Here is a 72,089-nt window from a genome sequence, read left to right on the forward strand (position 1 = left end):
AACACAGATTTGATGCCCAGCCAGGTGTGGTTCAATGGTTGAGTGTCGACCTATGAACCAGGAGGTCAAGGTTCAATTCCTGGTCAGGGCACGTGCCCGGGTTGCAGGCTCGACCCCCAGCAGGAGAAACCAATCAATGATTCTCATCATAGATGTTTCTATCTCTCTTTCCCTTTCCCTTCCTCTCTAAAATCAATAAAAAATATATATTTTTTAAAAAATAAACAAAAAGAAAACAAACAAGGAGACACTAGAATGAATTACTTTTCACAATGTAAACTTGTAATTGTGGGCATATTTCACATTTAAGGGTGGTGCTAGCATTGTACCAGCGAGGTAGTATTGTAAGTGTAAAGACAAAGGGATATATATTATCGTGTCACTGAGCAACCGTACTAAGCCTGACAGATAAGCAAAGCATGCCATCCAAACTTCTCATACGTACTCACTAGATTCCAGAGGGAATCAAATATATAGTGCAGCATATCAAAATCCAAGTTGTAACTAATCTTGTGTTTTTTCAACTTACTCTTAAGTGGATCACTGAATATTCATTCCACATAAAAGATTGCATATATTAGCAAAATATAATTTAAAATATAAGGTAGAGCACCTACAGTCTTCAGAAATAAAATATGTTCGATGCTCCTAATTATATTCTCCCTTGAAATATTCGAACCACCTACACGTGTCAGTGACATGGTACGAGCTCCTATAAATTGAAATGGTAGGAGTTGAACTTGCATGGATATTATTCAGATAATGGGATGCAGTTGTAAATGGAAGCATTCCATTTGATTGACAATCTCAGTGCCGTGAGGAGAAAGGTAAGCTGTCAGCTCTGACACTAATGAAGTATTTGGCCGAGTAAATAGATTCATTATGTGCAATTCAAAGCATGTTGTCTTTAAGATTATATTCATAATTAGATGTGGCTAATATATGGGGGGATTTTTTTTCACTGCCTAAGGCACACCAAATACACAATGAGCTCAGAGAAATAAGGTTCAAGTATCCTAAAACGACTTTCATCACAAATCCCAGTTCTGTCACTTTCACTCTTAAGACCTTGGCTAGATAATTCAAGCCAATTTAACTTCAGTTTGTTATCTGAAAAACGTGAATAAAGTTTCTTACTTTACAGAGTTGTTGTGAAGACGGTTGAGGCAGTGTTGAAAAGGTACATAGCCTGTGTCTGTAGTGTGGAAAGTGTGCTATAAGTAGTGGTTGTTTATTCATAAAACCCAAAGAAAATATCTAAAATACAGTACTGCAAAAGTTTTCCCTAGGCTATAAATACTGTGTACTAATAGTAACTTTTGAAAAATGAAACCTCTTTGATGAATCAGAGTTTGTATATTGCAATTAATTCTACACAATACCATGTATAACAATAGTAGGCATTGCAGACAAACATTCAATGGCTCCAAAATTCCCATTAAAAATCCTGCAAAACCCCAAATCTGGCGAATTTGGGACAGGTCTGAGAATGTTCTACTATGATGATGATGATGATGATGATAAAATGAATTATGACTTTCATATGAATGTTGTTTTATATTTTTGAAGGCCTTTTAAGGAGCCTAAACTTACTTTCTTTAATATATGTGATTTAATATTCTAAAGTCAAGATTTTAAAAAAAGTTAATAGAACAAAAGGGCCAAATACAGCAGCAAGGACCAGAGGCCTTGTGTCATATATTTTGTTTATAAAAAACATAGTAAAGTTATTAAATTTATTATACACTGTTTTTTTAAAAATTTAGTGGATTTATTAATTAATTCAGTAATTCAACAAACATATATTGGGTGACTTCTTTGTACAAGGTATTATGATCCCGGTAAATGAGGAAGGTGATGGGTATGAGTGAAACTGTAAAGGGAAAGGCACTTTGGGGGCATGTGTGGGAGCATATAGAGAAGGGACTTTTTTCCTTTGTTGAAAGTGCTGTTCATGTCCAATGCGAATATTAAAATTTGGAGCCACGGTCTCATGTTGGCTTTCTTCCACAATCTTTTCATTCTGCTTCAAGAGATTGGAAGTGATTTTTCCTTAGGTTTATGTTTTGTTTTTAATTACATTTTTTGGCTAATACAATTATGTAGGTTTCAAGTGTACAATTGTATGATACATCATCTGTACATTGCACTGTGTGCTAACCACCCAAAGTCAAATCACCTTCCGTCACCATGTATTTGACCCCCTTTACTACTCCCTGACCCCCCTTCCCTCTGGTAAGCACTATACTGTTGTCTGTGTTTTATTTTAAAAATTTCAGTTTCTATCCTAGTTACTCCATGGAGGAAGTCTGGAATGCTCAGTTTCCTAACCACCCCATTCCCTGAACCATGTCTATAGCACATAGAATACCCTACTGCAGCACTGTTGAGGCCGGTGCGAGGTCAAGGACACATCTTGTTTATTGCTGCATTCAGTGTCCGTCTCACTGGGAAATAACTCACGCTCAGCAGTAATAGGAGAGATCAGAGTCATCATTAGCAAACACAAGTCTTCACATTTCTGATTTGTTTCCTTGGATTTATTAAACTATTTTCAGTAAATCTTCCTTTTGTTTTTTTTTCCACACGCTTTTCGAATATTTTATTATGTTTGTTGGATGACTAAATCATTGGCTGAATTAACTAGTGAAAATACATTTCCCACCTGCGTATGTAAAATGGTATTTGTTAGAGGCCGTTTACAAAATAAAAAAGAAAAACTGTACAACCAACAATCAGTCATAAGCACCTAAATACACAAAAGCTTTTCATATATGTAAGCAGAAAGAGTTGTCAGGTGGCTTAGGCTCCGGATCGTTGGGAGCGGCTCATCAGGCTGCTCATTTGTGCCTGCTCCCATTGACATTGCTGGTGCCCTTTGCCCTTGTTTCTTTGCCTTCCTGTTTTTCTTGTGGTAACTGTGGTTTTGTTGTATGTGTGTACGTTGCCTGGGTGCCCCACTCTTGGATTTCTCCACATTTGAAGATTGGGGAACTCATACTTTTACCTACAGTCTTTCTATTAATGTCACTGTTTCTGGGCCCGTGTCTTATGATTAGTTTGTATTGCCCCTGGTGCATCAGCGTCTCACACCACTCAGACTTCTGCAGGGCTCACCAGCTTCCTTCTTTGCTTTGGGCACCTCTGATCTTTAACGTGTTTTTTTGTTTGTTTGTTGTTATTTTTTTTTTGACCAGTTACATTAGTCATCAGTATTCTACTCTCTCCTGGTCTTCAATCAATTTCAATTTATTAAAATCTTGGACAGGGATCTGCCCACACTTGTAGATCTCTCTGCTCTGACAGTTTTGTGTATTTTATTATTAGTGGCCTTAGTTTATTATCATTATAACAGGTCTTGGAAATGAGATAAGTCAAACATCTGTTTTGCTCCATCTTACATATTATTCTGGAATTCTTACCCCTTCTCAAAATTATTTAAACATTTGTTCAATATTTGGAACATGTGGGGAGATTATAATAAAAATCACAAATCTTAGATTGATCATAAAACAAGGAATTATCGATACTTTGATCATAACTGAGAATTCCATTTTATTTAGATCTTTTATCAAAGCTTAGCTACTACTAATACATAGATATTAATAGTCATCATGCCTAGTAGAGATGGAGGTAACTTACATGGATAGAGTGCAAGTGAAATTATTTTCAAGTTACTTTTTCAATCTTGCATATTGACTAAATTGGTCCCAAATCTCTGTGCTCTTGCTTCAGTTTTTTTAAAAAAATGATTTTCCTAAACATACAAGTTCTTAGAAGGCATATTAAAAGGCATTGAATGTAGACAATGAAAAAAATCCTGGGATTTGGGGAATAACACTATGTCATACTTTTTTTCCCCCCAGAATTTCAACTGACTTGGACTATTTTCAGGAGATCCAAGTTGCTGATCTCAAAATTGGAGACCAACCTGTGATGTGAGTAAAATTTGCCCTTTTACCTCCCAGAGATTGATTGTTCTTTATTTGCCACTAAAGGCACAGTCTCCTGTAGTGGGAAGGAGGCCAATTTACATTTCATGTCACTATAAATTAAGTTCTGTGTGAATCATACGTGGGAATCTAAGCTACTTGTGCTTTGGTTCAGATGTATTCCGGTGATGTTTGTGTGCTGCTTTTCATAGGAGGACCCAGGGAGCTGGTGGCCAGTTTCCTTTGTAACCTGGCCGCAGGTTCCAGGAAAGGATGTTTAGCTCTCGCCCTTCAGTTTATTTCTGATGCTTCAATTCCAACGGAAGTGACAAAATACTTATTTCCACTATTTGTCAGTTTATCGCTTTCAAATCTCCCTTTCCTTTTGAAACTACGGCTTTTAAAGGAGCTTTCATGTCTTGTCACAGTTGTGAAATGAGCGTAATCATGAGGCCATTGTGCATTTACTCACACCGTCTTCTGCCGAGGAGACCTACTTATCCTGACTCTCACTTCATCCTCTAGATCAGCGGTTCTCAACCTGTGGGTCGCAACCCTTCTGGCGGTCGAACGACCCTTTCACAGGGGTCGCGTAAGACCATCCTGCATATCAGATATTTACAGTACGATTCATAACAGTGGCAACATTACAGTTACGACGTAGCAACGAAAATAATTTTATGGTTGGGTCACAACATGAGGAACTGTATTTAAAGGGCCAGAAGGTTGAGAACCACTGAGAGCTTTCTTATCAGTAAATATCCAGTTTAAATGTTATTCCTTTAAAAAAGTCTTCTAGTCTACCCTGTTGGTGTGGCTCAGTGGTTGAGCATAGACCCATGCACTAGGAGGTCACTGGTTCGATTCCAGGTCAGGGCACATGCCCCGGTTGCAGGCTTCCAGTAGAGGGAATGTGGGAGGCAGCCCATCCATGTTTCTCTCTCATGGATGTTTCTATCTCTCTATCTCTCTCATTCCTCTCTCTTTAAAATCAATAATAATAATAAATCTTTTAGTCTATCTAACCCAAATTAACTAGATGCTTACAACGGTCATGGGTGGGGGGGGCAGGGAGGGACAGATGGTGGAAGAATTTATAGTTTTGTATTGTAACCAATTGGAAAGATATTTGATCTCCTGTCCCAGATGACAAGCCTTTCCAATATCAGGACCTGTCTCATTATTTCTTATAATATATGTGTATACTATACAATAATAGTAATAATAATAATTACAACAATTCCACTAGCCAACATACATCGCATGGTTTCTCCATGCAGACAATTTCTAAAGGCTCTATGCACATGGTCTTGTTCAATTCTCATAACCCTGTGAGTTAGGAACCGACATTATCCTCTTGTATATATGAGAAAGCTGGGGCCTAGAAGGTTACATAAGTTGCCAAAAGTTTTACAGCTTCTAGACTTTAGAGCTCTTTGCAAACCTAGATCTACCTTAATTCAACTGGGCATTTGTCCTTCCTCAAATATATAGACAAATATAGGACTTGCACATACTAGATAATTAATGAAAACCCTTTGTGTAAAACTACCAGTGACATAGTGGCTTTTTTTTAATGAGCAATTTAAATCAGAAAATTTCCAGAGAGCCAAGCAAAGTGGATTTTACCTAGTTTCTGTAGTATTTCCTCTTTGAAATAATTCACCCACATTAACATCATACAAAGAGTCATCATGTGACACCCTAGAATAGTCTTGCCATCTCTTTATTTAGCATATTCAAGAGTTAAGATCCACAGGTTATACTTTGTAAGGTAAACCCCTTCTGGTAGCACTCCTATAAACAAGATTTGAGGGGAGGTATATTTTTGCCTGCAGAAATAGACATTGCATTCTTTGGATATAGAATTGCCATCTGAAGCAAAGGTCCATAATCAAATTCACTTAAACAAGGTAGAAGTTCATTTACACACATTAAAGTTAAGCTGGTATGATGGCTCTGCTTTATGGAGTCATCCGAGAACTGGGATCCTTCTATTTTTTCTCTCTGCCATTTCCAAGTAGTTGTACTAACTTGCATAGCTCACTATGCTTCCCCATCATTTAATCACAACTGCCAGTAATGGGGTGTGAGGGCAGAGCTACACTCTTTCCCTTTAACGGTACAATCTGGAACATTCTCCTGCCACTTCCTTTATAACTCATTGCCCAGAAGTTAATCATATGGGAATTGGAGGATAAATAGCATTATCTCCCACAGATCCTATATAATAAAAGGCTAATATGCAAATCGACCAAACAGCGGAACAAACTGTCTCTATGATGCCCACTGACCACCAGGCAGCAGATGCTCCATGCAGGAGCTGACCTCTGGTGGTCAGTGCACTCCCGCAGGAGGAGCACCACTCAGCCAGAAGCCAGGTTCACGGCTGGCGAGTACAGCAGTGGTGGCGGGAGCCTCTCCCACCTCCACAGCAACGCTAAGGACCCCTTGGGGGATGTTTGACTGCTGGCTTAGGCCCGCTCCTCATGGGGGTGGGGGAGCGGGCCAAAGCCATCAGTTAGACATCCCCCTCAGGGCTCCCAGACTGCGAGAGGGTGCAGGCCGGGCTGAGGGACCCACCTGAGTGCACGAATTTTGTGCACTGGGCCTCTAGTTTTATCATATTATCTTTGGTTTAATATGCTGAAGAAACTTGCTGGAATTTCTACCATTTATTTTTCCTTTAATATATGCAGTGGCAAACTTTAGATGTAACATAGGATTTCAATCAATTGAAAACATATATTACTCATTCCCAAGTACATCTTAGGTATTTATAAGTTGGATTTGCAATTAATGACATTACCTATTAAATGTTTCCATGCCAGTGAGTCCTGCCTCCAATTACTCCTTCTCTTAGTGGCTACCTCAGTGCATATTCATAAACCTTAACCATATTGATGGAGTTGAAAAATGCCAAGAACTGTGGAGAATGGCATGGAGTATTTTGAAGATTGGATAAAAATTTTGTCAGCATTGCAAATGCACTGTATGAATAGAATGACTTTGACATATAAAATAAAAGATTTTATTAAAGCCATTAAACTCTCTGTTCACTATTTCAGTAAGAGGGATCAAATGAGTAGTCTCTTTTTGTCTAGGAGAAAAGAAGAAAAAAATGAATTTTGCACTGTGATCTGTGGAATCGAGGTTTGATGGGCAGGTAGAAGGCAGTTCAGAAACAAGAAGGAAAAGTGGATGTATTATCGAGGGATGGTAGAAAAGATTGTGAAGGGCAAAGGGAAATTTTTAGAATTGTATATAACTTTACCAAAAGTAAATGGATAATATGATAAAATTCAACATTTTCTACTTGTAATCAATTGCCTCCTATACCTGTTTGTTATGAAAGTTTATTTCTGCACATGCCACACTTCCTATTTCTACATGATTTTTTTCAATCAGTGCATATAACAGCACCTCTTACAATTCATTCCTTGTATATATTTTTGGTAAATGAATTAATGAAAGGCCAGCATTGGGCTTTTTCAGTACAGTGCTGTAGAAATATGTGTTCAGTTAATATGTGATTATAGAAGTGAGGTGATATTACTTATCCACTCCCTTCCTTTTTTTTGCTGGAAATTTGAAACATGGATGATCTTACCCAGGAGAATCAAACTTGGAGACATGTAAGTCATATTCTTTAAAAAAAATCCTTTTATTGATTTCAGAGAGGAAGGATGAGGAAGAGAGAGATAGAAGCATCAGTGATGAAAGATAATCATTGATTGGCTGCCTCCTGCATGCCCCACACTGGGGATTGAGCCCACAACTCAGGCTGTGCCCTGACCAAGAATCAAATCATGACCTCCTGGTTCATAGGTCGACACTCAACCACTGAGCCACGCCAGTAGGGTTGTACACCATATTCTTAATGGTGATTTTAAAGACTTTCTTTTAGAATTTTTATTTTCACTTTCTGCTATGCACTGCCTAATTCATTTCTTTCTATGAGTCTGGTTACTTGGCAACAACATTCTTTCCTCCTAAATCTTAGCAAATACTTTTAAAGATGACATGATTGTGAAAGCTGTAATCTGGAAAATAAATGGACTACGTTTTCATAGGGTGAGCCTAGTTACAGTGAAATACATGGTCTGTGTTAGCGATGCAGCATCACAGGATCAGGTTGGAGCGGAGGGCCCGGGAGATTGGGGTCAAGCTCCCACACGCACAGAGGCGGAGAGAGAGATTGTGTTAGTTTTCATTTCCATTTCAATTTTTCATATCAGAACCAGAGCATGCAAAGCATAAGGGAGCATCCAGGGATGGCAGAGGGGTTTGTTTCCAGCATCATTGCTGTAATATAAATTCTAGCACTGGGAGAGCGTTTACACACCTTTTCTGAACTTTCAATAAATGAAACTACAGTTACACGTTTTAATTTAGTTGTTTCAGACACTGCATATTTTTCTACGACTTTGATCCTATAAACACTGCTGGTAGGAAACCTTAATTGATAGTCCTACCTGTTGCACATTATAGAAAAAGATTGATATCCCCAAAGGAAACCAGCATGCCAGATAGACTCATATCCCCACACGGTTCTATCTAAATGTGAAGTAAGAATCTCATATTCAAAATGTCTCTCTTTCTCTCCCTCTCTCTTCTTTTCTTTCTCTCTCTCTCAAAAAAAAAACAATGTCTAAAAAAGAACTCTTGGTTTTGCTCCCAATCAGTTGTTCAGGACAAAAACTGAGATATCGTTGTCTTTGAGTCTCCTCTTTCTCTCTTACTTCACGTGCAATTTATTAGCCATGCTTACTAACTCTAGCTTTAAAATATGTCCCAGATCTTACCATTTCTCACCACCTTCGTCACCATTGTGCTGGCTGAAGCCAGTTATTGCTCATCTGACTCCCACAACAGCCACCTAATTATCCTCCCTCCTGACACACTCCCATGCTCTTTTCTTCACTGAGAAGACAAAGTGATCTTTTCGAAAAATAAATCATTACTTAGCACCCCCTCGCTCTAACAGGAGCAATCCAGGCACAAGGAATAGATGCTGGGGGCAGGGAGGAAGCGAGGAATAGACAGCAATTGGCCACTATAAGGATGGAAGGGAAAAGCCAGTATCGCTTACAATAATTTTAATCATGTCAGTCCATGGAGTTTAGAAAAGCTGAATTTATTGTGCAAAAAACAACATTGACATTCTCAGAGTGTCTGATAAACTGGTGGGCTTCCATAAAGCAATTTCTATTTAAAGGCAGAAAGAGATAAATAAATACATTGCCATTTAATTATTTTTTAGAACAAAGAACTGCTTTGAGTTCATAATGGGATTATACACAGTGTTCAGACTGGGAGGTGTGATAGAACAAACTGTCAAGCATTTTTGCTCGGGAGTAGTTTCTAGTTATTTGAAAAAAGAGTAACTGAAAGAAGGATGAGAGCCACAGACTTTTTAAATGAATATAAATAAATGTATGTTGGCAGCAAGAAAGCACAGACAGGGAGAAGAGAGCAAGCTCAAGATACAAGCTTTGCGGAAGGCTGCCATTCTACCCAGCGACACTAGATGGCGGTGGTGTGACAGAAGAGAACCTGGCTGGTTGAGCCGAGGCCTGCAGGAGGTAGTTTATGCAGGTGCATGCTAAAAAAGACTGTTTTGTCTGAGGAACTGTAAATTGTATTCATAATTCACATATCATTATTAATTCATTTTGTATTCATTATCATACGGCAGATTCATTTGGCACTTAGGCAGATGTCAGAGTGTAGGTACTTAGGGAGCTATCTGTGCAGGTTCGGAGCAGGCTGTGTGCAGGTTTTCACGCACACACAAGTGCAAAGACAATAAATGCTCTTCCTTTTTTTCTAACCACAACACAATTTGGCTGTAGATTGTACCACAGTGTGCCCGGGCTAATGGCTTTCAGGGTCTAATTCTGTAACTACTATGTGTGCCATTACTTCTCTCTGCATCTTTTTGGCAGAATACGTCTGGCAGATGAGAGCCTCCCACTTTGGAGAGTTCTGAATGATATAAAATTTAATAATCTATTGCTGACCCTAAGGGGAGGGCATCTAATCCTTTAATAACGCACTTCAGAAGCCTGGTCTGCGTGGCCCGCGACCGAAGGCAGCCTGGTGTAGTGGAAAGCTAGCCTGTGAGACAGGAGAAAGATGGGTTCTGGTGCTGGCCCTGCCACTAACTAGCTCGGGGACTTTGGGAAAGTCAATTAACCTTCCCAGGTCTCAGGTCCTTAATCTATAAAATGAAGGGATTGCATGAGATCATCCCCAAAGTCCCCTCCTGGGCTAAAAATAGCAAAACTTCCTGATAGAAAAATGTGATGCCAGATCGAGTTTTGAAACTCTAACGCTTCTGTGTGACCTACTTCAAATCAGATGAGTTGTAAAGCTCCCTCTCCACGAATCGTAAAATGTATATCATCGGAGAGTAAATGCACTTCAAGTGGTTACAAATGTGAGTTATCGCCAGTGGCTGGGGCAGCATCACGTGGAGGTGGCAGGACTTGGTCTAGAAACCTTCCTTAAATCTCAGAAATGACGGCAGAGAAACTTGGGGGAGGAGGTCTAACTTCGGGACTGCTTTCTCACAAATGAACACAATTTGACAAATTGCATGTCACGCCCTGACGGACACTTCGCGAATGTGCAGAAACATCTCCAAACCCTGAGGCAGGTTTTCCTCAGTGCTTAAGTCCCTCTAGAAGTGGAGCAGATGCCGCAGATGCTCAGAGCCGCCCATTAACTCTCTGAGGACAGCAGGCACTTCTCCCCACTGTCATATGGAGACCAAGTTCTCCGAATAAGACACTGATATGCTCCCTGATTAATAGGAAATAGTGGGCCAATGGGTGAATTCCCAGATAAAAGCACTGGCATTGAACAGTTAGACAGATCTAGTGGATAAAGATCATCAAGTTCATTAGAAAAAAACTGGTCATTTTTTAAAAAAGAGATGGCTAATAAACATGGTAAGTATATCTATAATAAAAAAAGCATAATATGCTAATTAGACCAGACATCCTTCCAGATGACCTTCCAGACGAAGCCAGGGCTGTGTGGGAAACCCAGGTTCCGGGTGCCAGAGGGAAGCCAGTGCTGGCAGCCAGGGGAAGGAAGGCCTACTCTTGCACAAATTTCATGCACTGGGCCTCTAGTATATTTATAATTTCAAAACCATGGACCGGGCTTCAACGAAGTGGTAATTCACTCAAGAGCCAACTGTCAGCAAAGGGAGAATGGTTTGTCATAGGTCTCACACTTCCACCTCTTCAGTAATGAATGGATGAGTGAAGCATGCAAAGAACAATCCCTCAGGCATCAGCATTGAAACTCATTGTTTAGTCTGATTATCCAACATCAGGTAGAGGGAGTCCCACTGGTTCCTGGGGTCTGCAGGTGAGTCTAAGCTCTTCAATGCTATCAAATGCTGGTCAGTTGGGATACATTGTAAGAGTATTTCATTGGATTAAAAGGGATGGGAAATGAGAAGAGCTCGTTCTATGAACACTAAGCCATTACTGTGTGCCCAGGGCCTTGCTGGTGCAGGAACACCAAGATGTTCAGAAACAGTGAAGACAGCAGATAACTAGATCATCAGAAAATTACCTTGTGCCACTGGGATAAGTGATGTGGAGGGAGGGCATTGGGAGGGACTCAGAGGACTTCTAGAATAAAACAAGACAGACTGCCAAATAGCTGAAGGATGGACAGGCATAGTCTAAGTTAAAGGTCAAGAGAATCAGGAAAAGCACAAGAAACTAAGAGAACAGAGGGTATTTGTTGAACACTTACTAGTATTAGCATGGTGTGGCAGAGGGAACAAGATGACTGAGGTAGATATGGTTGGGAGGGAGACAAGGCCAGTTCCTGAGGTATGTATCCTGGGAACAGCAGGTGCTTTTAAGTGAGAAGATCCAGTTTTGAATCCTTTCTTGTCATTTACTGTGTGTCTCTGAGCAAGTTGTTTCATTCTGAATAACCGTTTCCTAATCTTTAAAGTGAGGGGCATGGTGTCAACCTCAGAGGCTCATTGTGAGGTTTTGAAATGTGACTCTCCTGATTGCAAAATAGAGATCGACATCTTCGCTTTCAGAAGGAAGCATGAAGTTGGGAAGGGGGCTTGATGCTTCTTAGCAGTCCTCAGCTTAGCTCTACCCACAGAGGCTCCAGAGAGGAACTTCATGCAGGCATGGCTCTCCGTTTCCTTCTCCCTCTCACCACCCTATGAATGAGTGGATGTGGTTGATGGTATCGCTAGGTGTGTGGTGTTTTATAGGCAGCTGGATGGCAGAGGAAATCCCTCCTAACTTTCTCAGAAGTGTCCCCTTAGTCCTTTTGGATTCAAATTAAAGGTTCTGGCCCTCTAAAGCTGTGTCTTTCTTCTCTAAAAAGACCAGCGGACTATGAAAACATCTGTTTCTACCTCGTGATGACATCCCCACAACACCAACTTTATTTGTCTTCTTGGACCTCTGGCAAACAGTTTACTTGGATCCCAGAAAGCTAAGAAATGAAGAGTTTATAAATTTAAATAACTCCTAATACAACCTGCAACCTTATAAGAAGTTCACTTCCTAGGCCACATTTTATCTAAAATCTGACAGGTCAGGTTATTCAATATACCATGCAGGAGGCATGGTGACCCGTGCAAACGACAGCACAAAATTATTTCAAGCAATAAAATTCTAAAAACATTATAACTTACAAAGCTGAATATTGTCCACCATTATTAAATTCAAAAGAAGAAATCCAAGCCCCCAAATTTTACCCCATTCTGTTTTAAGTTAAAATTGAATAAAAAGTTTCAAGTTAAACCCAAAAGAAGCTAGAGTCCAAACAAATGTGTGTGTTTTTTTCCTCATAAATTTCTTTTTCTATTAATCTCAATCTATAGGATTAGTTCAAACACTAGGGGAGTAGAGGAAGCTTCCTTAGCATTTGTAGTTCGGGTCAATTTACTAGAAATATTGCTCATTCAGGACCTCTGAATTTCAATACTGTATTCAAAGTTTCTCATGTGCCCTAGTTTTAAAAGTTCAAAAAATAGGCCACACAAGATTTTTACAGCCCTGGTGTCAAACCCTCAAAATTTGGAGAGCATAGCATCTGCAAGAGTTTCACCATGTAAATGCTCTTCTTATAACCCAGTACTTGGTTCAATTCAGATGCAAATTAAATTTTTTAAATTTACTATCAAATCTGGTTTCATTAAAGACTGAAACAAGGAGAAGAGTAAGTCTTCATGCCTCTCCTTACCAGAATCTCAATGAGCCTAGTCTAGGTGTCCAAAGTCTAAGACTTCTTAGTTCTAGGTCTACTCCCTGATGTGTTCATGTTAGTTACAGCACTATTCCTACCAGGTGGGATGGGGAAGACCCACCTATGCAAACTGACTCCCTTGCTGACACAGGAGACATTTCAGCCTTCTTGAAGAGTTTGCAAATTTATTCCAGTGGTACCTCAACTGGTTCCTTTTTTCTCTGTCCTCCATGTTTTGAAATTTATTAAATTCCTATTTGGATCTCAAGCAAAGCTCCCTCTCTCCACATGTGTTTCATCTGCAGAATCAGCAGATCTCTCACCTCCGAACTTTATCACCGGAGACCCAGCGAAGGCTCAGACCTCTCCACAAATGCTCGCCTCACACATTGCCCTTTCCCTCCTCTGATTTTGGGTTTTCAGAATTGGAATAACTAATACATCTTTTCTGCTGCTTCATCATTTTCTGCTCTAGTGGGCTACTCCTCCAATGCTTTGATCCTCTCCTGTTCCTCTTTTCCAGAAAGACCTGCTGAGCTTTTGTGTTTTGCAAAGACTTTTTTTTATCTTTAATAATATACCCCCGATTGTTGCAAATTTTTGATTGTTTAAGTTTTTTAATTATGAAGACTTTTGTTTTTTAGAGCAGTTTTAGGTTCACAGCAAAATTGGGGGAAAGTACAGATATTTCCCATATACCTCCTGCTTCCATACCTGCCTCCACACATGGATAGCCTCTCCCATTATTCACACACTTCCCCAGAGACAAATGCACATTTCTTACATTGATGAACCTACCTTGACACATCATAATTAGCCAACATCCATCCTTTACCTTAGGATTACTCTTGGTGTTGTCATTCTATAGATTTGGACAAATGTATAAGAGCAGGTATCCGCCATCTTGGTATCATATAGAGAATTTTTCCTGCCGTACAAATCTTCTGTGCTCTGCTTATTCATCCCCTGTCCCCACCTCTTGGCAACCACTGATCTCTTTATTGTCTCCATAGTTTTGTCCTTTCGGCATCATAAACTCTGTAGCCTTCTCAGAACAGCTTCTTTCACTTCATAATATACATTTATGATTCCTCCATGTCTTTTCATGGCTTGATATCCCATTTCTCTTCAGCACTGAATAATAATTTATTGTCTGAATATATCAGTTTATTTATGTATTAACCTACTGAAGGACATCTTGGTTGCTTCCAAGTTTTGTCAATTATGAATAAAGCTTCTGTAAACAAGGATATTATGTGGACTTCAGTTTTCAACTCCTCCGGGTAAATACCGAGGGCCAGGGTTGTTGGATCACATGGAAAGAGAGTGTCTAGTTTTATAAGAAACTGCCACACACTCTCAGAGTGGCTGTACCATTTTGCATTCCCACCAGCAGTGAATGGGAGTTTCTGTGGCTCCACACCCTTCCCAGTGTGGCCAGTGTTCTAGGTTTTGGCCTAGCAGGTGTGCATTGGTTTGCTCATTGTTTTAATTTTTATGTCCCTGGTGATACATGATGTGAGCATCTTTTCACATGTTATTTCTCATCTGCATATCTGCTTTTGTGAGGTGTCTGTTAAGGCTCTGGCCCATTTTTTTTCTAATTGAGTTGCTTGTTTTATTATTGAGTTTCAAAAGCTCTTTGTATATTTTAGATCCTAATCAGATGTGTCTTTTGCAAATATTTTCTTCTAGCCTATGGCTTGTCTTCTCATTCTTTTGACATTTTCTTTCACAGTGTAGACATTTTTAATTTTAATAAAGTTCAGCTTATCATTTTTTTTTCATGGAGCATGCTTTTGGTGCTGTATCCTGCTGAACATTCTTAGTAATCATTTTCCTTTTCCATCACATGTAAGATGAGCCCTGATTATAGTGATTCATTCACTCTCTTTTTGACTTCCCCTCCTCTCTGAGGTCAGACTTTTCATTTCCTTGCATAGTCCTCTAGAATTTTTATGATCATTCTCCTTGGTAAGAGATATAATGCCAAACAGATATAATGTTATTATGCTCTTTCATTCCCCTCCCCACTTTTTTGAATTTTTAAAAATATACTCCTGGCTACCCTTTGAGTCTTATTCCTCTTAGTAAGACCTTCTTTGGTCACTAACTCTTCCCTTAGTGAGTGGATCCTCCCTCTTCTCTGCACTCTAGTTTTCCTCATCACTTGTCACTCTGTCTCATGTGTCGTATTCACTCACTTATCTTGTTTATTTTCTGTCTGTCCTTCTAAGATGTATGTTCCACATGTATAGGGATTTGTATTCTTTTTCCTTTTATGCCCCCAGAGGCAAGCACAGTGCCTGGCAAATGGAAAATGCTCAAAAATTATATTGAATTAACTTTTTTTGGGGGGGATGGACAACATCTATATTTTCAATGATCACAATGATATTGAAACAAACCTGTAAAGGCTTGAGGTGTTTTATGATCTATCTAGTTTTCCCCTCTCAAGTGTTTAAGTAATCTGCAACTGCTTCATATGACTCTCCCAGTCTTCATGAAATGGTTCTCTAGCAGGTGTTGCTCCAGGCTTGCTTTCTGCTGTTATGAGATGATACTTCTCAATGCTTTCTTGGCTATGAGCTCCTTGCAAGGAAGTCACTCAAGTTTACTGTTGAGAAATTCTGCCATTACTTGAGGAAAGGCACTTGGTATATATGTAGCTCATTTCATTTCATCTGATCTGGTGGTAAAAAACCCTCAAGGTACCTCTTAGGTGAGTCCCTGTCCTTCTTTATCCCTTGACAATCTGTCGTTTGCTCTTTCCAAACCAAAACTCTTTCCTCAGCCATAGTCCATTAAAACCTTGAAGTTAATCTCTATTTTACTGGAGGTTTTTTTTTCTTTGCAATTTATCAGTAAACCTTTTTCAAAGACGCATGCAGGTATAACATGTCATTGCTGCATTTTTTTAGTTTTAACTTTGTGATCATCTCCTTCATTATTCTTGAAGTTTAGGTTCAAGTAAAAGCCATTTCCAACCTAATTTGCCTCGCTCCCTGTTCTTCCTGCTGTGTTAATAAAAACCACCATCCTTTGGTGCCTCAATCCAGTCTGGACCTTGGAGATATTACGCCACATTCACAGCCCATGCAGTGGCCAACTCAGTCAATCTGAGACTCCGTGGAAGGAGATGGCCCTCAGAGACAACACGCATGTCACACAGGACCAGAGATCAGCCCCGTGTGTGCCCTTCAAGTGTGGCAGCAAGAAAGCTTTGGAAGTAGCCCAGTGAAACATGACAAAACACTGACAATGCAAAGACAAAAACCTCACCAGCCATATTACAGCCCACATGGATATAACCTGCCTTTGCAGACTGACGCCTCAGCCGGCTGGCGATGAGAAACACTACATGGAACAAAAGTCATTTCACTCCTCAGTGCCTGAGAAGCCTGTCTCAAGTGAGCCTTAACTGGAACTAAAAGACTCGCTTTCCCTCAATAATCTAATCCCTATCTCGTTCACGCCTGCTTAGGTCAGAGCTGCACCTGCATCAGTCAAGGTCAGCTACAAAAGTCAGTGTGAGATGTGCTTACTGAGCCCTATGCTACTTATAGAATCGCTGTTAAACACCATCAACATGTGCTGCAATAAGCTGCTGTGACCAGCCGCTGTGGCCCAAGGTCAAGGACCAGAGCCACACGTGAAGCAGCCATTTATCCACAGGGTATTTTGTTTCAAGTTCTTTCAAGGTCCTGGTCAATGTTCCAGGATATCGAAAACTTTAGGGTTCCAGTCAACAAACATGTCTGTCCTGCCTCCTGTGCTAGAAACACATTTGAGAAGGTAGACATGTAAATTGCCAGGTGAATATTTACACGGCAGTTTTATTATTGACAGACCTGGACTGGAGGAGAAAGTGAAGTTATGTGCTCATTATAGCACTTTTTTTTCTTTTTTTTTTTTAAAAAATATTTTTATTGGTTTCAGAGAGGAAGAGAGAGGGAGAGAGAGAGATACAAACATCAATTTTTGAGAATCATTGATTGGCTGCCTCCTACATGCAACCCAGTGGGGATGGAGCCTGCAACCTGGGTATGTGCCCTGACTGGGAATCAAACCATGACCTCCTGGTTCACAGGTCGACACTCAACCACTGCACGGGCAGGGCTCATTATAGCACTTTAACATCCCAGCCTTTGTTTATTGAATGGACCTACCCACAGGGATAGGCTGCCTTTCTGCGGGCAGAGATTGCTTAAACGCAGGCAGGAACAGAGAATGCGTACATGAGAGAGGTAGCTCCCTGCCCTAAACAAACGTGGACATCTGAGGCACACACATCCTCAGCTAACCAACAATCAAGAAGGGGGCCTGTGAGAAAGGCTCAGTGTATCCCATACTGTCATCTTTCAAGGCTTGGCAGTGTGCTACCTTGGTGACCGACACTAAGACAATATGAATTCCCACAGAGTTGCAAGTCTAGTGGGAGAAATAGATACCCCAAAATTAAACAGAAATTCCAGATTATATTAATGTGGAAGGAGCTAAGGAAAGTTGTTTTGAGAAAACGATATTTAAGATAATCTCTTTAGGGATGGGTAGGAGGAGATATTCTATTTAGCATAGAGATTAGAGCAAAGGAAATATTTTTGTCAGATTATATGTAGAAACAATATAATTGAAAATAAACTGCATTCATATTTTTTGAAAAACAGAGTTAAAAACACTGCATGGAAAAAATCTGAATTTATAAAGTTAATTAGGTGGTATCAGCACGCCCTCTTAATATTGGTGCCAAAAGGACATCATCACTAATAAGAATTGGCTCGCCCATTGGTTTTACACAGATAGAGGAATTATATAAGCATTTGAGCTTGGAAGAGTGACAGTGAATAAAATTAATACAAATGATCTATGCATCTCACATCTAGAAAGAATAGAATATATTTTTTTCATGTCTATGAATCTGGAAGCTTGTAATTTGGTTCTTTATTGAGTGATAGGTGCAAAGCTTCTCCAAGTACTGCTGGCTGGACAGATGTAGCGCTGGGAAAAGAATACTATTCCAGGAAAGAAGTGCCCTAGTTTCAGACTAGCTCACCACCTACTACATGTGCTGCAGTGAGCAGGGTAGTCGAACCTTCTGAGCTGCTGTTCTTTTATTTGAATGTGAGGATGCTAATGCCCACTATAACTTCATTTATTCACTCAGTACTCAGAAGTTTTCTCTGATATCAAGAAAATTTTAATTCAGGGAATGTATAGAAAGATAGTTGATGCACAGTATCTGCTTACATTAGATCCCAGAGACTTCAGGCCTTGACTGTTATCATTTAGCATCTGTATCATATTTCATGATATTAAGGTGACTTTCCAATCATTTTCCTATGGAATTGAAATTTAAATAATAATGGTTCTGATAAATTAATGGGCAACAGAACAGGCAGGGAAGCTACTTATAGGAACAAGAGTAAAAACACATCAAATTAAATTAAAGGCAAACAAGTATGTAGGGCTATATATAGTAGTAAATATAAAATGATATTAACATTACATTGACTCAATTTTTTTATCCTAAATGATCATTACTTATTACTTTTCTGTGCATAGGAGTGTGAAAAATACTAGTGTGGGAGAATAAAAGAGCAAGGACTTTGGAGCCAGATTTGCAACACTCAAATCCAAGCTCTGTGACCTTGGATAGGATAAACCTCTGTGTTCCAGTTTCCTTATGTGTACAGTGAGGACAGTAGCAATACCTAGCTCATAGCATTTTCTGAAATTTAAAAGATTTAATATTATGAAACAGTCTCAACATTATTGAGCACATTGTAAACAGGCATGTTTGCTTAATGATGATATTGTTATAGTATCTGGACTTATGTTTATGATCTGTTTATAATCATGAAACCTCACAGATATAAATGACCTTGTTTCCTATCTAAGAAACATTCTAGCCCAGCTGGTGTGGCTCAGAAGTTAAGCATAGAATAGACCCAGGAACCAAGAGGCCACCTGTTCAATACCAGTTAGGGCAGATGACCAGGTTGTGGGCTTGATCCCCAGTAGAGGGCATGGAGGAGGCAGCCAATCAAAGATGTTTCTCTCTCATCCATGTTTCTATCTCTCTATCCCTCTCCCTTCCCCTCTCTCTCTAAAATAAAAAAAATAAATGAAAACATTTTTTTAAAAAAAATGAAATATTGTACATTTAACATCTGAAAGTACTGACACACGGAGAGGTTGTGTGTATTTTTCCTGGAGCTAAAACTGCATGCATGACCTGACTGGATTGGACAGGGATCTTTTTCCCAGCTCAGTGCTTTTCCCATTTCTCTGGTCCTCCTCATTATGTAAATAGCAGACTGGCTCCCTGTCAGCATGTTGAATGTATCACTTAAACAGTGCTTTAAGGGACAAAAGTGAGAATAGAATGACCTAGAATGTTTTACATCTGAATAGCAGACTGGCACCTTTCCTTAGAGTGATGTTGACATAAATGTGCTCAAATAAATTAATGTTCTCATCTCCACTGACTCACTCTGCAGAATCAAGTTTGCCTGTCAATTGAAACAGAGATAAGAAGAGAATGGCCCAGTCAAGCTGACACATAAAATTAACCATCATAGGTGGTGAAGGGAGAAAAAGCATTTCCAAATGTGGCAAATTCAGAGCTGCTTAAGATAAACAAAACAAACGATGATACTACACACCAGCAAATATTCTTTCCAGTGGTTTTGTTCCTCATCTCAGGCTCAATTTAGGCTCCTTCATATTTTATTTGTGGAGACTTTCACAATTTAAGAGAGAAATATTTTGGTTGTCACATCTATTAAATTTTTATTTAGTGTTCCAACATAAAATGTGATTAGATATTTTAAAATTTTCAGCTTCTAAAACATTAATATATATATTGAACGAAAGTTGAACAAATTCAAAATAATTTATGGGGCTTTTTTCTAATTATAGCTTACATTCAATATTAATCTGTATTAGTTTAAGGTATACAGCATAGTGGTTAGACAATCATATACTTTAAAAAATGGTCTTACCCACCTGGCCCCTTACATGGTTACGACGATATTATTGACTACTCAAGGCCCAGTGCACAGATTCGTGCACTGGTGGGGGCGTGGCCTGCGGGGATCAGTCTGCTGTGAGAGCGCTGCTCATTCTGGTCAGCCAAGCAGCTGTGGACCTGCTTCCACTGTGGGAGCACGCTGACCACAAGAGGGCAGCTCCTGCGTTGAGCATCTGCCCCCTGGTGGTAGTGCATGTCATAGTGACTGGTTGACCGGTTGTTCTGCCATTTGTTCACTGGGCTTATATATATATATCGATACTTCCTATGCTGTACTTTACATCCTATCTGTTATGACTGTTTTGTAACTACCAATCTGTACTTCTCAATCCCTTTACCTTTTTTTCACATAACCCCTAACTTCCAACCCCCTCTCCCTCTGATAACCATCAGTCTGTTCTCTGTAGCTATGAATCTGTTTCTATTTTATTTGTTTGTTTGTTTTGTTCATTAGATTCCACATAGAAGTGAAACCATATGGTATTTGTCTTTCTCTGTTTTATTTATTTCACTTAGCATAATACCCTATTGGTCCATCTATGCTGTTGCAAAAGGTAAGATTTCATTCCTTTTTATGGTCAAGTGGTATTCTATAGTATAAATGTACCACTGCTTTTTTAATCTACTCATCTGTTAATGGGCACTTGGGTTGCTTCCATATCTTGACTATTGTAAATGATGCTGCAATGAACATGAGGATGCATATATTCTTTCAAATTGGTGTTTTGGGTTTCTTTGGATATAGAATCAGAAGTGGACTTGCTGGGTCATAAGGCAGTTCTATTTTTATTTATTTTTAATTTTTTTAGGAAATTCCATACTATTTTCCACAGTAGCTGTACCAGTCTGCATTCCTACTAACAGTAGAATAGGGTTTCCTTTTCTCCACATCCTTGCCATCACTTGTTGTTTGTTGATTTATTGAAGATAGCCATTCTGACAGGTGTAAGGTGATACCTATCATTGTGGTTTTGATTAGCATTTCTCTGATGATTAAACATATTGTGCAAATTTTCATATGTCTGTTGGCCAGCTGTACGTTCTCTTTGGAAAAAGTGTCTATTTAGGTCTTCTGCCCACTTTTTAATTGGGTTGTTTGTTTTTCTGGTGTTGAGTTGTCTGAATTCCTTAAAATTTTGAATATTAACCCCTTATTGGATGTACCATTGGCTAATCTCTTCTTCCATTCAGTAGGTTATCCTTTTGTTTTGTTGATGTTATCCCTTTCTGTGCAAAAACTTTTTAATTTGAGGTAGTCCTATTTGTTTATTTTTTATTTTGTTACTCTTGCCCAAGGAGGTATGTCAGAAAAAAATATTGCTAAGAAAAATCTCATGGGGCTTTTTAAAATCAAATTTTCGACACATCCTCTGCCCCGTTTCAGACACACCACACCGAATGTCCACATTTCCTAAGATGTGGCCAAATTCACTTAAATACACATATACAACCCACAAAGAAGCAAAACTTCCCTAGTGAGGTGACTGTGAATAAAATAACTACTATAATGAACTCACAGATTTGTGAATTTCTAAAGATCTCTTCATAGAAGGGATTCATTATCATGTTGTTATATATGGTAGGTTTAATAAGGCCTCCAAGATGTCAAATTTTGAAGTCCCAGAACCTATTAACATGTTAGCTGATAAAAGGGACTTTGCATGAAAGGGACTTTGCAGATATGTCTAAGTTAAGGATCTTGAGATGGGATGTTATCCTGGGTTATCTGGGTGGGCCCAGTGTAATCACAAGAGAGTGGCAAGAAGATGGAGAAGATGTGGTGATGAGGGAAGGAGAGATTAGAGTGATGCAGGTGGGAGCCATGGAATGCAGCAGCCATTAGAATCTGGAAAAGGCAAGAATAGACTCCCTCCTGGAGCCTCCAGATACGGGAAAAAAAAATAGCAGACAGCTCGAGTTCATCTCTTAAGACTCAATTTGGACTTCTGACTTCAAGAACTATAAGATAATACACTTGTGTTGTTTTTAGCCATTTGTAGAGCCCCGTTACAGCAGCAATAGGAAACTAATACAAACTAGCAGTACCCGTGAGAGCTAACACAGGATGAGTGCTTCTGGCATCAGGCACTCTGCTAACTAAACCCTTTGCACAAAGATGGTACAATTTAATCTTGAAAATCACGTGATGCAGATATTATCTCTGCCTTTAGTTTGACATAGGGTAACTGTAGCTTAAAGATGTTAAATACCTCCCCGCACTGACTCATTCCTAGTGCAGTGTGACCCAGAATTGAATCCATGCCGTCTGGTTTCCCTTATGCCTCCCCCCGCTGCTCCTTTCCTGCCTGCCCACGTTCGTGTCTGAGATTCCTCTTCGGTAGAGTTTATGGTCACAGGAGGACATGGGTTCACGTGAAGTTAGAAACTGCAATTAATTTGAAATTAATGGAGCAAATATTTAATAATAGTATCTGATATATAGCAGACATTTTGTAGACAGTAGACCATACAAGTAAGATAAACACTGCCCCGACCCTTGAAAAGTGTAAAATCACAGCAAAAATGTGACTCTCTTTAATGAGACGTATTACATTCCCAATCTGTATTTAGCACTATTTTTTTGTCTGCTTTTTAGCTTTTAACAATATTTTAAAAAATACATTACCAGGGCTGGTCACCACAAATGTAATTTTTAGAATATTGCCACTTGAAGCAGATAAGGAGAGGTGTTTTAGATAAATGAACAGAAAACATGTAAATACAATTGTTTCTGTATGAACCTTGACCTCCTGACTCATAGGTCAACACTCAACCACTGAGCCCCACAGGCTCGGTTATTGTAGCTTTCTTCACCCGTGCTGAAACCACTTATAATTTTTGTTCCCTGGAAAGCAAGGTGAATTAAGTGGCATCTCCATTTGTTTTTCAATATGAAAGTTTCCAGTGAGGCATTTGGGGGCATAGAAAAAATGTTAAATGAGACAGCAATGAGTTCAGGGGACAGGTTCACAACCAGGGAGAAACACAAAAGAATACTTTTAAAAACAAAGGGCTTCTTTTTAGCTCCTTTTCATTTCCTCATCTTAATACTTTTAGGAGCCAAATATTTTACAACGTTATGTTAAATGGAAACAAAAGGCTTCACTGCATATTATCAAATACAGAATTATATAAGAATAATTACATAAAATATACTGCATTTGGATTTCCCCCAACTCTATTTTTCCACTGAATTCGAGCTCATTATATTCATCTGGATCTATTGATTCTATTTCTTACAGTTTACCCATTGTTCCCCTTTTTAATTAACCGAGGATATGTAATACAGCAGTAGACAGCACTTATTCCCTAATATTAATTCTGTACCTGCACAGGCAGAGTGCTTGCTGCTAAATAAACACATAGGCTAAGCCACATGCCCTACAAGGTAAAGCGTGTGAGATGCACTGCGGTGTGATTTCTTCCTGGGAAACATGGGTTCCGCTTCTCTGAGTCATTTTATCTGGACCTCCAGCCCTGCATGTGTAAAACAAGGGTCTCTAGGGTTCCTTTCTGCACCTGGGCATCCGCTCTCTGTGCACACCTTCCCCTCCCGTTGTGTCTCCAGGGGACTCTGGAAAGAGCCAGCTTTGGGCTCTGTTAGATCCACGGAGATGGATCTGAAGTGATGGACACTGAGATTCTGGCTGCAGGAGCCTCGCGAGTGCCTCTTTGGAGTAAAGAGGTGATGAATTGGCTCAGAACCCCAGTCCTGCAGGCCTTTTCTTCTTTTCTTTTCTTTTTTTAAAATATATTTTATTGATTTTTTACAGAGAGGAAGGGAGAGGGATAGAGAGTTAGAAACATTGATATGAGAGAAACATCGATCAGCTGCCTCCTGCACAGTCCCTACTGGGGATGTGCCCGCAGCCAAGGTACATGCCCTTGACCGGAATCGAACCTGGGACCCTTCAGTCCGCAGGCTGACGCTCTATCCACTGAGCCAAACTGGTTAGGGCTCTTCTTTTCTCTTTGCCTTGTTGGATAGCAAGTGTCAGGCCACCAGGTGGCAGAATGGCTTTGGGGAATTCCCAAGGGGATTTGCACATCCTAAATGCCCATATCTTGGTTTCATGTCAGAGCTTTGAGTTTTTAGAACCCTTCTTCAGTGTTTTCACAAAGTCTTTTTTTTAAACAATGGTTTTATTTTTTATTTTCAGAAGTTACGTTTAATAGGTGAGAGTTGACCTGACAGCAAAACTTGCTATCCCCAAGTCTCTAGCACTGTGATATCTGCATGGAGGAGGCAGTCTTTTTTCCAAATGGGTCCGAAATCTTATATCCTAATTACAGAGCATTCTTCCTTGGTAGGCCAGAGACAGTGGTGGGTGCCATGGCGCGGGGCGGGGCCGGGGGGGGGGGCAGCGGCAATCTGCAGGTGGGTTTAGAACTGGTTGAAAATAGAGGGTCAGAAAAAGACTGATTTATATTGACTTGAGGAGCAAAGGGAAAAAAATGATTGTAGATTCCATGTAGTTATGAATGCGACCTTTAATGTGAAAGACACTAATCAGTGTCGCTCTGTGCTGTAACCAGGTGAGAGGGAACAAATATAGTAATAATGGCAATAATCATTTTTCATGTTGGTACATTTTCAAATCCCCTTCCAACTCTTCATGCTTAATCTGAATACTACTGTCTAGTAATGGTAAGCGCTCCATCAGACCCAGCCCAGCACTATTGACAGTTCGCAGTTGAGGGCAGAGAAGATGGAGATGCTTGGAGATGCTTCTTGGAAAACAGAGGCCATTCTCTCCCTACCCCAACATAAGTTACATTTCCAATGTGAGGAGCATGAATGATTATTTCCACTTACAGGTCTTCATAAGAAAAATAGGGACAATAATACCTTTCTCCCAGTATTGTTATGTGGACCAAACGGATGAGGAGTATATGTGCTGAGCCTGGCATTTGCAAGCACGCACATGATTCTCTTGCAAAATAAAATAAAATAATATTTGGTTGCTCCCAAGCAAGGATCCTGCATAACTTTTGAGTTCTATTTTTTAAGCTACCACCCCTAGCCTGAAAGAGAACAGCAGAAGGAACCAGAGCTGAAGGAGTGTCTCCCAGGCAGAGAGCAATGACATAAGATGTCACCATACTGTAAGCCTACAGAAAGCAGTTAGTAATGAGACAAAACTCAGAATGCCAGAAAAATAATTATGAGTAACCTTGCTAAATGGAAGGGTTTTCTTTTAAAGATAGGACAAAGATGCCCTAGCCCATTTGGCTCAGTGGATAGAGCATCAGCCTGTGAAGTGCAGGGCCCCTGGTTTGATTCCAGTCAAGGGCACATGCCTGCGTTGCAGACTGGGTCCCCAGTGGGGAGCATGCAGGAGGCAGCCAATCAATGATTCTCTCTCATCATTAATGTTTCTATCTCGCTCTCCCTCTCCCTTCTTCTCTGAAATCAATAAAAATATGTTTAAAAATACAAATAAATGTTGGACAAAGAGAAGTCTTTCTTATTGTACTTTTGCATTAGAAGTGAGGTATTCTCTCTAATGTCAAGCATAAAAGATGGGTTTATATTCTAAAATATGAATATAACTTCATATTTGACTATTTTGAAGTTCAAGACTTTTTGCTATATATTCTAATATGTACTTTATGTGATTAAAGAGATGTGTCTTGAAAAAAGATCCTATAACCTAAATTGGGTACGTGAAAAGTGATCAACTAATAAAATATTAATAAGGAACAGATTTACTAGAGGAAAATTATCCTTAGATTGAGTTATTTTAACATTGCAATTCTTTATTAATACTGGAAGCCAATATTCATTTAATAATGTTGATGTTGTAAAAGAAACAGAAGAATTTTATTTGTCAATGTCGTTAATATACCAGAGTAACACAAAAGGGGATACATTTTTAGACTGAGCATCATCTCTGCAGTGTTATTTTTCAGTTCTCAGAACAGATTAACTATGAGGCTAAAGGAGTTTAGCTTTAGGATCCGTCATATTTCATACATACTGTAGACACTGGAAGTTGCTGGGAGTTGTGGAGTATTGCAGGTGCGGAGAGAAATCTGGGTTTAATTATAAGTATTTCTAGAAAAACATTTCTTATAAATTACATACAAAAACCCACAGCAAAAGGGCTTGAATTTCAAAATACTGTCATGGATATGATGTAATTTTTTTAAAACTCATGCTAAATACTCATTTCACAGCATGATAGGCAGGAAAATGGTCACGCAAAGATGTCCACATCCTAATACCTAGAATCTAGAAATATGTTACATGGCAAGAGGGACTGGAAGCAGATGGTTGCAGATGGAATTAGTCACTGTGAGGGCAGATCACATTGAATCCTCAAACACATCCTGCCAAACTTTTCAGGTGTCTCTCAACAGGAGAATGGGCATAAGAGAATACTATTCAGCAATAAAAGAGGGTAAATAGCTAATACGTACTATTACATGGGTGAACCTTAAAAACATTATATTGAGCAAAAGAAGTATATAAGTTTACTATTGCCTCTGTAACAACCTCAGTGGCATAAAACAAGGCAAATGTGTTACATAACATTTCTGGTGGTAAAGGCTCACTGTGGGTCTCCTCAATGCTGTTGGCAGCTGTATTCCATTGTAGATGCTTAGGGAAGACTTCGTGTGTGTGTGTGTGTGTGTATGTGTGTGTGTGTGTGTGTGTGTGTGTGTTCTAGCTCCTAATGCATCCCAGGTACCTTGGCTTGTGGCCCCTTCAATATTCAAAGCTATCAATGTTCACTCAGCAATTTATCATGATGCCATTTCTTTGTTTTTACCTTTTCTGCCTCCTTCTTCCACATTTAAGGACCCTTATGATTATATTGTCCCCACCCAGATAACCCAGGGTGATTTTTCTCTTTTAAGTAAACCCGATTCACAACCATCTTTTCATTTGCCGCTTTAATTACTGTTTGCCATCTTGCCATGTAACTTACTAGTAGCATGTGCACAGGTTCTGGGAATTATAATGTGGACAGTTGGTGTAGGTGGGGTGTCATTATTCTGTCTACTGCAAGAAAACTCTCCTAATGCTATCCATGCCTAAATATTTACAGGAAAGTGCACTGATGTCTGCAACGTGGAGAAATATATTTACAAATGAATTAAGGGCAAGAAGGGAATGGATAGATACATATATGTTAAATGAGTATAGTAAAATGTTAGTTTTAGGTGATGATAGGTTAGTTTTAGGTCTGGAAAATTGTTTCAATTTTCTATGTGTTTAAAATGATGTTAATGAAATGTAGGTAGAAATATGCAAAGGATTGGGGCAGTGATGCTGGGTGATCATTCTGTATCACATTCTTGCTTCTGTCTCTACTATCCTTCTGGACAGTGAGATTGGACCTCATTACAACACTCAGATTAGGGGATGGACTCATCCTTACCGAGGTTAAAAGCTCTTTGACCCTGCAGCTCTCTTGCTGATTTCCAAACATAGCTATTGAAAGACTTTGAAAAAATAGTTAATTTCATGTATGTCCCTACCCCGTACAAGCTAAAAAAGGCAAAACTAGTCTTTTAGACCCCGCATCCCTGGCAAGATGGCCTGTGCCCATCAGGGTGGTGGGGATGGCTGGTGGCATTCTAGGGGTGGGTGTTTGATGCCTATCACCAGTCAGGAATTTCCTGTAGAAAATCCGCACACATCTGTGCCATAGCAGAATCTCAACACAGATGCTGCAGCTGCGTTCTGACGAAAGGAAGATGATAGCTGTTACCCTCCAACGGAGACTGTCCAAGAGGGGAAAACAGAGACCCATTGTCTAAACAGTGACCGAAACCCATGTCACTTGATCCCATCAGGCCTCTCTGAGGCCTGCGTGCAAGCCCATCCATTGGTCACATGAGGCTTTAGTGGAGCATGTGACCAGCCCATGACACTCCGTGAAGGATGCCGATCGTTTACGCTCTCGCAGCCAGCAGTGCACTCTGGATATGCCCTTCGAAAAGTTCTGAAATGCACCCTCAGCTTCAGAGCATCTCAAGTCACTTCGCCAAACTCTGAACATTTCTCCTTCTCTAGTGGGTGGATACAGGCTCTTCTATACCCACACACAGCTTCTTGTTATATGTTGTGGGTGTTTTTCTATAGATGTTGTCAGTGGAACTACAATCTAATCTGATTTTACAAATAAAAGAACGTGGTTGTACTGTTAATATATATATTTTTTATTTTAAAACACATTTGCTTTAGCTTGGGGGGATTTAAGATTTGATCCTAGGGCCCTCAAAGTTCTTTGGCCTAAATTAGGCCCTCTATGTGGAATCACAGGGAGCTCCTTAAAAACCAAATTCTCATTTGCCTGCATCTGTGCCTGTGTGCATCTCTCCTTCCCACTCCTCCAGCCTATGACAGGCTACAGTAACTAAGATAGCATCGCTACCAATAACATGGGATTTCCCCCTTGACAATGAGCTTAGCAACTCTCCATAGTCCAGACCAATTCAATACTTTTATATGAAAACACCACCTCAGCATGTCCCTGGTGATGCTCTTCTTGGCAGTTGCTCATGGATGATAAATTGCTTTTATTCTGGAGCGTGGCAAGGGCTGCTGTTTAAGTTGAAATTTAGGAAAATACCAGAACCTACTTTGCTCACATGCAGTTAATGTCTAATTATTCTTTGTTGGTGTCTTTTTTCCTTTGCCCTTCAGTGTTTCAAGCAACAGGTTGATTTTTCCGCTGTTATATTGCTAACCCAGCAACACTGATATTTTTGTCAAATGTCAACTTACCTTTCTTAAAGGACTGTTCACTTTGTTCATATTTCTCCTTAAATTCCTTTCTAATATTCCCTTTCTTTCTTTGATTGGAATTTTATTGCTAATGAAATTTTTATTTATTTTTTCTTATTTATTTAATTTGTAATGATCTCATAGTTAGATTCGCACATACCTGGTTTTTCCTTGATGCAGAAATAATGTGTACAATTTAAGTCATTGATTCATTCTTTTTATTGAATTGACATTCACTGTAACCTTCATATATGCACTTGCTGAGCACCCTCAAATATTTACAATTCCTTTCAAACATATTAACAATAAGCCTAAATAACTGTGATACTTGACAGAATACGTTATGTCATAAGAAAGTCGTTTGTGTATATGAGAAAAACCATGAAGGAAAGTGGTTAAAGATACATATAATGTGGGAAAGAGTGGTTATGAAAAGTGGGAAAGGATGAATATATTTACTTTATGCCTAATGAAAAGTGGAAAACATTTTATTAATTTAATATGTATTCTTCAATTATTTTCCATATGCCACTCAGCTTTCTCACCCCTCTGTGTAATTAACAGATATACAATAAGTATTTATTGATTTATTGGTTATTGATCTGCAGTGAATCACCGTACACACTCTATCCTCTACTATATAATTACTATATTCTGCTGTGTTTTTCTTCAAAAAATGCTAACTATGGGAGCTGCTATCATTATTTGAATTACGTACGCAAGTCTTTGTATTCCAACTCACCAGCTTCAGGCAGATCCTTTAGCTTTGCTTTGCATTGATGTTTCTCCCTTTCACTTCCTCTTTCTCTCTCTAAAAAATAAATAATAAATAAATAAATCAGTAAAATAGCCTGAATATCACTTTAAACCCATTTAGGATGTCTATTACACAACAAACAGAAAATAGCCCAGGTTGGTGAGGATGTGTAGAACTTGTGCCTGCTGGTGAGCATGCAAAATGATGCTTCCACATCATGGAAAATAGTATGGGGTTTCCTTGAAAAATTAAAAAAAACAGAATTAGCATATGATCTAGCATTTCTAGCACTTCATTATATACCCAAATGAAGTGAAGCAGGGAGTTTAACAGATATGTACTTGTGAACTAATGTTTATAGCAGCATTATTCACAACAGGCAAAAGGTGGAAACAACATGTGTCCATTGGATGAATGAATAAACAAAATATGTTATTTACACATAATGGAATATTTTTCAGCCTTAAAAAAGGAGTGGGATTCTCACACATACTAAAATATGGATGAGCCTCCAAAACATTATGCTAAGTGAAATAAGCCAGCCACAAAAGGCGAAGTACTGTGTGATTCCATTTATGTGAGGTACCTGGAATAGTCAAATCTATAGAGACAGAAAGTAAAATGATAGTTTCAAGGGCTGTGGAAATAGGGGATCGGGAAGTTTTTGTTTAATGGGTATAGAGTTTCAGTTTGTGGAGATGAGAACAGTTCTGCAGGGATGGTGGTGATGATTGTACAACAATGTGAATATACTTAATACCACTGACCTGCACACTTAAATGTGGTTAAATTGGTATTTTTTTTGTTATTTCTTACCACAATAAAATATAAGCTATATGTAATGTATGTATAAATCCCTATGAATCAAGATCCTCAGAACTTAGCCACTCTATGCACACCCTAGGTTTCCATTATTCTGCTCTATACCCCATTCCTATGAATGGGCCTTGTATGTTCGTAGCCATATACATTCTCTCAAGTTATTTTCTCATTCCACTGTATTTGTGATCTCTTTCCTCATGCTGAAACCTTAGTTTACCTTTAAGATCCCGTGTCCTCAGAAAAGCATTTTCATGTATCCCAGTTAAAATTGTTCAATTACTCCTTCGTTTGTACCCTGTGCCACACTTCCTTTTCCCTTGATTTTCAGTGCTTTTATTTTTTGACATTTGGTATCCTCCATCAGACTATAAACCCTGAGAATGTGGATGTCTGACTTTTTTCTCTGTGCTTTGTCATTCAATGGATGTTTGATCTGAAATAGGAGGGCCTCACTAAATAACTTTTGAGACTGGTTCTGGCTTCTCCTTGCATTTCAATATACAGATAAAACTCAACAATAATTAAATGGTGTTTCCTCTAGTTGAAAATGGTTTTTGAAAGGTCTTGCATTTCAACTTATGTGGAAATTTGTATCATTTTCTACTTTTTTTTTCTTTCTCTAGCCCCTAGAATTTTATACTTATTTTCACTCATGGCACATCAAGGGCTTAGGGTTGAGTTTGTATTTTCAATTTGAAAAAAATATGGAGACAATGTTATTTTCACTTTTGTGTTTTTGAGAATCCATAAAGAATGTATTAGCTAATGATGACAGAGTAGGTGGCAGTTATAGAACAGGCAAGCCCTTCAAACTTCAGGTATTTAAGGTGAACACCACCACTTAACTGATCTCATTGTTACCTAAATTGGAAATCCTATATAGCTAATGAAGCACAGCTGAGACACAGCCTTTTTCTCATATTGTTCTACATTCTCTTAGTTATCCTAAGTCGTCTGTCCCCAGAAGGAGTAGTAACAGTAACTATAACAACGCTGGCTCTTGAATCTCATATCTGGTTGCATTGTGGTTCTAGACATACTGGGTTCCTTGCAATAAGAAATGCTTTGACATTGTTGTACTAATTTAAGGGAAAGTCACTGTGTACACAATGTATTTCTCTACCGCTTTTTGAGCTCACAGGTCTGGGGAACTTTAACTTGGCCTTGGATAGCTTCCTATTAAAGATCAAAAGAACCCTACTGGCATTGGCTCAGTGGTTGAGCTTTGACCTGTGAACCAGGAGGTCATGGGTTTGATTCCTGGTCAGGGCATATGCCTGGGTTGTGGGCTCGATCCCCAGTGGGGTGCATGCAGGAGGCAGCCAATCAATGATTCTTTTTCATCATTGATGTTTCTCTCTCCTTCTCCCTTCCTTTCTGAAATCAATAAAAATATATTTAAAAAAATAAAAGAACAAAAGAAGCAATCAAACTTACCCAGGCTTACCGATTCCTTTCATTCCCTCCTCACTAACAGACTTGAATGTAGAATCTCTTTTTCTCTCTCAGCTTCATTGCTGAAACAACCACTCATGCTCTAAATTCTCCTTGGTCACATTCTTTCCTCCTAGCTCCTTTTGTTGGTGTTTTCTCATCCTGTGGATGAGGCCCCATGTTGGAACAAGTGCTCCCACTATCTACCCAGCAGTGAGTCAGTAATTCTGTAGAGCAAATGGTGGGGGACATTCATGATTGGGGATAGCTGAGCCTCTAAGCCTCATGTCCCAGACTGCCACGGACTGTTGAAGACCCTTCACAGTGCACTTGAGCTACTAAGTGAAAAGAATGACTCTTTTTCAGAATCCATAGTTCAATATTGACAGGAGCATTAGAAGACATTTCAGATTGCCTATTTCTGCGGGCTAGAAAGTTCTGTAATTGTGGCAGGCAGGGGGCAGAATGCCTCTGGTGGCTGACAGCGAAAATATTTGATCCGAGCTCTCAAAGCCTTTGTAGATTTTTCTATCCAGAGAAGAGCACCGGGGCTGCATTAGCCGAGTCCTTGAGCTGGAATTGAGGAGGCAATGCTATTTTCCTCCTGGCTGAGAGAAATGGCAGAGCCTCTTTGCAACAAATGATCATAAATTGCCTGAGTGTCTCCGAGGCAATGAGAGGGCTTGCATGTTAGGGCTAATGCAAGCTGCTCTCATACTTTTGAGTGGTGCTTGCTATTGGGAAGAAATAAGGGCCTGAGGATAGAGCTACCAAGACATGCCTGTGTGCCCCCAGTAAGTGTGGATGGAAGTGAAAGGCTTCCAGCTCCTCTGTGACTTTAAAAACAGATCCTCAAGACTCAATAATGAAAACAAAAGGGGTCCAAAGCCAGAAACTAAGATCAAGTGCAATTTGGAAACAGGGAGAGAATAAACAGGACTCCAGCTGAAGTTAACCTTGTCTTGGTACCATTCGTTTATTCTTTATTTTTTTCTTTAACATTCTGTGTAAGGCATTATGAGTCAGGTCACAGAACTGTATCATAAAAATGCATGCATATTATTTCAACTTTAAATTCAGAAAAAGTTCTAGTTTAGTTCTATTTAAGGCCATTTGGGCCAGTTTTGAAATAATTCTGGTACAACAATCTAGGTCATCTTTAAACTTCCTCAGCTACAGTATTCCCTGCTTCTTTCCAAATCATTTTGCGAGCACATGTCAAATGTACAGACTTAGAGTAAGTGACTTTTGATGTACTTAGATTATGTTCATATCTTGGTTATAAAATTTCCTCAGAAGCCCTGGAGTATCATGTGTGTTTCTAGAACACATCTATAAGAATTGTTTCAGCATAACACAGACAGCTCTTCCCATGATTTGTTGTTGTTGTGTTGTTTTAAACTTAATTTTGTTTACTTATTTAAACAATTCATATATAGGAATATAAAAACCCAAATTTGAAAGTAAAAATATTCAGTCAAAGAAAATAAATGCATTTATAGGTAATTTTTATTAAGCTATTTTTGGCCTGATAACAATGTTGATGCTCTTGGTGGTCTGTATATGTCCCTTGGGAGTTATTTACCAGGTGCAAGATACTTTACTAGTTATTTATCATAGATTATATCATTTAATTTCCTCAACATGTTTATCATTAACTCATATTCTTTGAAAATACTGAGTCTCAGAGAGGATAATTAAGGTCAGACAAAAAGTATATAGGGAGTGATGGCTTTTAATTTATATTATCCGAATTCTAAGTGCAAATTGCCAACAAAGAACAAATAATATGACAAAAAAGGCATAACTGTATTGGTTGAGTGATTTAGGGTAAAGTTTGCACTCTCCGTTCCTAGCAGTGTATTGAAACCATTTTCTCTTTCTCTCTTTCTTTCTTTTTTCTTTTTATTTTTTTTAAGATCCAGCATATACTTCTTTATTCTGGAAGGAATTCCCTAATCACATTTTGGCAAAACACTACTTATAATCTTAAACTATGCAAATTGAGTGCTGTTTAACTCAACTCCTCATTGCAGTTGACTTAAATACCATTTTCCTGGCTCCAAGTATGGGTCAGATACCTTCCAGAGCTTTAAGAAAAGATATCAATCTCTTTCTTTCCTTCTTCTCTACGAAAACATACATGGCTGTTCACTGGCTGGTGTAGTGTTCTGTGAAAATATGAAGTTTGGAAATTAAGCAACTCTTTGGACCTTATGGGAGAATGAGGCAAAACTCCCTGTGGCCATGCCCTGTTACCTTGTGATTCTTTCCACACCTTTCCTCAAGAGATGAATGATCTTCCCCATTCTTGAATCTAGGCTGGTTTTCTAACTTGGTTTTGGATGATAGAAGATGAAAGAAATGACATGGAGCAACTCCAAGACTGAGCATTTGCAGCTTTCATTTTTGTTTTTTGGAACCCTGCCCTGAGACTACCATGTGAGGAAACCAGTTTAGTCCACTGGATGGTGCTATTCCACAAGGAAGAGATCCATGGTGTCCAATGCCACAGCCAACTTCAACTGTCAGATCTGAGTCATGCCTTTCCAACTCAGCTGATCCTCACTTAATGAAGCTACATGAGTGAGTGCCATGGAGGAACCACAGCCATCCAACATTACTGTGAGAAATAACAAATCCTTGTTTTTTAAGCCACTTAGTTTTGGGGTGGTTTATTAAATAATAATTAAATGATACAGTTACATGGGTAGGGAATTGGATGGGCCAGGGGAGTGATTACAAGGAAAAAGTATAGTTTTTTGGTGTTACCATATTAGATGTTAAATCAAGCCTTGCATGAAGTCTGCCCCATATCCAGACTCAGCATTTATGAGAGCCTTCCCCTCCCCCTGAGTCTCCTCCCTACCATTATTTTTTGCAGGGTGTGGGATGGGGGATAGCTTAAGCCAAGTAGATTTAATTAAGCTGTGATACACAGTCATAAATTACCCTAGTCACCACACTTTGTTGTGGGTTAATTCTTACAAATATTTAGATTTTTTATTATCTCTGGGCCTATTTGCCATCTAAAGGATTAATATAAAGATCATTATGAGAAATAAAATTCAAAAGTCAAGATTATTCAAAGTTTGAGTAGGATCAAGCTCCAGTAGCTTTAGTAACATCATTTCTGAAATGGGTAAACTCTTAACTGGCTTAACCTACTTAAAAGTGACCCTGTAGCAGAAGCCCAAAGTTGTTTTTAAAAATAATATGTTAAGTAAGATTTCCTGGTTCAGAAGCTGGAATTTTTAAATAGGCGATTACTTCTAGACCTTTCTCTGTGGATAAGGTAGGACATAGCTCTCAATCTGAATTTACAGATCAGTACTTCACCCATATGGGGGGGGGGGCAGGTCTGTCATTTAGTACAAATATCAAGTAAAGGGGGCAGAAAGGAAAACATTCACCTAAAAAAACCCAATCATATTCAATTGTAAATGTATATGTTTCTGAGATATAATTTAAATGATCTTTGGAAATCTCTAAGCCTTTAGGCTTCATTATTTAGATTGTCTTTGACACTGAATTCTGGCTTTCAACCAGTGCTTGTTTCTAGACATCGGCTTCTAAAATACAGCAGTTGCAAAAAATATCTCTCTGTGACATCATATATGAGGATAATACAACCTGAGTATTACAAATACCGACTATCTATAGAAACGGTTGATTCCATTCCTAAACTGAATAAAGCCATGTTATAAAGACCCAAAATTTAGCTTTATTCATAAGAAATAATCAAAATAGAGTATGAATCTCGTTCAGCCCTCTGATTAAAAGATTTCAGGCATTCTGAGAGCTTTGCATTTACTTATTAAATTTATTGAGTACCTCTAATATGCCAGGATCTGTGCTGAAAGTAATGAGAAATGGTAGCTCCTAATCTCAGGGAGCTCCTAATCTCAGGGATGAGCCAGGCAATTTTTCAGGCTGTACAATAAGATGACTCAGGATAATAAGTGGTCCACAGTCCTGGACAAAGAAAGAGACTGAGGTAATTGGGTGTTCTCCTCCAAAGGAAATGCCAGCCATGTTGCCCAGACTTGCCACCTTAGTTGGTGGGACACCTCATTCATCCTGTCTGTATGTCTGCACTGGTGCAAGGACCTGTTCATAGGATTGGAGTCCATAAGAGAGGGAACCGCCTGTGCTAAATACCCACATCTGGATCTTCTCTCCTTCTACTCATCTTGTCAGACTGTATTTGCTGACCCTCTTTAGGGTGGGTGAGACAAAGAGACTATTTCTAGGCCATAAATTAAGAATGGAAATATGCCACTCTCGTGTGGAGATTTTAACTTATAGAGAAAGTCTAGGTGGAGCTATCTTCATTCTCTCTGGTACTTTGTGCAGCGATATTCAAAATGGCAGCTGCTATGATTAGAAGTAGCAAGCTGAGCAATTCTCCCCCTGCTGATGTGCAATGGACATGCAGGACAAGCAAGGTAGCTACTTTTCTTGATGTAAGTCACTGTGATTTTGGTGTTGTTTATTACTAGAACATTAGCAAATGCATCCTTACTGAAAAAAATGTTTTTGCCTGTTTTTGTAATTGTTTATTATAAAAGACTAGCCAAGTGAAAGAAAAGGAGAAGTGATAGAGTGCTCACTCCTAATATTTATCCCTATTTTTTTCAGACTAAACCTAAATACCAATTTCTGCACTGTGAATCCTTCTAAACAGGCCTTGAAAGCTGCAGATTGCACATACATGCATACATACATGGTTTGCACACAGACAGATATGCATACATGCACACCTACAGAGAGTAAGTCTGCTTTTTTCTTGTTATTTAATATGTAACTGTCGCCCTAGCTGGTTTGGTTCAGTTGGGCCTGTGAACTGAAGGGTCCCAGGTTTGATTCCAGTCAAGGGCTTGTACCTTGTTTGCAGTCTCCTCCCATGCCAGGCCCTAGTCAGGGCACATGCAGGAGGCAACCAATCGATGTGTTTCTCTCACATTGGTGTTTCTCTCTGTCCCTCTCTCTTCCACTCTCTCTAAAAATCAATGGAAAAATATCCTTGGGTGAGAAATATATATATATATATATATATATATATATATCTCCTAATATATAAAAAGCCAGGGGTCGTCACGACCAAACCAACCGGATGGACGACTGAACAGTAGGCTGCATCGCGGGGCGACCAGGCCAGCAGGGGGGTTAGTGAGGGTCGACCAAATGACTGAACAGCAGGATGCGTGGGGTGACCAGGCCAGCAGAGGGGCAGTTGGGGGCAACCAGGCCAGCAGGGGAGGGCAATTAGGGGTGATTAGGCTAGCAGGCCGAGGTGGTTAGGGGTGATCAGGCTGGTGGGGGGGGGCAGTTAGGGGCTATCAGGAAGGCAGTCAGGTGAGAGTTAGGAGCCAGCAGTCCTGGATTGTGAGAGGGATGTACAACTGCCAGTTTAGGCCCGATCCCTGGGGTCGGGCCTAAACCGTCAGTTGGACATCCCCCAAGGGGTCTCAGATTGGAGAGGGTGCAGGCTGGGCTGAGGGGACCCCCCCAATGCACAAATTTCATGTACCGGGCCTCTAGTATCTATATGTTTATATATATTATAATTGTCCACATAATGGACTCTGAAGGTATTTATGAGCTGTTTGTTGGTGGGATGCCACTTTGTGTCATGAATGTTTTGAAAATAGACATTAAACAAGGTTTATTTTAGAGCTTTGGAAAATTTATTTTACCTCCCTTAAGGCCTATATATTAACAGAAGTAAATACTTACAGATCTTAGAAAATGAAAGAACATGAGAACTGAAGCCTAGGAGACACATTGATAAAAAGAAAAAAAATGAGGATGGGTATGTTAGCTTCCTCTCAGACATGATGCAGTGTTTTGTGGAAGGTGTTTGACTATGTACACCCCAAAAAGTTTTCCTAGAGACTTTTTCTCTAGAGGAAGTTTTTCTTTCTAAAGTAAGCTTTAATATGAGAGCTTCTCTATTTCTGAAAGTTCTTGGCATTCTATTTACGTAATGATGTGTTAGTGATGTTATAGAATGCTATAGCTTCACATTATACTTATCTGTGATTAATCCTCCTTGGACTGGAGATGGGATGAGATTCTTTCCCTGAGGGTGCAACTTGAAGTGTCAGCAGTATTCATGTAAAATATGATTTGACAACGAAATGTGGCTTAGAGAACAAAAATGATGACTCTCCTAAAGGTCTTTTTAGGTAAAGAAACTAAAATAAGCATTCCATGTGTGGAAAAATTAAGTCTTAAGAAGCTAAACTCCCACAACATAAGCTACTTTTTGAGAATATAGAAGGCACTTTAGAAGCTGTGTTAATTCTTTCAAGATAAATTATTATCTCTTAGTATTAAGTAGTGCCAGAAATGGCCAAATTTTACCCTAGTTATTTCCAACGAAATATAGAGTTAGTTGGAATATTCAGGAGCATCGATCTAAAGAATTCTATATAATAAAAGGGTAATATGCCAATTGACCCTAACTGCAGAATGACTGAGAATGACTGGTCACTATGGCACATACTGACCACCAAGGAGCAGACACTCAATGCAAGAGATGCCCCCTGTTGGTCAGTGCACTCCCACAGGGGGAGCTCTGCTCAGCCACAAGCCAGGCTGCCAGCTGCCAGCACAGTGGTGGTGGCGGGAACCTCTCCCGCCTACTCAGCGGTGCTAAGGATGTCCAACTGCAGCTTAGGCCTGCCCCCTGCTGGCAAGTGGACATCCCCCAAGGGCTCCCGGGCTGCCAGAGGGATATCTGACTGCCAGCTTAGGCCCAATCCCCCAGGGAGCGGGCCTAAGCCAGCAGGTGGACATCCCCCGAGGGGTCCCAGACTGCGAGAGGGCACAGGCCGGGCTGAGGGACCCCCCCAAGTGCACAAATTTTTGTGCACCGGGCCTCTAGTATATAGAATATTTAGAAAATAAATAGACTTTTTTTTCCCCCTGAATGTAGGCACTGAGGTATTTGGGATTATAATTTATCTATATATCTGTATGATTCACTTATAGCACTTATTCAGTTTAATAATCTGTAGCAAACTTATTGTATGGACTTTTCAGTTGTGTTCAGCTCACATTTATTAAGCACCTGCTATAATGCAGTACACAACATGGGAATGACAATGATGAATAAAACGTGTCCCTTTGCTTGAGAGATGCAGTCAGGTTGGGGCACAATTACAAAAACAAGGCTTTTGGTGCACTGTGGAAAGTTAGTAGCTATACCACTTTAATTCTCCATATATTTTTCTGAGAAGGTTTTCCTTCTTCTTTGTTTGAGGTTAAGGTACGTGAATATTTTTTAGTCCCCTTGCATAGAATAGATTGAAATTTCAAGTGCTACAGCTACCAAAGAGGGGGGAAAAAGCACAGAGAATTCAGCTATAGCACAGAGTAATTATTTTAGAATTTATACCTAAAAACATCTCTCTTTTTAGATACATATGAACTGATTGGCACATGACCATTTTTTGAAAATGTTAATGACTACATATATAATAGCAATTCATAACTCATTCTTAAATACAAAGTAGTCAAGAATATGGCTGACATGATATAAATATTGTTAAATGAATGATTCCAAAATGGTAAAATATAAAGTTTTGGTGCTCCTGTGCTTTTTGATTTTTTTTAAATTTCTGATTTGAACAAATTGTCATTTATATCTTCCAAAGAACACATTACCGCTGCTGCATGATCCATACTGTCAGATTTTATTATTATTGTGACAGATACTTTGGCATAGAAATCTTAAACTAATGAAAAATTGTCATCTTTTTTTTTTGGAGCTAAGTGTTCAACGTGCATCAACCATTCAATTTGACAGACATTTCTTCAGAAGGCTTGGGAGGAATTACATATTAAAAATACGTTGTATATGAAAGTCTTATCATTTATACCCACCTCCTCAGTAGATAAACTAATTCTAAACCACTTTTGAGAGCTATAGTTATAAAAAAAACTTTTACCTGTAGGAATGGAACTCTAGAAATGCCAAATTATATTTCTGTGACTTTCACAGTATACCAAGGATTTTCTTTTTATTTATTGGCTTAATATCAGAGTCATGTAGATTCTTTTCAGAGCAGGAACAATACCTTATACATCTTTGAAGTCATCACACTAAAAGCTCTGTCATCAATTGAATGATGTATAATTGTGTCTTTGGTTGGCCTATACTTTTGGACATTTTTAAAAATGATAGTGCCAATTATCCATTCTTTGGACCAAGAAAACCTACTGCAGTGTTTCTCCAAATGCCATGTTCATTAGCTCAACTGGGTATTTATTTAATTGCAGATTTTCAGGCTATATCTTTAGATATTCTGATTCAGCAGGTCTCCAGTGTAGCCCTCCTAAATAATAATGATATAGGTCAATTAAGGAACACACTTGGACAAAGAGTGCTTCAGAATGTTCAGATTTATTGTTATATAAGAATAAAAGAATGCATATTTTTAAAATAAATACCCTCTCCTTTGAAAGTTTTTATTATTATTACTAGAGGCCTGGTGCACAAAAATCCATGCACTCGGGCGGTCCTTCAGGCCAGCCTGCACCCTCTCACAGTCCTGGAGCCCTCAGGGGATGTCTAACTGACGGCTTCCCACAGTTACGCCTCCCTCTGTGGGAAGTGACCAGCAGGCTGATCAGGGGACAGTGTGGGTGGTGAGCGGCCCGCCCTGCGCTGAATCGCCCTGCCCTGTATCACCCTGCCTCCATTGCCGGTGGCCTCCCTCTGCAGAAGGCGACCCTGGCAGGCCTATCTGGGGATGGCAAGAAGCTAGCCCCACCCCGAATCGCCCTGCCACTGCAGCCACCCATGGCCTCCCTCTGCAGGAGGCAACTGGGCGGGCCATCAGGGGACGGCACCTGCCCCCATCGCCCTGCCACTGGTTGCTGCCGCTCCCCTCCACCCCACTGCTGTCCCCTCCCTCTGCCCTCTGGCACCTGCCTTGGCCGGCCTGGCGCCACCTGCTCACCGGCCCCTCCCACCAACCGGTCATTCTGCTGTTCAGTTGATTTGCATATTACACTTTCACCATTATATATTACATAGGATATTATATAGGATAATTGTTTCTAAAAGGAAGAGTTGACCAAAGTTAAATGTCCACAGATGAACATTCACTTTCACTTTTCAAGTCATTTTCCTAAAACTGGTCTTCTATATAATATAGCAGCACATTAGGCTATTACAGCCCAGGACTATTTTTGCTCACTGTCCTCTAGGTCTCTCATCATATGTTACTCTGAATTATATTTCCCTGGCCTCAGTGTCAGTGTAGGTGGCACTTTTCTCTGTTAGACACAGACCTACCAAGTCTTTAAAATCCATTAAGTAGTATAATTTTCTCCTCTGGAGAAATCATGGCATATATTTATTTCTATTATGGAGGCAAAGGTCACAAACCCATTCTCCTGGTCCTCACTCAGCATATACTCAGAAGGATGACCATAACTTTGAAAGCAGATGAGAACCATGTCCATTGTTTTAATCATTTCCAGCCACTATACCACAGTACAAAGTGTATCTTCTGATTCAAGTTGAATCACTTTAAGATAAAATATCCTAATGATATTCACCATGGAAATAGAGCATTTTTGATCCTAAGAAAGCTCTACAGCTAACAGAATTTCACACTGCATTTCAAGCAATATTAATCCATGGAGGTTTCCCTGTAAAAAAAGTGGTTTTGTGGTAATATGGGAGAGTCTGTATACTGTACTGCTGCTTTTAAAGATACACAAAACATAATATATTAAAGGTCCAGAGTTGCCTTGATAATAAGAAACGTCTATAAAATTGTTTAACTCAGCATTTTCCAAATTAATTTGTCTACAAAGTCCCCTCTTCATTTAATAGCTATCGATTGCAGAGGATAACCCATTGTGTAGTATCGCTTTCCCCTCTGGAGAATTCCTGCCGTAGGTTTTGTTCTATGAGATTGAAAGTCACACACCCATTCGTTTGGCCTTTGCTCAGTGCACCCTCACAAGTCTGAGCATGTGGACATACCAATGAAAGACGATGCTAGACATTTTCACTTTTTAAATCACTCTAAGCTGTGTTAATGCAGCATAAACATGAGCAAGGTATTGAAGACATATTTGTTCACAATCTCTCATCCCATTTCTCTATTTCTCCTATATAAAATCAGACATCAAACCAGTTGCCTCGACTTCACATCAGAAATCTCCTTTCCAGTCTTACCCCACAGCTCTAAACCATCACTTCTCATCTAATACAATGCAGTCTCTTTCTAGGTAGTCCCTGTGTCTGTATTTTGCTTCCACATGAATCTCCCTATTTAAATATTTTTAGTGTCTCCTTCTTGTGTTAATCATTCCATTCTAATTCCTTGGAATTTCATTAAAAGTTCTCACAACATCAGCCCAATTAACTTTCCTAGTTTTATTACCTTTTATAATTTTATATTCATACTTTATGACATTGAAATGTCAGATGTTCAAATATTCACCACCCCAATGAGTACTTGCAGGGTGGTTATTCTAGATCTCTCTCTTTTTTTAATAGGAACTTGAGCCTTTTATCCTACCCTGTTCAACTGGTTTCCCCAACAGGACTCAGGAGACCATCTCTCCTCAGTGTGATCTTAATGCTTTAGGGAAATTGCTTGAACCCTAGATGAAAACTTAAACAAAATGGACCAATAACTATTTTCCCCGGGGAATTTTGAGGTGAGGCCAAGAGATTCCAGTCCAAGTTTGATTATTCTTTTAATGGAGCCTAAATAAATCCCAGAGCTCTGGGAAGCCACATAGACAGGAAAACATGCAATGAAGCAAACTCCAGAGAATCAGAAATAGGAGGCAGACGAGGAAGCTTCATAGTATTCAGGCACCCGATTCCAGTTTCCCCCCTGACATTTTACATGCTGTAATTATATCTTCAGAATACAATGTTTGTTCTTTAAGCACAGGTATTGATACCTATGCAACCAAGGGTAAGGACTACTATAGAGTGAAAACCCATCGACACCCACACATACACACCCTACATTACTGTTTTCTGTGCTGGGAATGTGTCCCTCTCAGTATTTCTGCTTGTCCAAATCCTACCCATCATTGAAAACCGATCACTTGCTTAAAGCCCATCCTAACCTATCATGTCTATGCTAATGGTATTTAAATATTTTTATAGCACATCATTATTACATTATATATATTTGAGCGTGAGATGATGTCAAAGGTATATTGTATACACTAATGCTTCTACCTAACAGCATGTTTTAAACATGGCAGTGGGGCACTAATAATGATAGTTTTGAATCAAATTGAAAAATAAGAGTCCATATACTTACCTCTTTTTTCTACAAATTTAAACCTCCTGATAGGAAAATCTAGCTCAAAATTAGCTTCATAGCGGCCTTGATGATAATTTCCTAGAGTACACTTGTTTTCCTATTCTTATCTCAGTGAATGCATCAGCCCCACTGATGATGAAGTTTTGATTGTCTATTTGTAAGTCCCTGGGAAGGATGAGAAATCAATCACATCCAGAGTGTTGTATAAATATGAGAACTATCAAAGGCAGGTTTCTGCAAGAATCTCAGAGATTGTGGTGAGGGAGGGAGTCTGATGGTTGAATAGAGCTTCCGGCTGTGTTTGAAAAACCTTTCCGATGCCTAAGGGGTAAATTGCTTTTATATAAAACCTTCAAAATGAATGCATAATGCAAAAGGGTAAAATCAGTAGACATTAGCAAGCTGGTAGGTGAGTAATTATCAAACATGCTTTCCAAAACCTAAAGGTCATCTGAAATGACCATAAATGATATTTAACTTCTGAATTGATTTTCGACAGTTTAAGCAATGCATCAACCAAAAGTCTGACTCATTTGAAGAAATAAAATTATGTACAGAGTCCCTACCATAGAGACTCCGCTTCTCATCTCCACCCCGTTAATAGCACTTGCTGAGCTAATTACAAGAGGGGAAGCCTTGATAAGAGGGAAAAGAGCCTGGGCTGGAAGGGTGGACAAAATTGGTTTCTTGAAGTGGACTTTACCAAGAGTCCAATTAGCCAACACTTGTGTTTTGTAGCAGACATTGTTCTAAGGAAGAGGAGGAAGGCAGGACAGGAAATGTGAAAGACAAACATTTCAACATTTATTATGTGCCAAGCAATGCATTAATTGTTTTACTTCAGAATATTAAATTCGGAAGTGTATCTGAAATTAAATTTATAATCAACACCCATATAGGGTTTCATTATATACTTAAGATACTGATATTAATCATCTGGTAAATTGAATAGTATGCCTCAGTTTTGACTCACTGTTTGTGATTGCTCCAGGATGTACACTGAAGCCTGTGTTCTTTGAACTACACAGCTCTGTGCCTCGGGCCCAGTTTTGCTGACCTTGACTTTGGGTGTTCCTGTTACTACACGCTATGTGACAGTTAGGTTTGGGCTCGAGTACTCTTTTCATCTAATTGAGAAGTAAACCAGTTTTCTTTTTTCTCTCACCTATACACAGATATGAAACAAACAACTTTAGGAAATCAATTTCTATTTAATTATGTAATTCCAATTTGAAAGTTCTTTGACAAATAACAGCATTGATAACGTTCTGCCCAAGGTGGTTATGATAATTACATAATATAATTTAAGTTAGAGGTATTAAAGTGTCTAACAAGAATAAAGGACTAGGGGATTATTTAAGTACAAGAATCCAGACGACTATATTTTATGCTCTAACTTTCAGAGATACCATTGAATGATAAACAAGAGATCTCTGTAAAAACAACAGATATACTCCAATTAAAAGAACAAGAGGTGGGTTTTTAAAAGAAAATACATTTTAACGAACTTTTGGAAATAAGAAGTGAGTGGAAGAATGATGAAACAGATAGAGAAAAATTGTAGTTACATCATAAAGGTAGAATAAGGTCTATTTATGTTCTTGGATGTTCATAGATACATCCCAGAAAGGCCCAGAGCCTAAGGCGTTCAGTACAAGAGAGCACAGTAGAGAAGCATGGGACTGAAAATGGGAGAGTTCACTGAAAATACACACGCACAATGTTAACACCTCCACACACTTGGTTCAACACCATTCCTTCCATAATACCACTTTCCAATATACAACAGCCCAGCCTTTGCCAAATCAAAAAGAAATAATAATAGATAAAATAGCGAAGAATTCCTTTTCTGGCAACATGTTGGTCTGACAGTACACAATGTCTCAGAATTACACACCTAAAAATGTTAGAGAAACCATGTTTACAAAAACATTTTACATGAAGAGCGGAGGTGGCAATAAAAGTAAGGATAATTCACTGCACCAGGTGGAGGAGAGTAATTATGCTAAGTGATGAGCTGGTTCTGAATCTGGGCTCTGTCCTGAGAGTATCTGCTGGTCCAAGCGTGAGGTGCTAGAAACCAAGCATACGGCCCAAGCTCAGTAGAGAGCAGTACTTGGGATTCTACCTGCTGCCAAGAACCAAAGACAATGTACTGCCCATGACTGGATTTTGAGAAAAGGAAATCTACCCACTGAAGAAGACAGAATGGTGCTTGCTGGAGCTTTCTCAGATGAGGTAAAATAGTATACCTTGAAAATATAAAATAATAAGCCAGTCCTCCCATAGTTTTTCCTTTTTTTTTTCTGAAATCTGAAACTCTTAGGGCAGGAATGTTGTTAAAAGTGATTGACAGTTCCTATCCCCTGATGCCTGGCAGAAGCAATAAACATATACACTCTACAATTACATATATCATATAAAATATATGTCAAATAAAAAAGTATGTACTATGAAAAGCAAGCCACAGAAGACACAATATGTCTCCACGTACAAGAAGCTTACAAATACGTAAAACAAAAAACAAAACATTATTCAAGGATATGCATACATATTGTGAAACCCTTCGTAACCTCTGGAGAGCAGCACGGTTGTGATATTATAATCATCACACTGGGGGCTTCAAATGATAAAAATCCCATTGATGTTGACATCAATGCTTTTTTTTTACTATAACTAATAAATATTTCTACACTATGAGAAATATTTTGTATATACGATATGCTATAAGTAATTAAAAATTAACTACCCAAGAGTCAAGGGCATTAAAATGGTATGGTGCTGCTGTAGCTACCTCCCCCAAAATGGGCCTGCTAGTCAAGCAGCGTCCCCCATATACACAGAGCCTCCCGCTCAGCTTGCTTCTTGCTTTATTTGTAATCATGACTAATCTACAAAGTTTCTCCAGATATTGGAGCAAAGGATGGGACCTGAGGGGGAAAAAAAATAGGCCAAAAAAAGTAAAGAGAAGAACTTACCCCAGGAGCAAGGTGAAAGAGGGAATTATATTGAATCAAGATAAAACATTTTTATTCCAAAATCTATTAACATCTTCAAAAATTCAATAATAAAAATCATCTACAAAATGAGAATGGCATGAAAAATTAGAATAATCCAACTGTAGAAAAAAATGCACTTGCTATATTATGATTATGGCACAAATTCAGGTAATCTAGAAATGAGAGCATAAAAATAAGAAAACATCTAAAAGAAAAGTTAAAAGACAAAAGAAGATCAATACAGATCCATCATTTCATTAGTAGGAAGAACAGAAAAGGAGAACAGATAAGGTAGACTAAAGGAAGTTATTACAAAAACAACAAAAGAGAAGTTCTCAAAAATGAAGAACATTGTCTTAAGGCAGGAAGACCCATTTAGTATTCAGAAAACAAAGCAAAACAAAAGAATTATCTACATGTAAGCATAGCATTTTGAAATTTTATAACACACATAAATAAATTACCAGAAAGCATGTGAACAGGAAACAGACCATAAACTCACCTCAAAGGAATAGAAAGTCAGACCGGAATAAAAAAATTTCAAACCAAACTAAAAGTAAAGGGACAACACCTTTCATGTTGTGAGACAACAGGGTTTTTAACTTACAATTCCAAACCAACTCACGAGGATACTACCCTGACAATTTCTCACTCTCACATTCTTACTTAGGAACTTATTTGAGGGTGTGCTCCAGAAAAAGCAGGGATGAAGTCATGAAACAAAAAGACAGGGGATCTAAACAATCGTGGACCACCCTCAGGAGATGAGTGCTGGGAAGTCCTTGGAAACTGGTGCCAATCTCACCTAGGAAGTGATCAGTGTACTAGTAGATTAAAGACGAAAGCAAGGAGACATGAATTTTTCTAGGAGAGTATGTGGAAACAAAGGAGAATCTGCAGTTTTGATAGTGTCCTTAAAAATGCTGCAGGTAGAAAATGCAAGGAAATTTAACAGTGAAAGAAAAACAGAGCCATACAGGTGAATATGTGCAATCATAGTACATAGACACTTGGTTCTATAGTAAATGTTTTAATAAAATCCTAATAATGTAAACATTATTTACAAGATTTCCATTATAAGAACTGTGCAGGAGATAAATATGACTAACTTGGTGCTATAAAAGTTAAAGGGCGTGTAATGGGGAAACTGTCTTCACTAATATTGGATTTCTCATTGCATCGTTGTATTCTTGTTGCCTTCCATCTTTGTGTGGGGTTGAAACTCAGAGGTAGGGAATATTCTTCAATGAGGACAACAGGGTTGATGATAATGAACATTTCTTCCATAAAGTATAGAAGATATTAGTGGCAATAATACATAGCGATGTAACATTGGCAAGAAGGCATGTATGAGTGAAGAAATTCAGAGGGAGTACCTACTTCATTCTGGGCCTGAAGAAGTATATGTTGGAAGAAGCAAAGATAGAGACCCAGAGAGGTAGGAAGGAAATCAAGTACTTACATTTATTCATTCATCATTCATTTAACACAGATTGATTGAATAAATATTATCTTGTAGGCAGGATCCCAGGTGCTGAGGTGTAAGCATCAAATAAAATGGACACAAATCTCTCCTCTGATGGAGTTAGATTCTAGAGACTGTGAGTTAACACCAGGAGGCCTGATTCAAAGCACTTTGTCAGTGCCAACTTGTTTGGCACTGATTTTCACTCTCTAGGACAGAACCAGGATTCAGAGATGTGAGTCTTAAATATACTGAAGGCAGGCGCTTTCCCCATTTCCCAGTCAGAAGGAGATGGAGTGTGAACTGCCTTATTCCCAAAATAATCCTCTCATCAACCAATCGAGGCATGGCCATACTGGCACGGTTGGCAAAGGAGGTAGTTAGTTCTCCCGGCCCAATCTCACTTTCCTTGTGGCATGATGCACTAACTCAGGACAGTGCAAGCTACATTCAGAAGCACTCGCCATGGTTCAGTGGTTTTTTTTTATGGATGTTTTATTTGCTGCATTAGTGTGTTGAAGCCATGCGGTCACCCAGAAATGACGGATGGAGACTCCACCACTGGGAACATACAGCAACTTGAATTACCTTGGAAGGAAAAGAGAGATTCTAGAGAATTCTGTATGGACTTCTCACTGCCTCATTTTAGAGGTTAATCATATATTTTCTGCTTATATTTTATTGGACAAAACTAGTCACAGAGCCCAATCTACTTGCAAAGTTGGGAATTATAGTGGATTAATGAGAATATTTAGTGAGCAAACAGTAGTGCCCTCTGCCACAGCTACTAAATGAGGAAGCCTCCATGAAATTGAATTTCAAAAGCCAGCAAATTTGAGAGCCAGCATGAGTTCCAGGGACTTTCTAGGTAATAGATGCAATAAAGCAAAGTGTTGAGCCAAGTGGCACCTGGAGGCTTGAGTAAAACAGCAGGCACAGGGACAGATGGATGGTAGGAGGTAGACTGTATAACAGAGAGAGCCAAGATGACACTGAGTTAGCTGCTAGATAGAGATGGCTGATATTGGTCCAAGCCAAAAGATGAGCTTCATCAAAATCCAACCTCCCCACTGAAATCCCACTGTTACTCAGAGCCAGTGAAGTTAGAGGAACTCTATGTGCTCCTCAGATGAATTTAAAGATCTCTTAACTTTCTGTAACTCCCTGACTGCTCATTCCCAAATGCATGAAAATGCTTTCTTAGAGAGGAGCAATGGAGAGGAATGTGGTGGGCACCAATTGGCGCTGTCCAAATCCCCCTTCAAGGAAGGGTGCTTTGTGCCTGATGTCAGCAGAAAATCTCCAGTTGCCAGTTCTTTGCCTCAGCTGGAGAGAGCCACCTGGCCCAAGAGCATGTCCTACCCAAGTGGCCCATATCCAATGACTGATGCAGGGAGGGGTTTAAAGAGCCAGGTATTTTGGCTCAACACAGGACACCTCTGATGGGCCATTTACGCTCCAGTGTTCCCTGTGGAGTAAGCTGAGGCTTTTGTAGTCTAACAACAAATTAGACTTTTTCCTCTGCCTACTCTTGCTTTCTCTTCTTTTCCTTCCACAAGTGTTGATTCCTTATAAACATCTTACATGCCATATTCCACCTCAGCTTCTGCTTCTAGAGAAGGTAATCTGAAATAGATCATGCCAGAAGTGGTTCAAGAAAGGAAGTGATGAAACTGGGCTATGGAGCTGAATTACCTTGTGCCCCAGTCCCTAGTAGTAGGTGGAACTCAGATGACATCCCCTGGCACAAGGATGGAGTTTGATTGTTAAAACTCTCACTGAGCCCTAGTCGTTTCAGCTCAATTGAGAAAGCATCGGCTCATGGACTGGTTCTATTCTGGTCAAGGGTATGTTCCTTGGTTGCAGGCTCCATCACTGGCCCTGGTTGGGATGCATTCGGGAGGCAAGCAATGTGTCTCTCTCACATCAATGTTTCTCTCTGTCTCTCCCCACCCTTCCACTCTCTCTAAAAATCAATGGGAAAATATCCTTGAGTGAGGACTTAAAAAAAAAACAACTCTTACCGATGGTGAGTTGAGACAGTGTGCATGTGAAAGAGAATGCATTGACTGTTAGAATTTGTCAGATTGAAATGTATAAGCAAAAGAGTAACTATAAAGACAGTGGGTTTGGAAGGCTATTGCTAAGTGCCATTGATACCTAGATAAAGACGACAAAAGACCCCAGGGATTCAGGAGCAATTAAAAATTGAATGTGAAAGTCAGAGGGCCTTCCCAAAATCTTAGAAAAGTTCTCACCTCCTACAGGGTGAACAGAGAAGCACAAGGACCAGGCCTAGAAGTTAATAGAGTGGCTGCATTCTGAAGTATAATAAATGCCCAAACAAAGTTATCTGTTATGCCAAGATCAGAACCCTAATTAGAAAATGAATATGAATAGGGCTATTTAGGTAGATGCCCCCACAGTTTTAAATCACCTGCTCTCTCTGTAATGTCTGGCACTAAAGAAATGGCCTACCCCTTCCAGTTAGCACTACCTTTTAGCCTTGAAGACAATTCAAAAGCCTTACCCCAGCCCACCACATAATATGTTCCCCGCAGGATATGCCCTTGTTAAATCCATGGTTAATCCAACTGGGCACATGCAGGGCTAAGAAGGGAGAGAAGGGACTAAACCCTAAGGAAGTGACATAATTAACCAGGCTGTGCTGGTGGGATCCTGGGACCTGTGGGTGTGATGTGGGATAGGATTCTCAGGGTGATTGGTTGATCAAAGATGAATGATTATGTGATTAGATAGGAAAGAGTGATTTTGCAGCAAAGTTGTAAAACCACACTTTTCTATTTTCATAAGAAAGGCAGATCAGAGAGAGCTAGTATTCATATGGAGAAGACAGTATGTACTTCCAATTTTTCTCCAAAGATATATTAACTCTACTATCCTCTATCTAGTCTGGACAAAATGGACATTCAAGAGAGCATCATATTGATCCGTGGCATCAGGCAAAATCAAATAGTTTGTAAGATGGAAGCCTTGATAAGACATACGTGCTGCTGAGTGTGGGAGGTAAGCCCTATACAAAGTCAGGAGCTTGATAATCAGTAAACATCTTAGGGTTCTGTTAATAGAGGTATAACAGGAAATTGTCTCCAAAGTAAAAGATGAAACATTACATCCTACAGGTTCTGAGCAATTAATGTTTAATGATATTCTGAAGGTGGTATTCTCCAGCTGGGAAATCGATCTGACCCCTATCCTGGGAGAAATGAAAGCCTGCCATGTTCGAATGGTGCAAGCTCTGATATACATATTTGCTGTGGTGCAAACAGCCTTGATGCTTGGACCATACAGTTTGGAATAACCTACGGTTTTAGAACTATTAGTGAGGGGACGAAATGTCATGCGGAGCTTGTAGGAAGCCCCAGTGGTAGAACTGCAGGGCTCAGGTTCTGGAGCAGGGCCATGCCACCTGCAGCAGCAAATGAGAACTCTTTTATAGAACAGCTCCCAGAATGCTATTGGGCCCTGGTAGGGGGAGAATACTTGACCATGCAAAACCAAATGACCACTTATCTGGAACTTCCCATTATGATTTGGGTTCTGTCAGATACACAAAGATCAGGGGAGCTCAGAAGCAATTTATCATATGATGGAAGAGGTGCATCAGAACCAAGCAAAACAGCATCAATGAACACACAAAAGCTAGCTGTGTGAGTAATAGCCAAGATCCCCACTACCAAAGCACAACTATACCTCCCTCACCTTATACCTATGTCCACATGGGGGTCAACTATGGGAGGAGAAAAATGCCAGAGCTTGGTTTTTGCATGGGTCAGCTTGGTACATTTTGGTGGAAACCAGAAATAGATGGTCGCTGCATTGCAACCTCACATACTTGGAAGACAGTAGAAAAGGAAAACCCTTTCGACCTGGGTAGGCTTTGTGTGAAAGGAGATGGGCCCTCCTACTCTGGACTCTAAAAGTGATGTCAAGCTATGATATGAAGATATGAATGTAATTAAGAAAAACTACCCCCTAAAAAAAGAGATAACTAAAAGAAATAAGTGTGATTGCTTCTTGAAGTTACAAACTGATTTGTATCAAGAGACAGCTGCTAAATCATTATCTCTCCAAATCATTATAATTTAAATATTCATCTACTTGCCTGCATTAGGCTGAGTAACAGACAGGCACACACACAAGCCTAGCACCTGCCAGGCACACTTGATATTTACCTTACTTTACTCATGCCTTTTCTATTTCCCAAATGTATCATACATTCTACATTGAGTCTTACTCCATCCTATATAATAAAAGGCTAATATTCAATTTGACTGAACAGTGGAATGACCAGTTGCTATGATGCACACTGACCATCAGGGGGCAGATGCTCAATGCAGGAGCTGCCCCTTGGTGGTCTGTGTACTCCCACAGGGGGAGCGCTGCTCAACCAGAAGCTGGGCTCCCGGCTGGCAAGTGCAGCGGTGGTGGTGGGAGCCTCTCCCACCTCCAGAGCAGTGCTAAGGATGTTTGACTGACAGCTCCCAAGGGCTCCCGGACTGCAAGAGAGCACAGGCCAGGCTGAGGGACCCCCCACTAAGTGCACAAATTTCGTGCACTAGGCCTCTAGTAATATATAATATCACTATTGTCCACTAGAGAAACAACTTGCTAACTAGTTCTCCTGTAAATATTGCTGTCTGTCCTCTTTTTATCACTGCTCTGGACACCCAATCTCCTCATTGTAGCTAGAGTAATTTTTCAAAAATACTATTTTTAATATTAGTGCTTCCTTATTTTAGGGTTTCCTTTTCCAAATAAAGTCCACATATATAATATATGGCCCATACTCTGCTTCCTTCTCAACCTCCCAGCCTTAGCTCTCACCAAACTTCGGACTGATCTCTCCTGTCCAGTCATTCTGAAATGCATTTAATTCTTGAAGTAAATTTAATGCATTTAATTCTTGAATCTCTTTACCCTTGAATATGACATTTATTCCTTCTGAAATATGTTCATCATTCTATCTGCCTCCATTTCTTTAGGTCCTCAATTTAAAAATGACCTTAATCCAGAACCTTCCTCTGCAAAACTAGGTTGGAGCACCTGCCATATGTCCCTGAGCTTTTGGAGGTTCCAATGAGTAACAGCATGTCCTTTAATACTTGTTAAATACATATCTCAATTCTCAACAGTAATCTTCCTTAGGACAGAAGCAACTTTGTCCATAGATATGTATTATATATTATATATAGTCTTATATAGATTATATATGTGTATATATACACATATATGTACGTATGTTCATATTATTTATTCCATATGTGCTCATATGCTTAGAGTAAATAATCTTTAAGACAAAGTTATTATTTAAATGTATAGGACAAGTTCAATTCGTAGAAGACTTGAAATCAAAAGCAGAGCTGAAATCAACATAGAGGGGCTACAACGCTTTCCAAATCTGTTTAACAAGTTCTAAATTAAATATATTAATTATTGGAATTATGCTTTGCTGAGGAAATGTTTGATATTTAAGAACTCCTTAACTTAATTAACACTTTAGTTAAACTCTCCTGGTGGAAAAGTATTCATATGGAGAAACCCATTTTGTAAGTAAAATAAATAAAAGATAGAAATTTTATACTAGGTATAAATTACTCAAATGATTTAAGTGATGAGTAACCAAGTATTTTTATAATGTTCTTCAAACTAAAAAAATTTACCTTCCTGGAGGATACAACTGGCAAGTATAGTCACATTTAATTTACACGGTTCACTAAAAATGGAAAAACACACACAACAAAAATGAAAGAAAAAAAATCAGCTAAATTGGCCTCAGTTCCCTCACACCAGGTGTCCTCAGTTCTTTAAATGGAGTGTTTTTCGGATGCCTTCAGTTTTTTCTCTCCATCAGAACTTCCCACCTCACAGCCAACAAGCAACAGCAGAGCTTTTGTTTTCTTTGATTCTATTATGTGGCTCATCTGAATCTGTATGAAAAGCCCTAGTGATAGATATATATGGGCATCATCCCTAATGCTCATTATTACAGCCTTCACTTCTCCTTAGCTTGGTTAAACAGCTCATATTTATTTTCTCCTTGCTGCAATGCATGCATGAATATTATTAGACATACCCCAAAGGCAGGATTTATATCTTATATTTCTTGGAGTTGATTTTTAATCTCTTGTGTCAATTTGAGTTCTACAGTCTTTCCTTGTCTTTCCTGACTCCTTCAATCTAGAACACACTAGATTATGTCAGAAGAGTTGTCGGAAAAGAGCCCCTTTATGTAAATTTTAGTCCCGCCTTGCTTTGCTTCTATGTTTTTTTTAATAACACTTTTGCAAGATTTTTATTTCAATTGAAATTTGTGTTTTTTGGGAGTAGACTATCCCTGGTGATTCTACTGAGTTCTAATCCATCCTCATAGGTCTGAGCTAAGATGCATAAAGCAAAACAATTTCTAATATGTTTCTTTAAAAGTGAATTTTTCACAGCTAAGGCAAGATGAAGTCTGAGCATCCAACTGAATTTCAAGGAGGATTGAGAAAAATTAAATTTTGGCCCTTTATGAATTTCTCGGGTGCTTATTATGCTCCCAGTACTTTGCTAACAATGACTTTTGATAGAGTTTAAGCCAGGCCGATGGTCATTCTGCAGTTGTCAAGGCCCCAAAGTGAATGTGCTGATCTGGATTTTTGGAACAGGCTGCTGAAATATTTTTAGAACAGAAGGTAATTGGTGTCTCTGCTTCAATTTGTGTTATATAGAGATGGCTTCGGGGACATTTAATATTAAAAAATTCAGTTCTTTAGAAAAATCACACAAATTAAAATAGTTACTCTGAAAGAGTTTTATGGGAATACATTTTGGGGTTTTAAGAAGGTCTGCACACTCTGAGAACCAATAAACTTTGGGATGCCACAGTCAATACTGTATGAGCACTTCATGATATATAATGAAAGAATATGCGGGAAATGACTATAGAAGATGGGAACTTGGTGGAGTGGAATCAGTGAAGAATCAGTGTAAAGCCTGGGTTATTCACTTACCGGGCCTTAAGGTCATGTGACAGGGTAAAGGTCATTGAGCCTTGGTTTCTCCTTATATTAAATGAGATTCTATCACCTAACTCCCAAAGCTCTTATGAGTGTAACTTCAATAAAATAATTGTGCCAGTCTCCTGTTTAATAGTCAGCTGGTCAATAAACACCACTTGTCTTCACCAAGATTCACTGGTTACATTTTCTTAGAAGTCATACAAAGGTATTCTAGTGCTTTGGTGATTTTCTTTGAAATAGAGTTTTGTTTTCATGTGACTTTTTAGTGACTTCCTCAGGCTGCTTCCTGCTGGAATAATAATGTGCTGCTCTATGCACTCTCATGTGTCTCCTCCAGGCACCCATATATTGGGTGTAAAGTAACTGAAAACTCTTTCTGGGTCCAGCTGGGCTGGGATCCCTTCTCCCTAAGAACTCAGCTTGTAGTGTGATCTGTTATTCTTTATAGGCATCCGGCCAGACAGGCTCCAGAATTTATGAAATGGCATTCTACATGTAGCACCAATTTTATTTGTCACGTGTTTCAGAAAGTACTTCATACCATATTAGAGCTATAGTTTATGTCTCACTGAGAGATGGGCCATGCATCACCTATTTCCTTTCTTCTCAATTTCTACAGGAATGTGGGAGGGTTGAAAGAGTGAAAATACCCGAATAAAAGTCGATATGTAAATTTACTTAATGTCTTCATGATCCTATGAACGGGTTATAATATTAAACTCATCTTTTCATTAAACTCCACTGTTTATCAAAGCACTTTTTCATTGTCCAAGTACTGTAACAAAAAACAAGTGGTTAATAAGTACTGAATCTCCAAGAAGGGGCTCAAGTGAGGTTAATTATCAGACATGTCTTTGAGATATTATGTCAGTTTCCATAGGTTTTGAGCATTTTTTTGTGTACTTTCTGGTTGGATGCAAGTTTTTAATAAACATAGAAAAAGCATGTAGATACATATTTATATAGATAAATACAAATTTTATATGCATATTATTTTTTTCTCCTTGTTTTGATAATACTATTTCAATGTTCCCTCGAAGATTTGTTCCTTTATATTCCATTTGACATCAAAGGACATGACAATGACAGAGTGTAAATATGTGACTAAAGTTAGGCCAAAGAGATTCTACTTCCCAGATTTTGTGCACATATGTGTATGTATGTGGCATGTGTTTGTATGTGTGTATTGAGACTAACTTCATGCATGTAGCTTAATCATTCAAGTTATCTGTTTTGAGAGTACATCAAGAGTTCATTTGTTTTTATTGCTATGGAGTATTTTTTTTTTCTGGGTCTTACACAGCTTATCTATTTAGCAGCTGGAGGCAGTTTTCTCTTTTTAGCATTAATGAAAATTGCTACCATAAACATTTGTTTGGAAATATGTTTTTTATTTTTATTTGGTAACATTCACAGGAGGCCCCAATAAAGGGTGTGAAATAATGAAAAGTAATGTATGCATATGTCATTATATATTAATCTATAATATAATTCAGTATAACATTATATATATATATATATATATATATATATATATATATATATATATATGCTATCCATTGAATGAGCTTTATGAGCTTTGTTAGTTTAAGTTGCTCAAAGAATTTTTTGACTGTATTTATGTTGTCAGATTATATAGGCATAACATTGTTCATAGTATAACCATTTTATAGTTGATATCCATAGGATCTGAAGCAATGGCTTCCAGAATTCATTTCTTATAGTATATTGATAATTTATGCCTTCTTTTTTATTCTAATTTATTTGATCAATCTGGTTAGAGATGTATCAATTTCATTGATTTAATCAAAGAGCCAGATTTTAGTTTCACTCATTTTTCTCTCATATTTTCAATGTCATTGTTTTCTTCGATTACCTTTATTGTATCTTTTTATTTGGTATGGGCTTAATATGCTTTTGTTTTCTAATTTACTTATAGCTAAATTTTAATTTCCAATATAAGAATTTTCTTATTTCCTAATGAAAGCACTTATTGCTATAAAATATCCTCTAAGCACTGCTTTACTTACATCACATAAATTTTGCCTGTTGTGTTTTGTATTCATTAAATTAAGAATATTTCTATTTTTTCTTGCCAGTTCCTCTTTAGTTCCTGGCTATTTAGAAGCATGTGGTTTATTTTTCAAATATTTGGCACTTTTTTCAGATAAATTTGTGTTTTTGGTTTCTATTTTAAATTTGTTATAGTTATTCAATATAACTTATATTATTTTAGTTCTTGAGGTTGGTTGCTATTTGTTTTTGGTTCAAAATGTGGTAGATGATCTTGGTGAAAGTTTCATGTATACCTGAAAAGAATATGTATCCTGTTGTTGTTGAGTGAAATGTTTTATAAATACAGCTTAGATCCTGTTACTCTGATGGTGTAATTTAGACCTTCTAAATTTTATGTCTACTTGTTCTATCAATTACTTAGAGAAGAGTGTTGAAATCTCCACATATAGGTATGGATTTCTCCATTTGTTCTAACAGTTATATTATTTTTATAGATTATTCTAGAGAGAGAAGGGAGGTGGGAAGAGGGAGAGAATATTGGTTTGTTATTGCACTTATTTATGTATTCATTGGTTGATTCTTGTATGTGCCCTGAGCAAGGATCCAAACCGAAACCTTGGCATATCAGGCCGATGCTCCAATCAACTTTTATGAGTTTGTGTTTCTGTTTTTAGTTGTCTACACATTTAGAATCGTCATTTTTTCTTGGTTATTTGCCCCTTTAAGCATTATGTAAAGTTTTTCTCTATCACCGGTAGTATTCCTTCTTCTAATGTATACTTATTTTTTGTATTAACATACCTAGCAACTCCACTTGATGAATTAAGTTGAATATTGTAAACAATATATATTTTTGAAAGGCTATAAATAATAACCCAACAGTGGCATAAAATGTAAACCAAAAACATTATTCAATCCAATAGTAGATTGGTAAACAAGAAAAAATAAAGGAAAGATGGAATACAGCCAAAAAAATTTTAAGTTAATAAATTTTAAGTCAACCATATCAATAGTTACATAAAGTAGAACTGGCATAAACATACCAATTAAATGATTAAAAATGCCAGATTAGATAAAAAAAATCAAGGTCTCAAAAAAATGTGCCTAGGAGAAATTTACTTTAAATATCAAAACAAAGATAGGTAAAAGTATCCAGAGAAAAGAGTAATAAGATATGAGATATGCCATGTAAACACATCAAAATGAATCTGAATTTCCTATTTTCATATTAATCTTCTAATAGTTTCTAACTCTGCTATAATTTCTCATTTGTCTATGTTCTTCAATTATTTTATGGAAAACTTAACATATTAATTGTGTTAATTTAAATTCCCTGTCTACTAATTTCAATGTCTGTGTCATGTCTGATTCTCAATTTGTTGAATATGTTGTGTCTTCACAGGTATTATGTTCTTTTTTCTTGATTTTTTCTCATGTGTGTATCATGAAATTTTAGGTTGATTGACAGACACTGCATAGAAGCATGTAGTATTTATGCCTGGAAATGTGCACAATTCTCCTTCTCCTATGTTATTAGCATGGGAATTGAGTTAATCTAGACAGGAGTTGAGCTGATTCTGTACTATGTTGGTGTAATTTTTAAATTTTTAGTTCACAGCAACTTTAAATTATTCTATTCTGTTTCATTCTCAGTGTGGGGTAGTTTGTCAGTGTTCCCTCTCCTTCAACTTTCCCAGCACCAGCTCTTTGCTTTATGCCTTTTATGTGAGTTGTATTGCAGATAAGCTCTTTCTCTCCCCTCTTGTACTTCTCCAGCAGTAGTCCCTGCTTGCTTGTTATTTGATATTTGTTAACTTGGTGGCGGGTGGTCAGAGTTCTTTGTTGTCCACTTTGGCCTTATTCTTAGGCAGAAACTTTGTCCCTATGCCCACTGGGTGTTAATTTCTCTGTGATTCAGCTCCTTCCCCAGCAGTGGGCAATCTCTAATGGTCGTGGCCCAGGACAGTTTTCTGCCCCTCTTCTAGGGTTGGATGGGTTTTATTTTACACTAGAGGCCCAGTGCACAAATTCGTGCATGGGTGGGGTCCCTTAGCCTGGTCGGCAACCGGGAAGAATTGGGACCATCTTTCCCAGTCCCCATTGGGGCTGATCTGGGCTGGCCGGCTGGAGGAAGGGACCATGGGAGGTGGGCTGTGGGAGCACACTGACCACTAGGGGGCAGCTCCTGCGTTGAGTGTGTCATAGCTACGGGCCGGTGGTCCGGTCATAACGGTTGATAGGCTTTTATATATATAGATTTCCTCCAGATATAGTAGGTCTTCACTGTGCTCTGGGGAATCCAGGGTTTGCTACCTCTTCCTCAGTGGCATCAGGCTTTTGTTACTTTGGAATTTTGAGGAACTTCCTTTCTTTTTGTATTGATGTGCCCCATCAAAGGAGGCTTTCTACAGTTTCCTTCTTACTACTCTTCTTTCTTGTAAGCACCCATATATTGCTTTAGAAAAGATATGTAGATCTATCATTTCAGATTATAGAAAGGGTATGAATAAAGGCCTGGGGCAGGGGCAGGCTAGAAGGGGCCAATGGGGGGAAAAGGGGGCATATGTCATACTTTCAATAATAAAGAAAAAGGAAAGCTTAAGAGAGGGCAAGAATCAACTAAAAAATGACAAGAGAAAAGATAGGTAGGTGAAGAGAACAACACAAAAGAAATAATATGATTTTATTGGCAAAATAGGAAACAAGCTCTATTGCAGACAGATTATTAAGTATTTCAAAGTGGTCAGTAGAATTTGGGAATAATTGTAAAATGGGCCATGTTGAGACATAGTCAGTGCTGATAGCTCAGCAATACCCTTTCCTAGGAATCTGGGGAGAGTTTTGTAAGCAGTATTTTTGGAGCATAAAATTTCCTCAGAATATATTCCTTCTATAAATATGAATCTGAAAAATAGAGAACTTGCAGTGTAACTTGTGTGGGAGCCACATACTTCTGCCTGAATCTGTCTTTATTAGCAGTAGTGTTGTGTCCATATATGCTAAATAAATAATTAATATGAAATCATTAAACATGTTGTTGAAGGGTTCACAGAGTTTGAATATAGAAAAAAGTAAAAATTTGTATTCACACACAAAATTTAACAAAGGTGAAGGCAATAATTTTTAAAATTTGTACATTGATCAATATCTGTGTGTGTGTGTGTATGTGTGTGTGTGCATATGTTTTGGTTAATATAATTGCTGAGCAGTAATATAATCAAATAATAAAATGTGTGGATTTCTCATTTTTTTTGAGATCTTTAATGCATTTTTACATGTCCAGCAAACCTTATAGGTATGTGCATTTTGATCATGTTATGGGTGCCAAAATCACCTCTAATGCTTTTTAGCATCAAAAGAATAGCCTTCCTAGGTCAAGCCAAACTCAGAGAAAAATATTTCTCAAAAGATTTGTGGATGAATTTCATTACTGATTTTTTTCATAATCAGCCCCAAATTTTTACCCCTTTTCATAATGATACTGTTAATAACAGCTTTCAATAAAGAACAGCATAACCTATTTAAAAAATAAATAGAAGGGAAATACTGATGTTTGGTTTATACGTAGGAGTTTTATCTTCTTCATAAATTAAATGTATCCATTCATTCTTCCATCTGAAAATTTTATTAAGCACCAGAAACTATTCTAGGCAATGGAGATCTGCCAGTGAATAAATTAACTAAACCTGTGGCTTCATGACTGTCACATTCTACTTGGATGGGGCAGAATATAAACAAAGTATAATATATAACATATTAGTTGAAGATAAGTATAATGGTGGAGGAAAAGGGAAAAAAGGAGGACAGGGGCTGTGTTTTATGAGGGGGCATTTTATTCTTCACTGAAGAATTAACTGAGAAGGTAGAATTTTAGCCACATCCTGATGGGTCTGTGGGACCAAACCATGCATATACTTTAAGGAAGAGTGTAAAGGCAGTGGAAAAAACAGCCAAACAGATTTTGGTTTAGAAGCATGCATAATTTGTTGGATTAAAAAAACCACAAAACAACAAGTAAATTATTGTAAGAAGTTTGGAATTTAGTCTGACTGTGACAGGAAGGGGTTAAAAGGTCGGCACACAGGGTGAAGTGCTATACATGACTGTGTCTGTGGGATCACTCTGGTAGCTTTATGGAGCACAGTCTGTTGGCAACCAAGAGCAAAAACAGAGACCATTTAGCCAGCTAATGAGTCATGGTAATGGCCTATTTTAGTGTGTCTGTGTGCGAGCAGGGATAGATGGTCAAATTATAAATATGTTATGAAGTTAGAGGCAGCAGCTAACTTGATTGGTAGGATGTGAGAAAAAACAAAGATAATTTGAAGTTTTTTCCTTCCCTGATAACTGGAAGTGTAGAGTTCTCATTAACAAAATAGAAAAGGCTATATAATAACAGGTTTGGAGGGAAAATATCAATATTTGAATTTTGTATACATTAATTTTGAGTGCTAAAAGCAATTGAGTGCATGAGCAGAGGTATATAAAAGGTCTCAAATCTTAAGGGAAATCTACACTGAAGGTATAAAATTGGGGAGGGGTCATCAACATCATCATAATCATCATATACAGGGTGGGGCAAAAGTAGATAAGTAGTTCTTCATGTGGAAAATAACATAATGATTAAATACTAATACAAGAATCAATTATGTTTTGCATGCTCACAGCTGTACACCTACTCTTGCCCCACCCTGTATTTAGCATTCAAATCATTATATTAGAGAAGGCTCTCAAGTTAGTGAGTATAAATTTTCAAGTAAGGAGAAACAATCTGAGGAGGGCCAAGGGCAGAACACATTTGAGAGTCAGGAGAAAAAGAATAATCATCCAGTTATAATGAGAAGCAAAGAATAAAATTCTACCCACTGTCACTGATTATGTCTAAATTGCAAGGCATTTTAATATATGACTTAACTTAATCCTTAATGAATGTTGTATAGGAAAGAGTATTATACTCATGATATAAACGAGGGAAATAATTTTGGGGAAACACGTTACTCAAGGTTACATATTTTAAGTAGTAGGATTGTATTTGAATCCTGGAGTTGGGATTTCAAAACAAGTCAACTTTGCACTGTTCTAAGTCACGGCCCTGCAGCATGTGCACATGCCCAGGTTGTGGGTTCAGTAGGGGTACGTGCTGGAGTCAGCCAATTGATGCTTCTCTCTCTCTCTTCTCTCTCACCCCTCTCTCTCTCTCCTCCCCCCTCTCCTCTCCTTCTCTCTCTCTCTCTCTCTCTCTCTCTCTCTCTCTCTCTCTCTCCTCTCCCCCTCACTCTCTTCACATAAAAAGATGAGGCAATAAATTCCTGAAGTATAGAATAGAACATAAACAAAGGTTAGATATGAGATGAATAGAGGAAAAAAGGCAAAGAAAACAATAGCAGTTTTAACAAAAGTTCAATAAACACTCATTAAATACCTGCTAGTATATAATATAGTCCATGCTGGCTCATAGATACAAATCTAATCCTATGATATGGGCACACTTCTTGTTTTTATGTTTCCTATTAATTACCAATTGCCAAATTTCTCTCCTGGAAGGAATTTCAGAATACCATTTTATCTATTTTAGAGCTTCCTCATCCCTGTGAGTATTTAATGTCAACTTTTATTAGTATTTATAATATAGAACCCTAATATTATAATAAATATGGCACAAGCCCCAAAGTTTTGCTGTGTCATTTGGTTTCTGCAGCACATAAGGTTACCTCCCCCCACCAGCAAAGGAACTCCCCCCACCTTTTTAAAAATATATTTTTATTAATTTCAGAGAGGGAGGGAGAATGAGAGAGAGACAGAAACATCGATGATGAGAGAAAATCATTGATCGGCTGCCTCCTACAAGGCCCTGCTGGGGATCGAGCTGCAACCTGGGCATATGCCCTCACCAGAATCAAATCATGACCTCCTGGTTCATAGGTCAACGCTCAACCACTGAGGCATGCCCAGTTTTCCCTTTACTGTTTATTTCTCCCCCATAGTCCCATCCAGTGGACCAGTCACTCCCAGGGTGATTGGAAGGTGGGTCCTTGGTGGAGATTCCCCTGGGGTGTCTAAAACTGCAACTTCCAGACTTAATCAGGCCTGGGCTTAGCCAGTTTTCTTCCCTTCTCTTTTGCTAATATCTAGCTAGCTGCCTACGTTAACAGTACTAGTATTAATACAGTTTTACAGAGTGGGACACTGAGACACAGAGGAGTTGTATACGGTGTCCAACAGACTGTGAGGGCATAGCCAGGTTTGAAATCCAGTCTATTTCCTGAGACTGCAGTCTTGACACCTCTCTCCTAAAGTCATTCAAGGACATAAACTTCAATATGATAAAACCATTTACAGCTATTATTTATAATATCAACTGTCTAGGAAAGGTCATAAAGAATCTTTCTATAGTAATGCTCAGAAATTCTTCAGCGCTCCACTTTGATGGGAGGATGAATGTTAGGGGGAACATATTTAGCTGTAATCATTTCGTGTGAACTTACCTGGGCACTTTTCCATGCAGTTTCTAGTACAGTTAATATTTATACCCTGGAACGTCTGCTAATCTCCTTGAAAATAACATAGAGGTAAGGGCCCAGAATTATTTCTTCTCCTTCCATCCTACAAGTTAATCAGATAATCTCTTCCCAGGACTTCCAGGATAGATCTTGGGCTATACAAAGGAAATCATTCTTTTTATATCACCCAAAGCAGCATTTAACATTCTCAGTGTCTTCCCTCTGGGACATCTCCATTCTTGTAGAATTAAGGTCCTGGATGTTAATTAGCCATCTTCAGAAAATTAAATCTTTTTTTTTCTTCATTTTAGCATCGGAGAGTAATAATTTGCTTTGATTAATACAATATCATGAAGTGCTATTAGAAGAGGCTGTGAAAGCCATGTGGTCAGCATGACTTCATAGAGAAAGACACTGAGACTCAGAGAATTTAGATGATTGTTCGAGGTCATGGAGCTGGTTAATTGCTCAACATGGATTAGAACATAGAGTTTCTGATTCCAAGTCTACTGGTCTTCATCAGGATTATGTGATATCCAACAAAGCGGGTGTGGATTAACAAAATCACATTTCATGACATTCTCCACCTGGTGGGTGTCATAGGGACTAGATTTAAAAATGTATCCTCCTTTCCTTTGACTTTCTTAAAATAAAGAGCTGCAGTGAAAGAAAATTATATTCCTTGTTTTTTAATTTAAAGCTTTCTTTCATTTGAATAACAATCACAAAGCCATAAAAACAGAAGCTCTTCTTAAACTTAATTATAGATACACTAGTAGTTCTTTGCAGTCAGCACTTCATTTGCATGCATTATGTTTCCACATTTAAATGTGTTAAGAGAAGAAAATGATTGTTAAGTCTACATACATTAAGCAGAGGTGTTTTCCCCCCTATGGTTTGAAAAATACCCCACTCTGTATTGGGGTTTAAATAAATGACAATATTTATTAATTCACAAGACTTTGTGATTATGAATAGGGAAAAATATGAGAAAAAGTAAAGCTAACAAGAAATCTTTAAAGTAAGCAACATTTCCATGTCAGTCAAGAACATTAAAACTTGATGCTTTGAAACTCCAATCGCTAAGCCTTGGGCATAAAACAAGAAAGCAATGAGGTTGGTTGAATAAAAGACACACATTCACGAATAGTTGGCAGGTTTTGAAAAGGTTACGATATGAATGTTGGGCTTTCTATACACATAAATATGTATTAAAGCTTGTATATAGGTATTTTAAATTTCTTAGAGGCACCATTCTTCAGGAAAATAGGAAATACAAAAAAATATTTATAAACCGAAATTGCAATAAAAGAAACACTAGATGCAATATTTGGGACAAAATATTGACACTTGTGAAGACCATTAAATATCTACAACATGTTAACAGTACATTTCTTGACAGTGAATATTTAGGTAGAGTTTGAAATTTAACTTTAGCTTTTACATTCAATGCAGAAAGGCATTTCCTTTTTCTTAATCAAATGCAGTGTTATGCCTACCAAGCAGCGCTCAGAAAAGGCAGGACTGTCATCAGAAAGCTAATTAGAGATGGTGAGGCTGACTTTCCACTTGTAAAGAGAGCCTGGGAGGACAAATGAAGCATCTCACAGCCAGGATTTTAGAGCTGGACCTTGAGTGGAAACGCTCATTAGAGCCATTATCAATGTATCTATCTGTCACTTTGATAGATGTCAATTCTGGAGGAATATTTACTTGTTTATGTATGTATTAAACCACAAAAAATATCAACTAGACTTATTCTGGTGATCACCTCACAATATATACAAATGTTGAGTCATTGGGTTGTACACATGAATCTAATATGATTCATATGCCAATTACACTTCAATAAAAAAAGAAAAAAATAATCAAGACAGCTATAGAAAAGTACTAATTTCATTGCTTTCCCTCCCAAGGCAAAAGTTTTTGGACTAAATTAAGAATGCTGTGAGAGGTGGTGTGTGTGTGTATGTGTGTGTGTGTGTGTGTGTGTGTGTGTGTGTGTTAATGTGAGAGTCTCACCAGGCACTGGACTGGCCCCTCTTGATCCCACCACCTCTCCTTCCTTTGCATTGTTACTGTTTCTTAATTCTCCCCACTTTACTCCTAATTTCTTTCTGAAATGTACCCCTATTTTACTAGTATTTATTCATGGACTGTACCCTCATAGCTTCTTTCTGAAATAGTCTCATACTTGAACTGATCTCCTCCCTTCATTGTCCTTATATGAGGCTATTAACACCATAATCCTAGATATGTAATGGAGAGAATGAGTGTGAATTAGAAAACACACACATCACAGATGTCCCTTAAACCTCGTAAATTTGCAAGGAAATGCAGATGAATGAGCACTATGCTAAACTGTTGTTGGTATTTTTACATATTTTACTTCATAAAATTTTATATTTTATACATCATTTTTGGATTCAGCACTGATGCTGAACATTTACAAATTAATGAGAAGGAGAATTTACAGATTCCAGATTTCTAGAAAACAACAACCACATGAGTCTGTCTTTGAATCGTATCCTCACCGATAATTGGAAAAGACATTATAATTCATCCAATCTGTTTTCTTCCGAAAGTAGAAATCCTTTATTACCTCATGAAGGGTCAGCATCTTCTTCAAAGGTAAAAATGACAGAGGTTTTCAATACTTCTCAAGAAAACCCTTTCCATTTCTGGTTCCACATTAGAGCGTTCTTCCTCTCATTGGTTTCCTTATAAAACTTTTATATTTGATTCTACTTATACCAAATGGGACAAGATGCAACTGCAACAATTTTGCATTATTTGAGTAGAGTTGGAATGCCTCTACTTACTTCTTGAACTTTTCCCTAAATTAACATTACCTGATGCCTCCACTGTTTTGGGTATAGGGATGCATTGACAGTTTTATTATTGTATAAGTATTTGATACTGGCACAGTTCCTCTCAATGAAGGAATTCTCTTTATTTAAAAAATATGTACCCTGATAGTATTATTTAAAAGAGCAATTTTCAACCTTTTTAAAAAACTCATTGGGCACAAAAACTAATTACTAAAATTCTGGGATCACCAAAAAATATATGTTTTGCTTATCTGACAAAAAATAGGTATAATTTTTTTAAAAAAATATTTTTTCATTGATTTCAGCGAGGAAGGAAGAGGGAGAGAGAGATAGAAACATCAGTGGTGAGAGAGAATCATCAATTCACCAAGAGGCTGCCTCCTGCACACCCCACACTGGGGATGGAGCCGCAACCTGAGCATGTTTCCTGACCAGGAATCAAACCACAACCTCCTGGTTCATAGGTCTATGCTTAACCACTGAGCTAATGTTGGCTGGGCAAAATAGGTATAATTTTGATTCATTCACACTGGGCAGCTATAGTTGTTTTGGCTGTGCTATTTTTTTTTTAATTTGTCAATCTAAGAAAAAGAGGTCAGTGCCCCTGACTAAATAGTCAGGTATTGCATGTTTTAAAAGTTCTTGCAGCACACTGGTTGGATATGGCTGGTTTAGAAGATAGGACCTCATGGGCTATGTTGACTGAAGGCCAGTTGGAAGAGAAATATTTGTGACTGTTCTGCACACAAGAGAGAAATGTGTTTTACCCAAAGGATGAAGCTTTTATTGAGTGGAAGAGAGAGCCAGCAAGAGTAAGGGAAGCTGAAACAAGATGACATAACACCAGTGAACTAGTATTACTCTCCTCCCCTCATAATGTACTAAATAAAATTTTTAAAAAAAGAGACATTTTAAGAACCACAATGACTCCAGTTCAGGTTTCAAGGTATTTTCAGATACCAAGTAAATCTGCCTCCCTATGCTTCTTGAGGTTGTCTTTAAATCTTGCTCTGTGTTCCTATGTGGTGGGGTATTAATGTTTTGTGGAATATGAAAGGGGTGCTGAATTTTACACCTGAGTATATGCTGTGCAGCAGGAAGAACACATTCATATCAGAAAGTTATAGAAAACCATGTGAATATGAGTGCACTGGGAAACTGTAGAAATGTTATGAGAATACTACATTTTTATATTCCACCTAAAGTTTTTGAAATGAAATTATGTTATGTAATGCCATTTAAAAAATCCATAGTTTCCTTCTTTGTACCTCGCTTAAAATGTGGTAGTAAAAAATAATGCAAAAGTGAAATAAAATGAGCCAATAGGTTCAGAGTTCTCATTTATTCTGCAGTTAATTTATCTCATTTATGTTTCCATGTATTGAATTCTAAAAATCCAAATATGAAAATAAAGTCTAACAAATTTATATGAATGCTCTCTCTGAATTTTGAAAAGTTCTTATTTATCCTGTTCAGCTCCAAAAATAAGTTAGCATCTCTCACAACATTCATCTAAATGATCATTGCACACAGTGATCATTTATGCATTGAGCAAATTATCTATTTACTCACTCAACAAATATGTACTCTTTGCCTCCTACATGGCAAACCCTGTTGTAAAGGTTAAGTTTACAAAAATGAGGAAAACAGATTTTTGTCCTAAATATATATATTTTGAACTTGTGGAATGAGAAGTGAATTAATTTTTTTTATTTTTAAGCAAATTAAAGTAAATTTCAGAACAATACATATAGTACAATCTAATTTGTTAAAATTTTTTAAAAGTCATAGATATAAATCCTTGAATAAAAATGCTGAATAGATACATAAAACACTGGTAAATAGTTGCAATAGGGCTAGGGTGGGGAGGGAGGAAAACTATTCCTTTTTACTTTAGATACTTTATATATTTTTATAAAGTTTGAATGTATTTTGGGTGTGTGTGTGTGTGTGCTCACACATGTATAAGCTATTATATAATATATTATATAATATATAAATCATATATAGAGAGAGAGAGCGAGAGAGAGCCATGAGCAAGTATCAAGCATCACTTTTTTAAAAATATATTTTATTGATTTTTTACAGAGAGGAAGGGAGAGGGATAGAGAGTTAGAAACATCGATGAGAGAGAAACATCGATCAGCTGCCTCCTGCACACCCCCCACTGGGGATGTGCCTGCAACCAAGGTACATGCCCTTGACTGGAACCGAAACTGGGACCCTTCAGTCCGCGGGCCGATGCTCTATCCACTGAGCCAAACCGGTTAGGGCAAGCATCACTTTTAAATAATTAATTAAAACCTTATTTTCCTCACATTTCCTTAATTTTTCCCTAATGTTCATTTTATGTTCTGGAATACCATTCAGGACATCAAATTGCATATAATCATGTATCTTAGGCTCTACTTGTCTCTGACATTTTCTTAGGCTTTACTTTGTTTTTGTGGATTTTGACAGTTTTGAGGATTACTAGTCAGATATGTTGTAGACCATCCCTCCATTGGCCTTTGTCGGATGTTCCTCTCAGGATTAGACTCGGGTGATGGATTGGGGGAGGAAGGCACCGAGGTGAAGCGCCATTCTCACGGCAGCATGTCCAAGTGCAGGCTGGCAGCATGGCATCTCTGCTGATGCTCATCATTTCGCTGAGATGGTTTTGTCAGGTTTCTCTACTCTAAAGTTACTCTGTTTCTCCCCTTTCCGTAGTGTGACCTTTGGAAGGAAGCCAGTATGCACAGCCCATGCTTGAAAACCTGGGCAGTTCCTGGAGGTGAAGCCCAGACAAGTGCGTGTGGGGTGAGAGGGCTAAGACCGTGGCTCCCAAGAGTTGCTCATTGTCACTGAGGTCACACTAAGCCCCCGGCAATTTGCCAAAATTGCCATTTCAGGGTGTCCATTGGTGTGTGGCTCTAGCAGCTTCTGCCTCACATAAGCAGACCTCAGCGGCGGCTCTCTGGAGTCCCCAGCTTTCTCCATCTCAGGCTGCGCTTTCCCCACCATCTCAGTTTATTGGTAGGTCTGAGAAAAGTCGATGAGTTTTGGTGTGCCCAGCTTTCTCTTATTACAAGGACTTATTTTCTAGGGCTGCCAGACTGGGTGGCTTACACAACAGAAATTCATTGTCTCACAATTCTGTAGACTAGAAGTCTGAGATCAAAGCATCAGCAGGGTTGGTTTCTTCTGAGGCCTCCCTCTTTAGATGACAGATGGCACTGTCCTCTCCCTGAGTCTTCACAGGGTCTTCCCTCCGCATGGCTCTGTAATCTCCTCTTCTGCTAAGGACACCAACCAGTCATATTGGATTAGGACCCGCCCTAATGATATCATTTTCTTTGTTACCTTAGCTTCAAATACAGTTATATTTTGAGGTACCAGGAGTCAGAATTTCAACATATGAATTTTGAGGGGACATAGTTCATAACAGGTACCAATAACAGTTTTTAAGCTCTTTCCATGTTGAAGCTGAAACCAGTTAGGTGCCTAAGCAAACTCCCAATAGGTATAGATTATTATGGAAAGTATTTTTACTATTTTTAGAATCACTCAAACTCTCACAATTATGTGAATTATTTCAAATTTTTAATTGGTGTAGTTTTATTTAAGCTATTTTTCTGATCTGAGGGATTTTCACAACTTTATATATACAAGGGATGCATTCCCGGAAATGGAAGTATTCACCACGCTATGGGTTTCCTCTGTTTATGTCAGGGTGGCCTTTGCACTTCATTGTGTAGCTAAAACGGATGAAAGATTGTTCATAAAAGAGCTTGACATTGAGAGATTTATTAATTGAGTACAACCTTTGGAATGAGGCTTATCTTAGGTTCCAATTATATTTTCACTTCTAACTAACAAGTGAATTACAACCCCATGTGAATAAAAATGACCTTATATAAAAGACATGCATGATCAGAACTATGTTAGAAAGACCAGCTGCAAATATTTTCATTTTTATAAGATCATAAAAGGATGATGTTTCTTCCTCGTATAAAATCCTTCAGTATCTAACACTTTTATTCAAGGTAAAATTCTTCATTCTTATAATTGCTTCATGTTCTTGTCCACCTACACATCAACTTTCAGCATCCTTTGGCTCATAGAACGTGTTCAACCCACGCTGAAGTTAAGCTCGGTTATATCTTCTAACATTTGGTTTACAGTTAGAACCAGCATTAGAATAGATCGCTGTTTCTTTCATCATGCACCAGATCAGACATAAAAGCAACATTGAATCCACAAGTCTGTTAACTGGCATTGCCCTTGTGTTTTATACTTAGAAGAACAGTAAATCTTTTTTTTTTAGTGGGGACAGTGGGATAACTCAAATTTTCTGTTTACATTCCTTGAATCAGTAAAAATTCAGCCTGATTCCTCTATAAAGGACCCAGGACATGATAATTCATGTTTATTGTTATCTCCATTACCTATAAGATCCATACTCATAAAAAATAACAAACTTGAATTGTTTTCTTTTAGTTATGTATGATAAGAAAGGCAGTGGATAATGATGGCAAAAACAAGACATTCTAGTGAATTCCTATAAAATAAGTATACTACATACATGTAGACATATATGCTATATATGCATATGATACACAGCATATGTATAGTCTGGATGTATATGTTTTGCATGTACTCATATACTCACAAATAAGGCCATAGTACTGCATTCTAGAATGTTCTGGATAAAAATGTTATAAATTTTACTCTGATTATGATCAGTTGATGAGAACCTGATAGTTTTCTTTAAAAGATTGGACTAGTGGGCCACTACAAGCAGTTACATGTTACAATAAAGATGGCATGACCTGGTATCCAGAAAACATAAATTCTGATCATGACTGACACTAAAGTCTGTGTGACTTGAAGCAGGCAAATAACTTCACTTCTCTGTGGTTCAGTTTCCTTCTTCATAAATTAAAGGTGTTGGAAATGTGTGGTACAAAATGGATTTTTTCTAATGTCCTATCAGCTCACATCGTCTAAAATTTAGTACTATAATTTTAAGGGTTTTCAAGCAGGGTGTAAAATTATTCTTAAATAAAGTTTTTCTGGTAAGTTGTAAAACATTTGCTCAGGGTGTGGGAGTCTAAGGTTGACTTGAAATTTTTAAAACAAAGAGCAGGCGTTTAAAAAAGTAGCAGATTTTTCAACAGATGACATTAATGTGGGAGGAAGAATAAATGATAGAGAAAAACACAGCCAAGCTACATGAGGTTATAGATATTTAAATCTTAAAAGATGAAAGGTAGTTCAATATAGCTCCACGTCAGAACAGTGACACATCTCTGCCAAAAGGAATATCAGACACTTGCATATCGTGAAGTCTAAGGTATCAAAAATTAAAAGTATAAAGAAGATTCTGTGTACTCTATTAAATGTGAGTGATTGGTAATAATAATAAGTAATAAGATTTTTGAAAAGCTGTACAGTAAAAGAAAGAGCAGCTGTAATTAAGTAGGGCAGAAAGAATCTAAAGAATCACTGAACATTGATAATCTCAATAATAGAAAAAGTAAAGAGAAACTAGGAGAAAGAATGTCAGAGATGCTACCACTAATAAAACCATAAATGATTTCCATTAGGCATAATTTATTTTAGAAAAAAAAAAAAGGAAAACTTGGTCTATTTGCCAAAGTCTCGGGAACCTTCCTAGAAATTATTGTTCGTATTGGTGTATAATCTCAGAGAGATTGAATATGTGGATATAGCAGGAAAGCTCTGGCTATCCCATGTTCTGAAACAAGATTCAAAGATTTGTTATCTTTCACTAGTATGGATTTTAGAGACTAATTGCTAATAGTCAATTGGAGGCTGTGCTAAAACCAAGTCCTAACATTCATTGTACCCCAGATCCTCCCTGGGATAATCCTATAAAATATATCAGGAAATGACTGGGAACAGATCCTATCAGAGTTGACATATACTTCTGCATGTTCTAGTGTGTGCAGGTGTGAGTATGTTTGGG

Source organism: Myotis lucifugus, unplaced genomic scaffold (assembly GCF_000147115.1).
Source record: "Myotis lucifugus unplaced genomic scaffold, Myoluc2.0 scaffold_392, whole genome shotgun sequence".
Taxonomy (NCBI): Eukaryota; Metazoa; Chordata; class Mammalia; order Chiroptera; family Vespertilionidae; genus Myotis; species Myotis lucifugus.